The sequence below is a fragment of the Erigeron canadensis genome, chromosome 3, assembly GCF_010389155.1.
Source record: "Erigeron canadensis isolate Cc75 chromosome 3, C_canadensis_v1, whole genome shotgun sequence".
Lineage (NCBI taxonomy): Eukaryota > Viridiplantae > Streptophyta > Magnoliopsida > Asterales > Asteraceae > Erigeron > Erigeron canadensis.
The window spans coordinates 32,502,861-32,563,320 of NC_057763.1; the positions used below are offsets into that span (position 1 = coordinate 32,502,861).

Consider the following 60,460-nt stretch of genomic DNA (forward strand, 5'->3'; position numbering starts at 1 on the left):
ATACACAAAATCCGCAGAACAACCCTGAACCGTTACACACAACTTTTTCCCGAGTGAGTCAACATCGTTTGACATGAGTCATTACCTAGGCCAGCTCCCTAAGTTCTTTGAAAGATACGTTGTCAATATAAAAAATGTACAGTCTGATGGTAACTGTGGGTTTCGGGCACTGGCTGTTGCTTTGGGTGAAAACGAGCAAAAATTCAAGTGGATTCGCAAACTGATGGTTCCCCGCAAGAACTTGCTTGCCCCTGTTCGTGCTGTTTCTCGCCGACTGCTTCACCCGGTCCTCCCTCTGGTAATACCCCAACAAAGCTCTCCAGTCCTCCTATGACATACCCTCTGGAGGTACAACTTGTTCCAACTGGGGAACTGCATCCAGGCCCCCCTTTTTGGAAAAGTGGGCTCTCTTGAACTGGCTCTTTCGGATCCGATACTGATCTGAGCAGTCTCTATCAACACACAGCCTGAACCCCCGCCTGATAGGATCCTCGGGGTTAGGAATCTGAATAAAGTGGTCCAATTTGAACCGAGTCTGCAATTTATAAAAGTAAAAGTTAGCGACATTAAAAATTGATACAAACATCAAAGAAGAAGTTAAAAATTAATAATATTTTACGTTCAGAGTCGGGATGATAAACTCCTTTCTTTCAGCAGGCACATGGTCCCAGGAGTCGTATGTCTGAGGGATGTGGCGGACTAATGTGCCAATGAGGCTCTTATACATAGAAGAATTTGGGCCGATCGCCTGCCACGTTTTTAAGTTGCTGGTGTCAAAGTCGATCGACGGACGACCTTTTTTCGTGAACTCGACCTCCATATTTAAATTCTGACAGGGCCCCTTCCCCTTTCCCTTTCGTGGGGCTAGCAAAAATTAAAAAAATAAGTTAGTAAAAAAATATTAAATTAAAATATGAATTATAAAGAACCAAATTCTAAAAAGACTAGTTAGTAAAAAAATATTAAATTAAAATATGAATTATAAAAAAACCAAATTCCTTACCGCCGCTGCCTTTGTAGCCCCATGTAATCTTCCACCATGGTCGACGTGGGTCTTCATTGCCGCCATCACCGCCATGGTAAGTTGCCATCTATACTGCAAAATACAAATCATATTATACGTTTTTTGCAAAATACAAATCATATAACAAAATTATCACAAATTTTATTACTTTTATATATATCTTTTTTACTTGATAATAATTTTTAGAACTCCGTTTATACAATATAAATTTACTTTTATACTTTTAAATTTAACTTTATAGTAATTTTTAATACGTTTTAAGTAGTTTATTTAATCAAAATTTTTAATTCAAATTTTTACATAATTTTGTATATTTAGTTCAATACATATATTTTTAACATAATCTTAGCTATTTATTTTAATCAATTTTTTAACAAATTTTAATCTACATCATTTTTAATTTGTCAATATTCTAACCAAAAAGTAAAACACCTAACACTAATGACTAAAATATTCTAACAAATCAATATATTAACTTTTTAACTTAATTTTTATACGTCATACTTTTGAACTTAATTTTTATAATTAATTTTTACGTATGTTTTTGTTGAACTAAATTTTATTACGTCTTAAGTAGTTTATTTAATCAAAATTTTTACATAATCTTGCCTATTTATTTTAATCAATTTTTTAACAAATTTTAATCTACGTAATTTTGCATTTAACCTTACTAGTGCTTCTTCTGGTAAAATTCATATCTGCTCTTATACCGGCTAAATCTAAGAGTTTTGACTACCAAATATATTTGGAATCTTGAGATTAATTCCGTCAAATACAATCATCTTTGTGTACTTATGTTAGTTGGGTCAAATGCACTACCATACTCGTGGTCCTTTAACCTGCTTTTTTATTTATCTAAGTGTTGTTTGGAATCAAGTGTCTATCTATATAGATATTATATTTATTCATCAAGCAGTATTATTTCTTGTTATATGTGCTATCTGTTGACTTATTTTAGCTAAGTCATTATTTACGGATTAAGCTTATAAACAAACATACCCTTATTGACTTGCAGTACTGAGACATCTACTCATTAGGTCAATTAAGTTCCAAAATAAACACAACCTAAATGTAGATCTGTAAAAAGGTCTGTTAAAGTCCAACATCTAAGGGTATCTCTGTCATTTGCCACCTTTTTTTTTTAAGAAACCCATCATTAGTTTTGTTTTAACTATTAAATCTGATTATTACGTACCAATGTTATTGGGATTCGTTTTTTTCCGAAATGCAATCTTCATTTGTTTATATCACTTGGTACTTGAACTGGGCTTTTGTTTTGTATCAATTCCGCTGTCCTTTTTTTTTTAACATTCTGTGCTCTTGACTCTTTCAACAATTTTACATTACATCAACTTACATTAACACGGTCAAATTACCATTTTTAACTTATGGTGTTATTCTATTTTGTTGATTTACAGCTTCCACAACTCAGGTGATAGAACGCGGAGGAGGATCCTCTCTCAACAAGGATCTAGGCGAGTCCAGTGGAACCACGCTGTTCGATTTATCAGGTGAGCCCAGCTTCTAGTTACAGCTAAGATTCACTCTTCTAGTGCCGTAGTGCTTCAGTCCATTCACTCTTCTAGTCCTTCAGTCTCACGGGTGTATTGTTTCATTACTAAAGCTGATCAATATCTTTGAAATGTTCATATTAATGTGAATCTCATTGGATAAATGGCATCACATTATATTTTGTCTTTGGATCTTGTGAGGGCGTGGCAAATTACTCTCTTTCTCTCTCTCTCTCACACACACACACACATCTCGTATTTGAAATCAACTATTGTTTCCTTAACTGTTTGTGTTAGACCGGTCCTCGAGCAACCTTGTTGACGAATTTACCATGGTTGACGCTGTCATTATGTTTTATTGGTTTATAGGTACTAGAGCTGACCTTAAAGGTAAATCTTATCCCAAGGATCTTGACGAGTCAAGTGAAACCGTAGATGGATATTTGAATTCTGCTGCCAACCTTACTAGTGCTTCTTCTGGTAACTATCTAATCTACTCTTATGCTGGCTAAATCTAAGACTCTAAGAGGTCTGACTACTAATGATATTTGGATTGTTGAGATTAATTTCGTAAAATGCAATATTATCATCTTTAGCATGGACGGAGCTACTATGGGGGCAGTGGAGTCAGCTGCCCCCACTCCAATTTTGGTACAATGTAATTTTTCAATATTTAAATGGTATATTTGTAATTTTTCTTCATAAAATAAGGAAAAATAAATAGGAAATGGGAAGTGATATTCGTACCATTTATTTTGATTGATGTACCACAACTGTGCATTACTGACTTCTACAGTCAGTTATATAATTTATACATTGTGGTACATTATTCAAAACTGGTGGTACGAAAATCACTTCCAATAGGAAATACATACAAATGTTACATCCGTTGTTATAAGCTTATTCTTTGAAAGTCATAGGTTATATATCGAAGCATTAATGTTGAGATAAATCTCTCCATAGGCAATATTATCATCTTTAGTTGGGTCAAATGCAATACCACACTCATCCTATAACCTGCTTTTTATTTATTTAAGTACTGTATGTGATTAGTGTTTAACTGGATAAATATTATTTGTATAGATCAAGCAATAGTATTGCTTGTTTTGTGTGCTATCTGTCGACTTTTTTAGTTAAGTCATTATTTACAGAATTAAATTTAAATAAAACCAACACACCCCTATAACTTACTTTATTGAGATATATACTCATTAAGTCATTTAAGTTTCTAAAAGAAACACAGCCTAAATGTATATCTGTTGAAAAGGTTTGTTAATGTCTATCTCATTTTCATTTGCCATTTCTTTTAAAAAAAAAGAAAGCTATCAGTGTTCATCATTAACTCAACGGTTTTACAACAAACACAGTAAACACTATGCTTTCAATCAAATGGTTTGTTACTTAAAAACTGAATTTTAATCTGATGAAAACTCGTTCTCTCGTTTAAGAAACCCACTGTAAATCACCATTAAATCAAGGATGTTTCAATAAAATTCATGCTTATTTTAATGGGTGGTGTCTAATTTGAAGCTAATCAGAACTAGCTTTTTCAAGCATGTAAAGATGTGCATTACAGCAATGAGACGAGTTTTGTGTATGACACTATTGGATAATGATTCAAGTCCAATCAATATGCTCATAGGTCATTAGTAAAAATGTTAAAGTTACCTTGGGCTATTGTATTTCCGTGTTCATTGATTTATTGTACCATTGATGAGGTCAAAGGTAAAAATTTTCTCAATCACCCTTGCCATGATCTTAGTGAGTCATGTGAAACTGAGGTTGACTTTCTGACCCTTACTGCACATTTATTTGTAGCAACTGATGCTGATAAGGGTAAGGGTACCAAAGATAGGTCCACTCTTATACTAGAAAAATATTACAGCTGGGTTATCATAGATGTTGGAATGTTTAAAGTTTTCTGTTCAAGTGCAATCTTTTATCTAATAAAATTTACTGCATTTTCTAAATTTTTCGTGTGAGACCTACTATCAAGTATCAACCTGTTTGACCAATTTCTTTGTTTAAAGATACCACTTATCTCTACTCAACTTATACATTAGTTATTAAGATAGGTCCACTCTTATACTAGAAAAAATATTACAGCTGGGCTACCATAGATGTTGGAATGTTCAAATTTATTTGTTCAAATGCAATCTTTTATCTAATAAAGTTGACTGCATTTACCAAATTTTCCGTGTGAGACCTACTATCAAGTATCAACCTGTTTGACCAATTTCTTTGTTTAAAGATACCACTTATCTCTACTCAACTTATACATTAGTTATTAAGTTGAAATTACCTTGGCTTATGAGATTATTGTGTTTATTGACTTATTCAACATATTCATTGTTAAATTAGTTGAATTTACCTCTGTGTACGGAATTATTGTGAATGATATTATTGTGTCCACTTAACAGTTACAACAGCGGAAATGAAACGAAATTTTGCTCTCAAGCGCCCACGCAAGGATCTCGGAGAGTCGAATAAATCTATGGTTAAATCTCTGAACTTGGCAGCAGGCTCATCTGCAGCAACTATTATTGCCTCTGGTAACATTTATATCTATTGTTATACTTCCTCTTTTTTTGATGAAAAGTGAAACATATTAATTTGAATCTTAAAAGTTCTTAACTTTTAATTTGATGGATTGTAGTTACCGAAGCTGAATTTGAAGGGGAATCTGTTCGTAAGCGCCCCCGCACGGATCCTTACTTGTCGAGTTTTAACTCTTGTCGCATGTCTGAAACCTCCTGCAGATTCTTCTGAACTGATATTTCTGTTATAGATATATTCAATAGGGTTCTAGAACTTACCTTGAAATGTTTGTTTTAACATTTGTCAAATGCCTTGGGTTTTCTTTTGTGAATGGCATGGAAAGTATGGGTATACAAACATCATCTCGTCATGCGCATCATCTGCATCTAAATAGTAAAAGTGCTCAATGCATGTGTCTACCAATTTTCGTTGTTTACCAGGGCATTGAATTCCATTGGAAGCTTGTGCATATGCGTAAACGTATATCGTTTTTGGCTTTGAACCCCCATGGAGATACCCAAATCAATGAACACAGAGAGGGCATTGATAACCTGTCCGGTCCTCTTTGCAGTTTTGATTGTTATCCTAATTGCCATGACTACAGTTTCATCTTTGATGATGACTATTGGGTCTAACCAAATATCCTAACAAACTGATCCCTAACCAGGCTATCAGTATTTTAGTATTAGCATTAAAACCACCTGTAGACAGATATTTTGAGTGTCAGATCATAACGAGTGATTTCTGTATGAAACATTGAAACCTAACGAGCTAATTTATGCGACCCACTTTGTACATAGTCATTAGGAAGCTTCATGGTTGCTTTTACCTGATTTCATATCCCCGTTGTTATAGACTGAGAGCAAAGGGATCATTAAGAGGCGAGGAACCACATCTGTGGATAGCAATGTTGTGAGCGACACACCAGCACTCAAAACGGGCTGACATTGGATTAGCAGTAACTGATGCTACAGACATCCGATAAAATTCTGACTAGCCAAGGCCTGATGTGATATCGAGCTGTATTGACAAGATGTATTGTCACAAATCTGTTTGGACTCTTAATTATCACCAGAATCTTTATAAGGTTCATGCTCATCAGAATCGTCATGAGATATTTGCTCTACTTGTGTTGTTTAAACCATTGTGAGCCCTGTGGCCAGTGACAAGCTAAAACCAAAATCACTTGAACTAGGAAGTGGGATCAATGGCTCGTTCTCTCTCAGCACACATTGATACAACATCATCACGGTCAATACCTTGTTCAAAGGTTTATTGCAAATATGAAATTAATCTGTTTAGATGACAAGATAGCTAATAATACAATGTTCATCCTCTCTTTTTCATTACTACATTAGTTCATCAGTTCTTCCGTCATAAGCATACATTACGAACACATCACTACAATGAATTTTTTTTTTGTTAATCTAATTATTTAAACACAAAATTAAATGAAAACCTTGTATAAATAACTTTTTTTACTTTTAATTTTTTTTTTAACGGAAAAATTTGGCTCAACGACATGCCTTTCCATATACTAAACTTCAATTCTAGAGGAAATTTATATCAAGATAACTTCCGTCTCCCCTCCTGGGAATATTTTGCTCACATCAGGATTTGAGGCTCTATCACTTATCAATTCATCTATTGATAGTTGGTTTTTACATTAAATTAAAGGAAAAAAAAATTCATTTCATAACAAAACACACTGAATAATAGTTACATTAATACGATCTATAGTTATGTTCCTTTTTGTTGCTCTCTGTCTCTGTCCACTTCTACTTTCACATACCTTCTAGCCTCAGTCGTTGACTTTGCCCCTTCCGCTCCTCCATTTAACAAGCAATTTAGTGGTTATTCGCTCCCGAACGAAGCTATTGAGACAGCGACTTTCATACCTTTAAGCTTTGAGGGGCTCCTTTTTCATCCTATCATATAAAACATCAATATTGGTGTGTATGATCTCCAGATTGAAAGCCTCATGGCCGCTGTATAGGCCGCGATTAATCTTCATTAATCAGATTGTGACGTGGAATTCAGTTAAGCAAAACGTATATGCCATTGAATGTATTTGTTGTGAGATTTTGTTTGAAATGTTGTTGATATTTTATTCGTAGCGTGTCCTGTAGTTTGTTTTTTAAATCTATATTATTATTAATTACACTTTTTGTCCCTGTGGTTTGTACCCACTTTTTCAAACCATCCCTGAGTACACGAAATTACGTGTTTCATCCCTAAGTATGGAATTCCGTTAATAAGTTTAGTCCACCACCAAAACAGACATTAAGTTGGCGGTCATGTGACCTGCACACCGAGGGTATAAAGGTCTTTTCATTATCATCCTCAACCTCTATTATCATCCCCAACCTTTTTTTTCCCCAGATCTTTGAAAATTCATCTATGTATCCATTAACAAACTTATCATTTACAAATTACATAAACATGAAACAAGACATTAACTATGGTCATCATCTTCTTCGATACCTTATCTGCCTTTCATTTTTTTTCTTTTTCTAAATAAATTAAATATTTCCAAGCAAATAATAGTCAGTAAAAGAAAAAAAGAAATGGTATACAAACTAAATCAATATATCTAAAATTTTCAAATCATAATCACCCATTGTATTTGAAATCTATCAGATCTGAAAGTAAAAAAACCATCACCATAACCGCCTCCGCACGGTAACCCCCATGAACCACCACTGCCGTCCAGTCACCGCCGTGAACCACCAATGCGTCTCCATCACCACCCGACGAGGTTGTGGTGGGTGGCCTTGATTTTTTCTTCCATTCAAGGTGTGTGTCCCAACTCTCCACCTTCTCCGCCTTCACCTGTCACCGTTGACCCCGAAGATCGGTTATGGGTTTCAGAATCAAACAGATTCCGTTGGGTGGTTTTGGATGGTGATGCTTGGTATATAAAGGTTTGTTTATGATATAGATATTGTTACTTGTTATAATCTTGATGTTTATTGGGCGGAAAATAGGCCGGTGACGGTTGGCCGGGAAGACGGCGGCGGCGGCAGCTACCTCAGCTCTACGTTATCATTCTTTGGATGTTTGTTGTGTGTTACAGTTTAGATCTATGCTTTCTATAGATATAGATATACGTAAACATATATAAATATTAAACATAAAGATATAGAATAAATTTCATGTTTTGTTAATTTGGATTTTGAGACCTGCGCATGTGATGTCTTCCTCGTGATTAGTCTTACATATTTGGTTTGCTAAGGAATTTTTCTTTCATCATATTTCCAACCTGTTCTTGTAAAATGAAGGTTTTTAAATATATGGAGTACATTTTAAGGAATAATGTTTTTGTACAGATCTGTTTTGTTTGATTTATTTTTTTTAAGTTTGTTTATGATTTTAGATCTATGGATGAAGATGATGAATTGATGATGCCAGATACATTTTTTTATAAAAAAAATAAGAAAAGATAAAGTTAATATGACAAATATACCCTCGGACCAAAAATGTAATTAGCAATTTTTTAACGTCTGTTAGTGGCGTGGACCAAACTTGTTAACAAAATTCCATACTCAGGGATGAAACACGTAATTTCGTGTACTCAGGGATGATATGTGAAAGTTGGTACAAACCACAGGGACGAAAATTGTAATTTTACTTTATAAAAGCAAACTATCCCCTCTCCCTTTAAGTAATTAAGACTTTGAAATGACCATATTACCCATTCTTTTTTATTCACTAATTTAAACATCTTTACCTATTTATTTATAATAACCTTAATGATATAAATTACTAACATAAATCCTTCAACCCTTAAATAACCATATTAACTTTTTTTATATCAATTAATTTACATTTACTTATAATAACCTTACATTAATTTTATCTACAAACATAGACAACACATTAAAAACTATGATAACTAAATCACACTTTATTGGTCATCAATGTCGGTATTAAAAGTTTTGAAAAATCCATTTAACATTCATGCATCATACATTAATGCATGATGTATATTTATCTGTACTACTCCGTATATTATAAAGCAAATCCTTTTTTCAATTTCCAACTTTTCAACATTCAATTTCAACAATGTACACATGATAATGCATGATGTATCATACATTAATGCATAGAACTTTCTCTCTCTTCCTTAAATCATTTTATTCCTCTAATTTTTTAAAAATCTTTTATCTCAAACCGTACATCGATAAACTATAAGAATTATATGAGTTTTCTTAAATTTTCATGTTTTTTCATTAAAGATGTTATTCGATATACTTTCAATGAATTTTTAAATCCAAAGACGAAACCCATACGACTAAGACATTTAACTATAATACTCTATGATATATCACTTCCAATGACCACCTATCACTTAATCATTTTAAACGAACAGTCTTTTGCTTTCGTCCCATATAACTCGTTAAAAGAAAAAATCTTCTAACTGGTGCAAGGAATCAGCACATGTTCTCCCCATTAAAACCCCCATTTCTCCCGTCGCTTTCTCTTCTTAAAACCTCTCACACTCCATCGATATTATTCTCTCACTACATTTCTAGAGAGAGATAATATCTAGAAAACCTTTGTCCCGGTGAGAGATATAAAATTAAAAATTAAAATAAATAAATTTAATAATAGTAAAAAATGAAGATTCAGTGTAACGTCTGTGAGACGGCGGAGGCGACGGTGCTGTGTTGCGCCGATGAGGCGGCGCTGTGTTGGAGGTGTGATGAGAAGATACACGCTGCTAATAAACTCGCAAGTAAACATCAGCGAGTTCATCTCTCTACTTCTAATTCTCGTTTGCCTAAGTGTGATATCTGTCAGGTATATTTCTATCTCTATCTCTATAATATTATATATATTATATATTATATTTATAGTTTATATATGTATATGTATATGTTGCTCATGTAATATAGTTTTAGCTTGAGGAATTGATTAATTGATTGAATATTTGTTATGTGAGTTTATCTATTTTAATTAAGGTGATTAAATATTAATGAAATTAGAAAAATAGTATAAAACTTAGTTAATGTTGTACATATTTGATCTATTGTGTAAATTAAACTCACAATTTAAGGAGTTTGATTTATTGATTTTTTTTTTTTTTAATTTAAATTTTGTGAGTTTCGTTAAATGATTCGTTGCGGTTTGAGCTGTTGATATCAGTTTTGATCATAGAGATTATATTTTAGTGTTATAGATTGTTAAAAATGAAATTTGAAAATAACTTAATGTTGAAGCAATCTCCGAAACTTTGTGGTATTGATGATGTAAATTTTGGATTCGAGTCGGGCTGCAATTAGACAACTAGTACGATTTTGTTTCTTATATCTCGATAGATTACATGTTAGAAATGTGAATAGCTTAATGTCAGCTCTGTTTTTAGTTGTAGAACGGTAGAAAGGTGGGGGTGTATTTCAAGAAATATTTAATGGAAGACCTGAAAAACGAGCGTGCAAATAAAGATATTTCCTAGCATAAAGCTTTCATTGATAACGTAAAAGTTGCTTATCTAATTTTACTTACAATTTGAAAATAAAAATAATGGAACGTGTTTGTAAAATCTTTTTGTGGTTTTTAGAGATAAGAAACACCTTTCATTTTCTTGAAAATGGAAAGTTAGTAAAAAAGTTCTGTATCTAGACGCTAAGAAAATTTGGAAAATTTTTGGCATGCGTGAACTGTTTATGTTAATGTAGGGTTTTAAGCAGATGCTAATATAAGCTGTTAGTAGTGAAGTCATAATATGCCTGATAGTTGATGGTAGTCCTTATATTTACTATGGCATAGGTGTCCTCATTTGACTTTAAAGTGTTGCTTGCATATAATTATAGCTTTGTGTGCATGCATTTCATTTATTTTTTAGTGTGTTGAATTGCTTTTAATGATTAGTTGCGCTTTGAGCTGTTTTTGTGACCTTTTCATTACATATATTATTTCTAAATGCATACCTGTTTAGAAATGAAAAATAAAAAATACTTTGGTGCTTAGCTAATACGGATATTGGGCATGCTAATTTAGGGTTTTCAATAGGTGGTAGGGTGTCTAATTGTTGATATTAATTTCATACTACCTATAGTATAGATGTCCACATTTGACATTTGAATGTGACATACATAATGTATAGCTTCAAATATTGACATATACGTTTGCAAATTATTACTGAACTTGACATATGAAGTGCAATAGATAAGAACATGTTATTTGGGTATACATATAACAAAGGTTACATTTATGCTTCTTATTTATAGTTCAAGAAGTAGTACTCAATGGTGTAAAAGCTTCAAATGGAAGTATTACTAGTGGTAATAATTTTTCTTTAAGTTAGATAAAGTTTATGTAGTTTGTTTTTACTAAAGAAATTTTAACATCGAGGCTTAAGTTTTTTTCTTCTTTTTGATGAAATACAGTTTCACATTTGTATATTGAAAGTTTTGAACTGCTGTCAGCTTATTCAAGCTTGTTGGATCTTTATATATATATAACATATAGTATTATTCGTAGTCTGCATGTGAAATCCCAAGAAAAAGCTTTAGGCTGATAATGGATATCCATGAGACTGGTGCCTTCTAACAAATGTATTCACGAGACTGGTTTGGGGTAATGCGTGTCCTTATGGGAGATGGATATAAAACTTGTGGTGTCTGAAAGAAAGATATTGTTTTGGTTGGGACATTGGGGATTCAGTGATGAAGCTACAGTTGCATTTTGGTAGTCTGATGTGTATTAAAGTAAATAAACGGATAATACTTGCAATTCGAGAAGTAAGCAATCTCCTTTCCTGTGATTAGAGACACAGGGATCTCCAAGAAGCATAAGCCTCACTTTAATTCAATTCATTCCCCATATATGTTACAGCCTATTGTTAAATACTAATCCTATAGCTTGATTAGCAAGCTAACTAAATAATATAAAAGACATTATAACTATAATAGTTTCCTAATCATAATAATAAAAACTAAAATTATATTACTAAATAATAATAATATAATCTTCCAACAGATCCATATCATAGTCCGAGGCTGGCGTTAACTTCTCAGTAACTCCATTGTCAATGTTAAAAGTTTCTTAGGTTTATAACTTTCGTGGTGTAAATGTACATATTTTATATAACCCATTCAGATATTCTTAAATGTTGCACTTTCTCTCTTATGCAAAAACTTAGTTACTTATATTGTCATATATCCTGTGTTCTTGTGAAAATCCTTATTGCCGTGATAGACGAATTACTCAAAAATGGTATCTAGTCAGCATTGATGTTCCTTATTGACTTAATATACTTCTATGTCTTTCATTTGGGCATGGAATTATATAATGTAACTAGTCCTGAATGGCATCTAAGCAGTTGCCCGGTTGTGCAGGAAACAGTTGGATATTTCTTTTGTCTGGAAGATAGGGCTCTATTATGCAGAAAATGTGATGTTGCTATACACACCGTCAACACACATGTTTCATCACACCAGAGGTTTCTGCTTACAGGAGTGAAAGTAGGGCTTGAAGCTGCTAATGTTGCTGCATCATCATCTTCTAAGAAATCAGAATTTATCAAAAATAGTGTGCCTTTGTCTTCAACTGATCAGTACACCAAACCTACTCCAGTTCAAGCTGCTGGGGCTGGCGAATTTGCTCCTCCTAGTTCGCCTTTCACGGGAGGGTCTTCATCCAGTGATATTCAACAATGGCAGTTTGATGAGTTTCTCGCGCTTACGGATGTCAACCAGAATTACAACTACATTGGCAATGTCCCATCCAAGGTAGAATCTGTATAATGCATAGAGTGGCCTGTTTACTTATGAAAGGGTCAAATAGTTGAAAGTCACCGAAAGCCGGTTATCGTGCATACAACCTTCTGAATGGTTTTAGTTACAAAGATTTAAATAATTATTGCAGTAGTATAGTTTTGTAGCCATGAATCATGATTGACAACTTAGTAAATTACTTTTTTATTTTTATAGATGGACAAAAAAGTGTTTGTGGGTGAACCCGTCTCATCCTAAAACGTGACCTGTTCTAACCTGAATGCTTTACTCAACCCATCTTGCTACCTCTAATCTTCTTACCTGCCTAACCTGCTTGTTTTGCTACCTCTAATCTTCTTACCTCTAGTGGCACTACCATCTTTTCTAGATCACTTTGTTTCTATGTTTACAACACCTATAGTTGACAGTAGTAATTATTACTTGATACCATGGAAAAAGATTAAATTTTAGTGTGGGGCAAATGTGAGTAGTTACTTCGATTACACTAACCTTGTCCTGATATTACTGCAATTATTTCTTTATAGGCTGTATCCAGGAAACTAGGAGACCTGGACTGTTCCCCAATTCTAAGAGCCATGGAGGCCGAATTAGATGAAGGGTTAGGTCAGGTTCCTGATACCTCGTGGGCGGTCCCACAAATCTGTTCCCCACCAACTGCTTCTGGACCCTGCTGGCCTAAAACTCATGACTATTATCATGACCAGTTGGATGTTGCTGCTTTTGTTCCTGATGTATGCTACCAACAAAATACAAGTAGCCTAAAAAAGAGAAGGCAGTTCTAAGTTCTAACGAGTCATCCTTTGCATGTGGTCCTATAGTGTTGTAGCATTAGGTGCACTTTTGAAAAGCCATTATTCTCAATAGTTCTTTTGCTAGCTGTAAGTCAAAGTTGTTATGTGTGTTTGTAGCATTAGTATCAAAATATGAGGCTGTACTGATGCAGTCTTTGTGGTGTATCCACCTTTTATTATGCTTTCCTCAAGTTGTGGTGGTTTTAGCATCTCACGGTTCAGAAGTTAAACTTGTACCTTTGGTTTATAGTTTAGCATCTTGATACCACTTGTATGCATGAATGAAATATGGTCTATATCTCGTGAACCCATGTTTGGCAGATTTATATCTGTGTTTTAGCATATGTAATAGAAGTTTACTTAAATGATTGCTATGAGTTAACTTTTGGGACGGTACAAATTCAATGACCTTGGGAGTTCGTCTAAATCTCTAAATCATTTTTTAAGTTTCAAGGTCAGTTTGGAGTCCTCAAATTTGGCAATCGCCTTGGCTTCCTTTAGCATGAGGTTAAGCAGCTTTTCATTAACCTCGATCGCTGATTCAAGGTTACTAATCTCCCTTCCCCTGTCTTCTGCCACCACTTTCAAAGTCTCTCCCATTTCCGCAACCTGCTTCACCATCTTACCCACTTCCTGCGTGCCGCCATAACCATTGAATTCACCTTTTTCAGTTCCTCTTTTTCTAAACCAACCTCCACCTTTCACCAGTACAACACTGCTAACGGTTCCAGTTTTCTTACAAAAACTACTTGTCATCTTGCCATTTTCTGTTTCCCAAGCACATATCCTTCCGTTCTCAGAAACAGCCAAAAGAGTTCTTCCGTAATTTGCCATTTCGATAGCCGCTACTGCCCCGCTGTGTATCCTGCCCCATACTATAGTCTCTCTTCCTTCCGCCAGTTGATTTTTTGTTTCCACTTTAAGCTTTCTTTTGTATATAATTCCATCTGCTCCTGCAGCATACAACTCTGTCTCTGATGCATCCAGCACCGTGCACAACATTTCCCCTGGGAAGTTCACCGTTTGGAGGTGAATCCCTTTCACAACGTTCCATACCTTGCAAGTCCAGTCCAATGAGCTGGAGATCATAATGCCACTGCACGGTCCCAAGCCAGTGCTTAATCCTGTCACGGATGATTCATGCCCAATAAATTTGTTAAAACCAGAAATTCTCGATTCAATATCAAACGTAGAATCTAGAAGCAACAATATAGGAGTAACAGCGATTGTTCCATCATCGCTCCCTGAGAGAACCAACGATCCATCACTACTGATTGCCAGACAGGACACGGGATGCTCATGGGCTGAAAATGAATGGATAAGATCTCCTGAAGGTACCGATAATGAATGTATGTGACCTGAAACTCCGCCTGCAAACAGATATGACCCGTCTACCATAGCAGTAAGCGGAACTACAGGTTCAGGGATAGGAATACTTTGTGCACAAGACTTTGACCACCAGTAATACAGATTAACACAGCCTGCACCAGTTTGCTCCGAAACATGAGAAACAGCAAATTGATTGTTTCCAACAATAGCGATGCTATTACAAGGACATCGGCTACCATTGAAGCGAGCTAAGACAGTTCCAGTGTATGGATCATAGGCTATGATTCGACCATCAGGGGAGGCTATTAGTAAAGTTTCCAACATTGTTTGTGACAATGACATTGAAACAAAATTATGTCAATAATGATGGATTGAAGGCACCATAAATAAGCATTTGAACAAAAAAAAATTTTGATCAAAACGGTAAATCAAAGTTTTCAACTTTTAAACTTCAACTTTTTGGGGGTCAAAGATGCCCAAAGGTTCCTTTTTGTTGAATAACATATGTTTGACTGATTTTTGTAAGTTTCATATCTAATATTTTGTGTATCAAACATGTATGGAGGTTTTGATACTTTCATATTCAGTGTAGAAAGCATGTAGAATATGTGTTTTGAGTATTTGACTAGATTTAGAGTTATGGTTTGGTAAAAGTATAACATTAAAATAAAAAGTATTGCAAACTAACCAGGCTAAAAAGTTGTAAACAAGGTCTTTTTTTTTTTTTACAATACTAATATAATGTTAATGACAAACAAGAGACAAAAAGATAACTAATTGTGGTGCGCTAAAGTAACACAAGTAAGAATATATTTCATTTCTTTATATAAAGAACTGAAAAAGAATGGAATATTGGCCATATTTTTTCATGGCAACTGTATCTACTCAAAAGCTACAATATATAATGCCCCCCAATTCACTAAATTCCCAATGCTGTTATCTTTATACTAATGGTATATTATCACTTTTCATTTTATTCTTTATGTAAATCCAATAATTGAATTATGAATATCTTTTTTTCCTTTAATTTCTCAAAGCATAAGGTTGTAAAGTAAAACATTCCATGTATCTGGAACTCCAGCCAAGCACCAGTGGCTGCAATCCACCGCCCCTAGACCATAAGACGACGGATGGCCATCTTTTCGTAGTAGAGAAAGGTTGGTAACATCGAGCAAAGTGACGGGTTTCTTGATGCCTTTGAGCGCGGTCTTAAGGACTGCCAATGCCGGAGGTGACACTCCCGGATAAGTGGATGTCAGAAGAGGAATTTTTTGTCCGGAGCAGGATTTTGCCTTTGGTTCTCCCCAATCAGTCCCACTACAAAATTTTTAATTTTCAGACTTAGATTATTATACTAAATATACACGATAGATAAATATATATATACAAAAAAAAAAATACACAAGTAAGTTACTTGTAATGAGACGGCGATATCCCTTGAAAGAACACTTTTGTTTTGTTCGGCACAACGTTGGCATCAACCCATTGACCCCATGTAACAATCGCCTTTCCAAAAGCAACTACGCGATCCATGTCCTTGTATATGCGCCTCCCGTCTTGTATGTAATCAAATCTACATCCATGGGTTAATTCAATAATGCGTTAACTTATGAAACATAGCTATTTAATTACAGTATAAAAAAGGACATTTTATTCTTGTACTAAGGTACATTTCAATAATTCATCATAGTGAATATTTGTATCAGTTAATCATGTCTAAAAGACCAAAACAAGCATTTTTAATGCATAAGATGGAAATAAGAGCTTACGGTTGGCTGGCTCCTCTGCGGTTCCACCAATGCCACGTGTTGAACACTAAGTAGTCAATGTCCAACCAATACTTGCCAGCTGTCAATGTATTCAACTTCAACACCCTCCCAAATCTTTGCTTCACTATATCTACTAGGTACAAGTTGTGATGGTATATGACTTTTACTTTATAATCCTGAAATTATCACTCAAACATTACAAAAACCACAGAGAAACTACCAAGTAAACAAAGTCTAAAATCGGATATGTGATCGAATTACATACCGTAAAGGTATAAGTGGTCATATCTTGAATCAAGGAGATATTGACCGCGTAATTTGTAGTTGGCATTGACGAGTGGATCATGCATAGCATCGACAACCACTGGTTTCGGCTAAGCGAGTCTCCTACAAACATTATGGTTTTCCCTCTTAGTTTTTCTAAGAAGTTTTGACCATCAAATCTATACAAAAGGAGAATGCATTAATTATGATTGATAACATTGTATTGTTACATTTTATCATTGAACTTTGAACAATATATAATTGACAGTACGTACGTATATGTTCTATTAAAAACATTAGTGATATTGTACAGATTATAAGTCTAAAATTAAACATGCATAATATTGTATATAACGAATGTCAAAGAACACATGCTATCTCGATCTTAATTTAGAAAATGGAAACAATATGCACATAAGGTGATAGAAATAATCAATACAAATAGAACATATTACTCTGACAATGTACTTTAAGCTTTCCTTTTCTAACCATGTCATTATGTTTTTTCTTTAATGTTATCACACATACACAAACTGATTGATAATAGATCAATCGGGTACCCACACAGCCACACTCGTTCATATGGATCCTCCCAGGAGTGACTTTGTCAAGATCACAGTTTCAAACCTCGCCTCTTGGGGTGTCCTACTGCTAGAGGAGTTGCCCAAAATCATCCTTGTGAATTAAACAATGACAAGATGACACCCGGGGTCAAAAGTATCCCATTTAATCTACGTACACTTAGCACAAAAACACAAATACCTATCCATTTTTGTTTGAAAAGCAATTAAGCATTATATGTCTTGTAAAATATGAATGATGTTGGTTGTAAAATAGACCAATCACGTGCATGATATATCACACATGAAAGTGTTACTTGGTTCATAAATCACATCAAATTGGGACATAAAGGCAAGTGATTGGAAAGCGTTTGGTGTCATATATGGAAGGTCACCTTCATTATCATATTGGTTAAAATTATAATGGTTGGTAACCCATCTCTTCTTTGAGGAGAAACTTGAGCAAAAGATAGCCATTTATTGAGCCCATAACGAGCTATCACGTAATTGATATGAAATCACAAATTATAAAATTCATTACAATTAAGCTAGATTCTAGAAAACAAACACGTTAATAAATCGTTATCAATAATTACGTTGTATGATGTTGATAAAATATGGGTGGATCAAATAGGTTGACGTCTTTATAAGAATGACAAATCACATGCTTAACAATGACTAATCAACAACTTGGTTTATAAATTAGCTATACTGAAGTCTACAAATTTATTGTGGACATATATAATTTAAAATCAAGAAGCTTCAACATAATTGTTTACCTTATCTCTTATTTTGGCTAACATAATGTAGCACATAAATATCTTCTATTCACATACGAGTAATAAACATAGAGACGTTATTTTCATTTTTTCCTTTTGTCAAAAACTATCTAAAATCATTAGGGGTGGGTGAGTCCTTAACAACACTCCTCACCTTTTCTACTTTTTTTTCATTATTTTCCAACCTTTATGAAATACCTCACTATCCTTCTTGATTTCTTCACCAACTAAAAAAAAGAAAAAGAGAGCTGATATAAGTGAAGAAACCGGTAACCACTCTCCCCACTTAACATGTACTTATATCTCGGAATGGTGTTCAAATGGATACCGGTCAGTGACCAGGTTGCTCACCCACGCATACCACACACCCTTAAAAGTAGATGAAAAATCACCAAACAATTTTATTAGTAACTATGAAAGCCATAAAAACTATTCACAATTGAATTGCGACGAATATCATGTTGGTATATTTTCATTTTACTTAAACTCATGTTTGAGTCACATCTTAGATATGTGAACAATTTCATCGATTTCAAAAGATAAATGTTACAACTTACAACTTGTAAGCAAGCCCTCGTACCCGATCGTATCTTCAATTTGGCAGTTCCCCACTTCCCCTTGCCTTTCACCTGTGCCCCACTAGGTTCTAAAGTCAATTCAACTAGGTAGTACTTTTGTAGGAAAATAAATGAAACTTGACACGGTTATTTTCTAAAATTGATAGTAACTCCAAGCACATTTAATTATTATTTGAATTATTGAATATTACCATTATACTATTTTTGAAAAGTCAATATTACCATTTTCTATACTTCATTTTTAAAATGTATTAAAACTTCAGTTAAATGCCAAAGATATCCTTTATAAAACAATACAAAAGAATATCAAATATGTTATTGATTTATGATAAAATAGTACTCGTAATATAGATTGCTTTAAACATTTTTTAATAGTTAAGACAAACAAATGTTTATGGAGGGAAAGAACACAGAACCGAGGAAAAACATCCTCCGTGACAAATTACCTCGTATAGTGTGCCTTTGTTTTTAAAGTTCACATGAGCCCTTTTTTTGTCGGATTTTATCTATTACCACCCCTGAATTAAAAATAAAAAATGTGTTTATTGTATGTTTTTTTATTTAAATTCAACTCATTTACGATTAAGGTTTTTTTTTTTTTTTTCTGAAAAGCAACATGTTGTATTCCAAAGTCCAAAAGGCAAGTCCAAATGTAACTTAATTTTTTCAGATTTTTTTCCTTAAATTTTGTGTTAGTACTATAATTATTTCGAAACTTAAAAAAGTGATGTAAAGATAATAACAATAATAATAATAATATCTCCACCAATTAGATTTGAGATCTGTGTCCTCAATTTCATGTGCTCAATCATTTCCCTCCGTTAATTTCTTCACACATCCAAAAAATGTCGGTGGGATTTTATAACCCATTTTCATAAAATATTCCCATCTTAATTTAAAAAGATAAAAATATACATTACAATATCAAACCATAATGATGTAACGAATTACTTTTTTGTCTCACAAGTCACACCTATTTACCGAAAAAGAAAAGAAATAAGATCAAGCTATACAGACGATGCAAATTTTGAAGACAGAACATTTTTATCTTTGCATTTATAACACACCATTCGAAAGGTAATATAATAAATTAATATGATACTTAACAATTCAAATTTAAAAAGGGTTTTGTTAAATGCAGTTTAAGGGCTTTCGATAAAATGTATTAAATAGTTATACACTTAATATAAAATTCAGGTGTGCCTTACAGAAATATAGAAATTTTTAAGTGTATTCCTAATACTTGCATTTAGCATCTTTCATTTAAAAATAATACTCAAATGTTTTTTTTTCTTGAAAAAGCTAAAACTCAAATGGCTTATATAATAGGCAATGACATTAGTACCATAACATGTACCACTATCATGCATTATCAACTTGTACAGTGTGCTGTAATGTAGTACTGTGTGATAGAATAATAAAAAATCATGGTACTAATATCATTTCTCTTAGATAATAAGACACGTATTGGTATTTAATGAAAAAGTGAAATAAATGCATGGGATAAAAGTCTCAACTTTAAAATACCAACGTATTTATTAATTGAGAAATGATATTAGCACTATTTGTTTTGATTTGATGTACCACATTTATACAATATTAGGTTGTAGGTTGTATAGTCAGCTGTAAAATTTGTATATTGTGATACATTAATAAAAAACAATGGTACGAATATCACCTCCCTTATTAATTTTTATTAAATTACATTATGAACTCTTTTATTGTCTTATTGCACTAATTTGTTAAAGTATGCATATCTTTTTATTACTATCAATCTTTCAAATTTATATAGATATGAACATTAAACTTAAAAATTATTTATACATATGTGGTTATTAAGAATTCAAAATTGATGATCATATGTTAACAAAATCTAAAGTTCGCAACCATTTTTAAGCAATACTAAATTGTTTCATGGAAATAACAAAATACGATGTGTATATGTAAACAAAAATGAAATTTCTTTGGACAACTAGATCAATAAAAAAAGTTCATGATAGAACTACGTAAGAAAAAATACCTTACATTTCAGACTATTATTCATAAATATATTCACCATTAGATGTGAACAACATTTTATGGTATTCATCAAAATAATATTAGTTATATCTTAGACATGGAAAGAAATGCTTAATAATGATCAATTTTTTAAAGTTCAAGTTTTACTAATCATTTATGATGATTATCACACTTCCATCGTGTCACTAAGAAAACACAAACTTCTATTATTTGTGTTTAAGCAATATTTAGCAACATATGAGTGATTAATAAACAATCTGCCAAAGAAAACTATTGTATCATGCTTAATCGTGTCAATGAAATAATAATATTAAACAACTAATAGGTGTTTAAAGTTTAGTTGTCAAAGAAAACGACTATATAATGCTTAATTATCGTGTCAAGGAAATTAATGTTACTTTAATTTATAGCGTATTCCAGTATCACTTTAAGATGTATTTCATGTTTAAGATTTATTATTTAGCCAAAGTTTTGAATTATAGTGATCTTTTCAATAAGTACATCTTGTTAGTGGTTACAACTTTGGTTCTCAACAATTCATATACGAGAGTCGCGCATTGCGGTGGTAAGATGGTAGGGTGATAGGTCATAGGTTGTGATATGTCATAAAGTGTGATAACCAAATGCCTGAGTCGTAAAGGCTCCACCATCGGATTTAAAAATTCGTCGAAAGTATATCGAATGACGTCTCTAATGAAAGAACATGAAATTTTAAAAATACCCATATAATTTTTATAATTTATGGATTTACGGTTTTTGAGATAAAATATTTTCAATGAATTAGAGAAAATTTATGGAGGGAAAGGAAAACGAATGATTGAGATTTGAGGATAAAAAAAAAGAATGAGTGGTTGGGATTTATTGGGTATTATGAATAAGTGATAGGGGTATTTTGAGGTTTTCACTTGTGTAAAGTTGAAAATAAATGGAGGGAATAAATGTTTTATAATGTAGTAGAAATACATAATTGAAAATTGATGTTGAAACTATTATTACACAATTAATGTAATTGTAAATGTAATTTACCATAACTTAGTGTAATGAATCCAAGCGTTTACACTAGTTTAAGTTAAGTAGTTAACCCCGACTAGTAAATACAGTATACAGGATAGACCAAGAAAGATAACCCACAAGGCCACACCAATACTAAGAAAAGTCAAATAAAATTAAAGCGAAATTCATTAGAGTTTGTCCCATTTAACACCATTAATACCTAAAAAGGAAACTTCATTATAAAAATTAATAATTAATAACTTTGTGTTTATGTTGTAAGTATTTTTTAATTTCTTTTAAAGTAAAGATTTCAAACATTCAACCCAGTAAAAAACCAATACAATATTTACATCATACTATAACACCTTAAATTTACACCAGTCTTTTCATAAAATACCCTTATGTTTTGACCTATTCTTAAACCAAAGATACCCAACCGATTTAAATGCTTTGTATAATATGATTAGTGTTGAGAGTTCTATTGTCGAATTTTGATTTCGTTCCTCCCTTTTCAAATACTCTTAACACCCGATAAGTGTTTTATTAGTCATACACTCATACCTATAGAAGTCTATCAAATTCATCCATCTAACCCATTTTCTAGTGTTCAAACAACTATTGATCATTCAAAGATTAAAAGCAAAAAAGTCCATATAAAATTTTGTTCTTATAGATTATGACTCAAGATATAATATGTATACGAAAATCTTTTGGCACATATACAATTCACATAATCTAAAAACTAAAAGACTCCATAATATAGTAATATATTAATTAACTAGTCACAACATTCTGTTTTCATCAATAAATAAATAAAAAGTTACATTAATATGTAACATCCAATGTCACATCATTAATTACGGGCTGGATATGCTAACCTAAAGTTTTCATTAATTTAAAATCCAACTTTTAATCCGATAATAACTCCATAATTAAAAGTGACTAATGAAAAAGAAGGAATCAAATCTCTACCCCAATAAGAAAAAACACAAAGACTCGCATATATATTTCTCACATGTACATATAACAAAAAATTCCCTTTCACAAATGACAGCTATGAATGCACCGCACCACATTTCTTAAGTGTGGGGGACCTCCCCCATTCATACCCAATTGCTGGAGGGAAAATGAACCACCACCATCCTCCAACAAAATTAATCTTTTTTTCTTTCAAGTTGTTGCCGCCAAAGAATCACCCAATGAAGACAAGTACAAATAATTGTAATTTGACAATTCTACGCCTACATCTAAAACTGTCGTCATCAGTCAATACACCAATGACGACAGTTACAAACAATTACTGTTTCATAGTAATACATTTAATGTTAGTAGCTGTCGTCAATTGTAAATTAACGACAACTACAGATAATTTTACATTTAAAAATATATATAAATAATGGAAAGCACAAATGTTATTGTAATGGGAGGGAGGGATGAGTACCTGGAAACGTGGCAGCCATGTGGCTGCCATCTATATTTGAGGTAGAATCGGTCTGGGCGGCCATTGTTTACGCAGTTGAACTCTTTTTCAAGGAACGGGCAGGTCGACTCGTTGTACATTGGGTACGATGGGTCCAAAACCCAATTCCCTTGGAACAAATCACACCCATCTGCAGCCGCTCCATCAATTCTTACCAACGATGATACAATAGTAATAAGAACTACCAAAAAAACTAAGCTCATATTGATATTTACCCTCAAGAATACCAATTTTTTCAATCTCCCTCGCAAATACAAAAAAGGTTCTAGAGAGAGAGGAAAAAATAAAGGAGGGAGGAATGAAAAGCACTTTTTGGTTTCTGGGTCATTCTGTTAATGAATGTGGGAACGGGGTATTTATAGGTGAGGTTTCCATGTGATTATTTTATTTGTACAATATAATTTCATTATATTAGGAATAAATAATTAAATTAATTAAAGGCTGTTTTGGTATATATAATTTAATTTGGGATATCAAAACAAGTAGTTGAATGTTAAGATTTAAGACTACCGATTTGGACATTATAATAAGATTTGACAAAATAATATATTATAGTTTTTAAGACCGTATAAAAAGAATATATTTTCTATATTAAATGTTTATTTTTGAGTTACAATACCTCTATCATAATCCTCACATGGTCTGGGTACCCCGATGGATCGGACCCGCGTTTTAAAACTTTACATATGGGTCTAGGCTTCACTAGTAACGAGTACCTTAAAAGAATTATTTTTTTGCGCTAAACAGGAATCAAACCTGAAACCTTAAGGTTATCAAGTGATTGCCTAACCACCAGACTAACTTCTTGTTGGCAATGATTGCTAACATATATGTTGGCAAACTATATACTAGCATTGTACCTGCGCAATGCGGCGACGGTGACGGTGGTTTAGTGGTGTCAGTGACGGGTGGTGATCGATGACATCGACAATTGGTGTCGAGTGGTTTAAGCGTGTAAGTTGATACAATGGTGATAGTGATATTTTAGAAGATAAGGGTTTAAAGTGTAAATTAATTCATTAAGGGTAATTTTGATAATATCTAATAACCCTTTCCTTAAAAGTTGTTTATTAAGGGCAATCTAGTATTTTCCTATTTAACTATTTTCTAATCCTTTCCTAAAATAGGGGGTGAATAATCATTATAAAGGAGTAGTAGATAAATGTAGAAATAATAAAAGTTCTATGATTCTTATGTATGTTTTGGCTTGTCCATTGCAGGTTATTTGAAATATTTTTTATTTCTTTTTCAAAAATTAAGTTTTATATATGTCCCGAGAACAATATTAGTCCATTGCCTCAAGATGGAACATTTTTAGGTAAACAATGTTTGTGATAGTCTGGGAAAAAATCTAAGAACAATGAAGAAGATGTTAAATATGATCTTTATTAGTTAGTTTGTATTTGTTATATTGTTCCACATTGATAGAAGATAAAAGTCTAAATGGGTTTATAAGTCTTGGTTTGATTAATGTAATATTCAAATAATTTGAAAGTTTATTTGGAGGGAAAACAAAATATATATATATATATATATTCTTCTTGACTTAGCCCTTTGCATCCTTTTGTTTATGTAAAATTACCATAAACCGTTTTTGTTTTTGGGTTTGCTTCAAAAAATGTTTTATGGTTTTTGGAGATTATCTAAAACTGTTTTGGGTTGGTTTATTTGACAGTTTTATAACTGTCATAACTCTATATAAACAAGGCTTGGGAACGTAGTTTATTATCTTCTTTTCTGATATCTTCTTTTTCTCTGAAAAACACAAACAATGTTCATAAAGATAGATTAAAAACGTTGTTTAATCTTTCTGTTTTGGGGTAAATCCTGGGAAGAAACTAGTCTGAATCTACCAACGTTTATATATAGTGGGGTTAATATTCCTTAAGGATAGTGATTATCACGTCCTTAATTCGTTTATACGATTTTCCGTGTCTTCTAATTTTCTGTTTATATAAAATAATTTTTCTAACAGAAGATATGTTCACGCATATTTAAGTCAAAAGGTCATCATTTTTGAGATATTAAGACCATTGAAATGTTAGGTCTTTTTTTCCGATTGGATACAAGTCCTACTTTTTTTTAGTGTGTATGGCTAAAGTATACTCTTACATATGTATTAATCACAACGTCAATGAGGCATTAAAAGGATGATGATGTTACTAAAACAAATTAACAACTATTATTGTTATAACTACTAGCATTGTACCCGCGCGATGCGGCGGTGGTCGTGATGACGACGGTGTGGCGGTGGAGGCGAGTGTTGGTGGTGGATGCGACGTCGAGTGTCGTAGATAATTCATATAAAAGTAATTGATTTAAAAGGTTACTGGAGATATTTTAGAAAAATAAAGGATTGATAGTGTAATTTAATTATTAATGTTAAGAAAATAGTGTATGTGAAAATATTTTAAAAGGTTGTAGCCTTGTAGGTGAAAATATTACATAGGAGGGCATTTTAGACATTTCCCCTCATGTAACTTTCAACATGGGGTATTTTCTTTAATATAGAGTATAGATTATTGTGCGCTATTGCTATTATTATTAAATTAACAAAAAAAAAAGAACACTTTGTACTATCAATGTAGCACATACAATTCTTTGAGAAATGCTGATTTTGTTGCTTACATCTTATTTACTTATTTGACAATAAAGATTCTAATACAAAGAGAGTATAGCTTTTATAATACCTATAAAAGTTCAAATATTTATATCTATATCTATACTATATTATAAATCAAATTTCCTTTTCAATTTTTAACAATCAACATTTCAATATTCAACATTCAACAATATACACCATATCAATAACTTATACTAATCACCACCACCACCGCCGCCACCGACACCGTCACTCGCCGCCATCACCTATCACCATCGACCCCCCGCCGCATTGCGCGAACATATAATCACCACTATAGCCGCCGCCACCACCGCTACCGCTATTACATCACCGCCGCCGTCGCAACACACAATTACCTTTGTCTCGTATATATAAATATCTCTTCTATACTATCTAATAAAACAAATCACCTCTTTTTTTCCTTAGACTTTCTACCTTTGAAATACTAAAAATACTCTTCTCCTTTATTTACTAATTTAAACATTTTTATCTAATATATCTATAATACCTTTAATGAAATAATTTACAGTATAGACACCCCAACACTTAAGATAATTACAATACCACATTTAACATCAATTATTTTTACATTTACCACCATCGCCACCCTATCACCGTCTTCACTACCGCCCCCACCACTATCACCATCACTGTCGCTTCATTACGCAGGCATAAATCTAGTAATCTAAAATCCGAATGACCCCGTAACATAAACATAAAGAAAGATGAATGAATACTTTTTATATATAATTCAATTGATCAAATTTGATATCTGCAACCTAATTTAAAAGGAATGCTTTTTATTATTGTATATATGAAAATAATTTCAAACGACATCACACATTCACACTAGTTATGTTGTTACGTTGCTCTTATTATAATACTGTACAAGTGTAATGTAGGAGTTGTGATTGCCTATAAAGTGTGATTGTAGACACTATAATGTAATTTCTTAACGTAAATGGAAAGAACCGGTAAAACGGTGAGGAAGATCTCTATAATACATTAAACGGGAAATGTTAGGTAAAGCATGCAGTATCTATCTTAGGTAAAGCAGGGGTGATCATGTAAAATTCAGGGGGAGTTTATGTAAAATTCAGGGGGTTATGTATGTTTATTAAATTCAAAGGTTTAATATGTAACTTTTTTTAATGTGACAGTACCTAAGCTTAGGTGAAGTCTGCAGTACGGATTATTTTCCCTAAATTAAAAGATAATTGTTTTTCAAAAGTATTTTTAAAAAAAATGTGATGTGGAAAATCTACATTTTTTTTAAAAAAATCTTTATTATAGTTATGATGTCATAAATAATTTATAATATTTTTAATTAAAGATATCTCAATAAATGCTTATTTAAAGTTCCTAATTTTTTATTACAAACAAAGAAATCTTTTTTATATAGTATAATATTTTTTTATATATTGTTAATGTAATAGGTACTTTAACTTATAGAATACTGTGTTATTCAATTTACTATCTCCATATCGATTTATAATATATAACAAAAATTACATGTATATTTTTTAATTTGATAGTTTTGATTAAAAAGCCTGAGTTAAATCCGGGTAAATTCGCTAGTATGATATGGTTAAAAAGGAAGTCTTTTATTACTATGTCGACACAAAGTTACAAACGCACAATAAATAATAAGTTAAAAATTGTCGGTCATTATTTTTCATTTTTTGAATACGAAGAATCTTTTTTCTTCTCAAAAATACCAGTAATATATTTTTGTCTTCTTCTATAGTTATTGTTCTACTTCTTCTATCATTTATGATTAATCATATATCTTAATCTTTCTTTCATTCATAAATATAGAAATTTACATAAAAATAAAAGGCAAACGGGCAATAAGCTACGCCGCCATTCCTTTTTGAATAGCAATTAACGGGATTTTTGGTTTTGAAAGGTAAAAGAACGGACAGTACCTGAAATTGTTGTGTTCTTTTTCAGTTCGACTATCATATGTTTTGGATGGGTAACATTACAAGGCTCCCTTTTCTAATATTTTGGATAGAATTTGAACCTATGAAAGCATTAAGAAAAATACTCTAGTCATTAGACCAAAACTCAAATGCTAAATACAACCTTTAAGACCAAACTTAATGAGAATAAAAAATTATACCTATTTATGTTTGTATTTTTATAATATTTTTTATAAAATATATGAGTTAATTGAGTTTTAAATATATTTTTCATTGATATTAATTCATTGATTGATATATAACACAATTTATAGTCAAAATTTAAAGAAAAAAAATTTGAAAATAAAAATAAAACATATAAAATAGGACGGTATGAAGTTAATATATATCATACAAAATTTAGTTTATGGCGTTCTTTATACTTGATTTATTTTAAAGAGAGGGACGACATTGTCGGGAATTTGTATATTCTGGTCATTTTGTTATAGTTATTTAATAGTGCACCTGTAAAGTGGATCATTATTTAAAATAAACTCTAAATCTTAACTAACTACTCAATTTTACAAACCATGCATATTACGACAGTTGAAAACATTGATATACTCATATACGTGTCTACGTTGCATAAGTTTAAGTCATAAAATATATATTCCTCGTAACATACTAGCAGTACACATGAAAAGTGGAATTGGTTAACTTTATTATGGAAATATCTATTTAATTTAATAGTTGTATATAAGTAAAGAATTTATATATTAATTATGTAAAAAGAAAGGGCTCTTTTGGTAAAAGACAATAATTGATGTTCATGTGAAAAGATTAAAACATCATTCATGTTCACCAACACATGCACTACGGCGGCGAACCACATGCTTTATATTTCATGACCATACGAACTTTCAATACAATGAATGCCCAATCATCCATTATTCTTTTATTTAGCCAATATAAGACAACTTTTTTTCTTCTTCTTCTTCTGGGACATATACAATTTCTACATATATTGATTGTATTTAGTAAGATTTGAATTTTGAACCTTCAAATTTTACGTTTTATATGGCCTAAAAAAATCAACTTATGAAGCCATTCCCATTTTGTAAAACAATTAAAATTCGGGTACATTTATGTTTAATCCGGTTAGTATATAGTAATGAATATTTAAAAAAAAAAAAACAATGTCATATGGAATAACATATGAAGATTTTCATGTTTATGTTATTCGGTAAGCAGAAGAATAAGTCTTTTAATTCATATATATACAACGTAATCTAGGTGTCTCTAAAACAATTAAGCCATTTTAATGGTGGTTTGTTTTTGCTTATTGGTGATTTGGTGATGACTGACTTTAAAATTTCCAAAACAAATGTGTATGTGCTTATAAAATACATGTACAATAATTCAATAAAAAGAAATTGAAGTTGAAGATGTCAAAGGTAGGAATGGGCAGAAGTCGCAGAACACCAAATGTGGTCCAAAGTGGGCCCAAACATATTAGTGACCCATCATTTCTTGCCTTTTGCACCAAGTTTTTTAAAAAAAATGAGAATTGACAAAGATCAGTTTATAATGTTTGTTATAATAATTATATAACATGGTACATTAAATAAAAGAACTTATAGACGTATGGTTCCCTTTTATATACATAGTGTGAAAAACCTGACTTCCTTTTTCGTTGTGAAAATGGAAAACCAAAAGTCAGGATTTTCAAACAATATTTATAAAACTTAATAATTTGATAGGAAGGCAACGATATTCATTTAACACAAAAATTTAAAAAGTTTGCTATAAACCACGGAACCTACTGTGACTCCGTGAGTGACATAACAAAAATGGAAGATTGTCTATTCACATGTCAGTTGGGTCTTGAGGAAAAGGCCCAAGAACAGGCCCAGGATTTGAGGAGTGTAATCAGGCTTGTTGAACTTTTGAACTATTATAAGATTTGGGCCTTGCAATTGGTCCATTTGCCATGCGACTCCTATTAGTGGAGAATCAACTTAAATCTAACTCACAGGACAACTTTTATCTAAATGCAAATTTGTACAAATGGCGTTGACTTCAACTTTAGCATTGACTATTTACAAGACAACACACTTACCATGATCAAAAAGCCCTTCTGCAAAAATGAAAAATGTCTTGGGGAATACATTAATAAGATATTCCTCGTACAAATTCAAGAAAATTTAGAAGTTTACTAAGAATTTTAGTGATGACCATACTCTTACTCAAAATGGTAAACCATAATATATAATTGTTTAATATGTCACCAGTTGAGTACTATACCAAATTACCAATGCTCTAAGATAACAACTTCTGAGCATCATTTTGTCTCTTTATCATATTCTCACTAAAACAATCAGTTGTTGCATACATATCTACAGCAGATGTCGAAAAATCAGCGCAGGGGATTGACATTTCCTCGATTTGGCTCTCACTTGTACTCCCAAGTCGCTCCATTGTATTACTGTGGTCTAATTCTGTAAATGAGATACTTCGTTCAACCACAAACCCTGCAGGAACAGTTCTTCCTTCAAGCATGGCAACTACTGATGACATTGTTGGCCTAACGGCTGGAGAAACCATCGTGCACACTAGAGCCAGATTGATAACTACCATCATTTCTTGGATGTCATATTCTGACCCAAGCCTTGGATCAACTAGTTCCATCAGGTTACCGGTTGTTTTCAAATTAATGGCCTATCATAAAGAAACAAGGGGAAAAAATCTTACAAGTTGCAAAAGGTTTACATAGAAGGGCCCTTTTAACCCATTAGCCTTAACATAATAAGTAACTAAAATGTAAACGAGTGGTCAAATAGGTTGATCAGAACAAACACTTACAAAGTTACCCAAACAGTTTACGAATGCTTAAAAACTCCTAAATTCCTTCACCAAAAAGGTTAAAGTATTACTATAATACTATTCTGATTATCCATTCTTAAATGGATTATTCATAAAACTCGAAGAAAAAATAAGGACAAAAAGTGTTGATAGTTCTACTTAACCCGTTTGGACTTTGTACAAAAGATTGACCTCGTTGGACCAGTTACCTAACCCACGCGACCCATCCATGTTGCTATCTATAGGTTCAAGTTAGTTACCCGATCAAGAAGAATAAAATGATTTTCCTTTGCCCTGTCAACAGTGTTAGCCATTCCACTCACAATCTCTAAGAGCACAATTCCATAGCTATAGACATCAGCTTTATCAGTGAGGTAACCACGCAGTGCATATTCAGGGGCCATATATCCACTGAAAGTTTTTTAAAAGAAAGAAAAGACAAAATGATAATTAGACTTGGATAGACCAAATGAACATTGCTATTAATCTTGCCAAGTATCTTCATCGTATTTTTAGGCATACCAATTAGACATTTCAAGCATTTTCTTTGAAATGTGATTGTTGCAATATATAAACGGAGTTAATTGAGGTTTATAGAACTTGAGAATTGAGAAGCAGTTAGTCAATTCTAGCCATCCCTTTTAGATAAAATTTGAAACCAAATTCTGTTGCCTTTTCTTTTAAAAATATTAGTATTAACAAAACAGTGACAGGATAATTTGAATAGATCACACCGTTACAGCAACAATCTTTTCCTCTTTTATAAGAGTGGTCACCCTATTAAGATAAGATGGTAATCATATTATTATATGATTTTGAATGAACTTTCTTCTAAATTATAAAGAGAATGTGTAAACTAAAGGTATAAAGGCCTCACTAAGTTCCAGCAATTCGGGTGCTTATATGGGTGTTGTCCTCCTCATCAAGCTTAGCCAAACCAAAATCAGATATTTTGGCATTCAAATTCTTATCAAGGAGTACATTAGTGGCTTTGATATCTCTGTGTACAATCTTCAATCTTGATTCTTCATGTAGAAAAGCCAATCCTTTCGCTATATGGATACAAATTCGGTATCTTATTGGCCACTTCAGTTCCAACTCCCATTTTTTTGGCCCTTAAATTCACAAGTTCAAAAAAAAAATAATAATAAATTCACAAGGTCAAAAATCAATTGAGTGAAATAACAAGTTACTGCTTACTCAAAATTTAATTCGCCTACTTACAAACACAATTATTCGGGTCGTGTTTCATTTGTAATGGTAAAATTACAGAAGATTCAAATGATACGCGTTAAACACTCAAACATACATAACTAACAGAAAGTCATCAAAAGTGTATCTACTTGTATATAAGATATGATATGATATGATATGATAATTCCTTATGCTGCCACACCATTAGTCCTTTAAGATTACTTTACCTGTTTCAAGTTTATGTTGTGGATTACTCAGCCAAAAACCGGAAAGCCATGAGTTCCAAATAACATTTTATTTCCTTCAAAACTTAAATTTTTCTTGAAATGAGATTATCATTGTTCTAGTTTAAACTTTGAGATCTTAGTTGACGCCACAAGCTTTTGTAAATAGTTTTTAAAACATTTTGACTCAATCCAACCTGGTGCGTTTTGACTTTTGATCTGTCTCAAAAATAAAAACTACCCGTTTCATGGGTCTATTACGTGTAAATATTCATAATCCAACTGAGAGAGGTTTCAACCAGAAAGGAAAAAAACAGCAATGAACTTCATGAACACTGAGAGATTATTATGTGAAGAAAAGGGAATAGTTACCAAATAAAGCTCTGGCAAGACTGTTATTTTCCAAATATTCATATGCAAGCAGCAACTGGTTTCCTTCAACACAACATCCATATAGCTTCACGAGATGCGGATGTTGGACAGCAGATATCATGCCTATTTCATTCAAGAACTCCCTATTTCCTTGCTTTGATTTAGATGAAAGCTGCTTCACGGCTATTAAGGTGCCATTAGGCAGTACTCCCTTCATTTAAAAGACAATGTTGGCTTCATACTTACATAATAAAAATAAAGTCGTACACTATTATGAGATTGATAATGTACTAGATTACCTTAAAGACACAACCAAAACCCCCTTCTCCAATCTTGTTGGCAACATCAAAATTGTTCGTTGCAGCTTTGATTTGTCTTAATGTGAACGAACTAGTGTTTAGCCCTTTCAGCCCTGTTGAGAGACATGTAAAAAGCTATCAAAATCACATAATGAGCTGTCCAGATACGCCCTTAACGAGTATGGGCCTGGCACATAATTACTTACCTAGTTCCATAGTATTTTTGCGTTGTAAATAACACCGCCACCAAAGAACTCCAACAAGTAGGATGATCAAGCAAAGTGCTCCAGCCACAATTCCAATTACTGTAATTTTAGACACCCCTTTGTGTGGAACCGGCAAAACTGTATTGTGATGTACAAATTCAGTTAAGAGGATAATCAAGTAATAGAGCCATTTAACAGGGGAAGCAATTTGCGCACCACAGAAACTAGTCCATACACACAACCTTTTTTAATAAGTTTGTAAAGTTGCCTTTACATGTTGTTCATTGTGATGTACATATCACTCCTTTCAACAAAAATAAATTTTAAGAAATGTTTGTCGATCTGAACTTTTATTTCATTGACAGCTAGAATAGTCATTTTGGCAATCCACCATCATCCATAAAAAACATACAAGGTGAATAGCTTACGTGGATCCACAGAAATAGCTGAAATAAGAGGGCCATATACTCCTTGCCGTGGGAGGAAGGTTGTTCCTTTTCCAGCCCAATATAGCCGGATTTCCAAAGTAGTTACGACATTCACAAAGTAACTTACCACAATTGGTTTTCCAACCCCGCCCGCTCTTTCACTGATGTCAAAATCCTTCTCCATCAACATACCCTGACAGTACCAACCATTTATAACAAACAATTAAGCAGTTGAGGATCATCATAAGTAATGCAACCATTTAGTCATCCACCATGGTGGACCACCCCATTTTGTCTCCTCCACCGGTCATGTTATTACTTATTAGAACACATCTTAGAGTTGGACACGCAAGGAGTTAGTTGTACACGTGTTGATTAATGAAATGTTTATCTTATTATTGTATTTGTATATCATAAAAAGATGTATTATGGTAGGTTCCAGCATTGTGATCGTTGCTGATGTGGTGTGAGGTAGTGTTTGGTTGCTGATGCGGGATACTTTATTAGTGTTCTATGAGTGTATTTGTTATGCAAAGAGTTCATTTACGGAATTTTTTAAAATATGACTGCTGTTGATATAGTGTGGGTAGTGTGATTAATGGGTAGTTGTTGATATGACACTCTTTATTGGTGTGGTGGTGTGATCAATACAATCACTTGTATTGATATTTACTTGTGAGAACTAAATTATACCTGAATGTAGATATTAAATACACGCCTCCCAAGGCTAGTATAGGTTCTTTCAGCAGCAGAAGAGATATCGGCAAAGTGAAGGCTTACTTGATAGCTTCCACTAAGCATACAGAAACCATAATATGTCAAAGATAAGGCCGAGGCTCGTGCACTCATGTATAACTCAGAGTTGTTTACAGGGAGCCTAGAAGTATTTGCCACAACATAAGCATTACTGTTCTCGGCATTCATGAAGATACCAGTGTTACTAAATCCCCAATGACTATTAGTCGAAAAGAAACGCGATGAACTTCCTGGGTCAAGGTCACCTTCATATACCTTGTTTCCAACCGCTAGTCCTCTTCCGCCACAGTTGATATACAAGCTGGACCAATCTAACCCAAAAAAAGAGCTAATATCCTTTGGTACTCCTTGTATTAGTACTAATTTAGGCATGTGTAAGAAAAAGGTAAACTTAACTTACTTGTTGGACAGTAATTATTCCCCAAGCATGAGACTTCTTTACTAGTAAAACACATGAAATTATAAGATAAGAGTATGAAAGTATGAAACTAATATGTGGACATCGGTATATATTGTTTACTTGGGTTCTACTCCGTATAATATATATTTCACGGTAGAAAAGCTTACGAGGTGTTGTCCTTTGAAAATGAAGCAAACAAGTTTCTGCAAGAAGCAACAAAAACTACAAGATTTAGAATAAAATAAAATGGATAACCGATCTATATCGTCTACCATCTACCGGATCCACAACCAACATGGGAGAAGATATATTATGTGACATCATGATTAAAAGAAGATTCGGTGAGATTTGAACCTTTCATCTCTGCTTTTAAGTACATGTCCCCTACCACTAGAGATAGACAAAATAGTCTGAAACCGAAACCAATCCTAGCCTGACCCAAAACAGGTCCTCAAAAAGACTCTACTAATTAAGACTGGTCCAAGTCCTACGGCCTGCCAGTCCTTAATCAATCCTAACCTCAGATTAAAAAAAAAAAAGAAAAAAACTAGTCCAACATCTCGGTTTGAATTCAAAACCATTTATAGACTGAAATTTGTCTAAAACTATTGTTGTGCATTTTGTGTAGTATTTTATACAAATCTAGTTGTAATACTACCACAACGGCTCAAGATAAAAATAAAAAATAAAAAATTCAAGCTTTCAAATTTTATTTTTTTTTATGATAATTTGGTTATGCGACTACCACAATTAAAGTCTCAAACACTTTAATGTTGAAGACATTGAAGAGAATCATGTATAACAATCCAATCGTAAAAGAATACAAAACTCTGATGCATTATTCAAAAAAAGGGGCTGGTCTTACGTTTTCTGCATCTGACAGCTCGAAATTTTTGAGCTTTCATATGTGAAGTTGTTGAATGAGAGATCACTACAAGAGAATACACAACAATTAACGAGGGAGCATAGACATTTTTATACTCGTTAAAATTCATGGCCTACCTCCTTACATTCACAAGACAATAAATAACAAAGTAAATTACTCGGATTGTCCATGTGCTACGTGAGCTTATCAGTCTTTCACTCCGAGAATTTAAATAGGCATCATCATAGTTTTCATTTTGGTTCAATAATGCAGGAATGTTGACGGAGCTAGTCAAAGAGACGTTATGAAGATGTCTATTGTGATAAGCTCTTGAAGGAACCAAAAACTAATAATGGACGATCCGTGTAATTTATCTAAATAACACGAGAGGGTGAATACGTTACTTATGTTGAGTGCAGAAACTTTACAGTAAACAAAAACTTACATAGATTTTCCTGAACTGAGCATCCAAACGGGCACACTTCCAGACAACAAGTTTCCAGTAAGATAACTACAAAATCAACATCAACATAATATATAAACTAGCAATTAGTAACCATAATATGTAGTACCATTTATTGCACTAATTGCAAATCGCCTGACCACCTAGCAATTATATGTGGCTTCCAAGTAGTTTGATCAACAAAAAACATAATGTCAGTCTAGATGGGTGTTTAAATATATACTTAGTCATATGTCCGCGCGTTGCGTCAATGTGGTAGCGGCGGCAGCGATTGATGGTGGTAACGACGGCGAGTGGCGTAGTTTACTGATGTAAAAGCGGTAGTATAGTTATCCGAAGAGTAGTTAGATGTTGTAAATTAATTTCACTGAGGGTATCATATTTCATGTAGATATTATAGGTCTTTCAAGTAGAGATTAAAATAGGGAAAATGATATATCCTCCTATTAAATAGCATAATAATTTTCCCAAAAACCTTAAGTGTAATCCACTCATTCTTTTTCTTACTCTCATCATTTAAGGGGGTGTTTGGTAGGAGGGAATCATAGAGAATGGAAATGTAATAGAGAATGGAAATAGTGAGAAAGAGAATGAGTATTTGGAAAGAGATGGATTCCTTTGTTTGGTACCTACAGAGAATGAATATATATAAAAAAATAAAATTTTAAATAATAATACATTTATTACATATAACATCTTAAAAAAAAATTTTTTTTTTTCCATGGAGAGAATAGAATTGATTCCCTTTTCTCATTCCCTTTCTTCGTCGCAAACAAACAAGGGAAGTCTTTCCCATTCCCTTTCTCTCCTTTCCATTCCATCATACCAAACACCACCTTCTACCAAATGTCATGATCACATCATTTTGGAGAATTTTTAGAAGTATTGTTTCAAAAGTATCATTTTCCTTTGGTATACAACAAGTTTTAGCCATCTACAACAAAAGTACAAAATCTATTACGGAGTGTACAACTGGATCATGCAGCAATTGTTGTAGATAGTGTGTTGTAGAAATATCATTTCCCTTTTCCTTTGAATCACTTCCACCTCATCATATAAGGTGTCAGTGCCGCTCATCCTTCTAACACAGGGAAATAAGAATAATACGAGATACCAATACATTCATATGAAAGGCTTACATTTCGCCTGCTAGCAGGTTTTCGTAAGTTGTAGGAATGGATCCATTAAGCTTGTTAAAGCTGAAGTCTCTGAAACAGCCATATAAAGATCACGCGACTCTATTAATTTATCTATAGTAAAAATAGAACGGAATACAAACAATTTTTTTCTTCTCCTGATTTACTAGTCACTTGAAATAGCCTAGTGAAAATAAGTTCTTAGGATTTAGGATATACTCTTTGACTATCTACTTTTTCTATATAAAATATATATATAATGTAAAATATATATGAATATAAATGAGTTGCGTTTTAGTTTTAAATGTATTTTTCAATATAGTTTTTATTAACTACTATTATCTAATAATAAAAATGTATTGGGAAATGTTAAATACGACCCTAAGGGCTGTATTTAACGTGCATAAAAAAACTTGTACCTTCCATATTAAAAGTCTGCCCTTGATTTTTATGGTAAATGTACAAATAGTTTATGCACTTAGCAAACCCAAATGTATTTATAGTCAAAATTAAAAATAAAAAAAAAACTTTTAAAATCAAATAAAAACATTTAAATGAGACGGAATAAGTCCAATTTTAAAAACTCCTTCAATCATAATCAATAAATAACAAACTTTGATTTGGTTTTGACTACTAAAAACAAATCTTTTAGTTACTTGGATTAATTCGCATTTTTAGTTGATTACATAAAATCATATTACGGATAAGAAATATACAGATTTCTGCCTTATATATTGCAAAGTCACAACTAATTAATGTAAATAATTTGAGATAATTGTACAATATACTAACATGATTCTCAGATTTAAACCAAGGGATTCTGGTAACTTTCCGATAAGATTGCTACTCCTCAAGATTCTGGCCAGATTGTTTGAAATGCATTAAAAAAGAGGAACAGATGATTATTTAATTTATAAAAAGAAACATTTTGACTCACAGATAATTCAAACTCGTTGTGTTAGAAAAGGGTGGACAAAAAGAGTCTGGTCCCCTCAAGTCGGTGATTCTCCTGCATCTCTTAATTTAGTCAACACACTATATATATAATCAAATTGTGGAAAAAAAATAATAAATTGAAACATGAGAAATTACTAACAAGTCTAACAAATTTTTCAAAAGAGTAATGCTCCGAGGTATTGGCCCCTCCAATCCACTGCCCTGAATGAAACTGTTATTCAGAAAGTTTAGTTAAATCCAATTTCTATATATGATACCGAAAAATAGAACGTTAGAAAAATGTCTCACAATCTCACGAGATTTGTCCATGTTCCTATAAAATCAGGTATCTTCCCAGACAAATTGTTACTACTAAGTCGTCTGCGAAAGAACAATTTTAAAGTTTCAACTTGCATCTTGCCATATAAAGAAGTGATAAGTATCTGTGCATATAACTAATTATAGACAAATGTTTATAGCGTAAAAAATCTAAAATTTGAGTTCATTGTAGTAATGAACTTTTAAATTCTGTTTGTATCCGGATATATGTGGTAACCATATAACCTGTCACTTGTAACTTTTTATTTTTTCGGATATATACAATGCACATAATTTGAAAGTTCATTATTAAAATGAACACAATTTAGTTTTTTCACACTACAAACATTCGTTTATAGTTAGTAATTACATTGACAGATACTTACCCATATAAAGAATGATCAAATCCATCCAGACATGAATAGAGTAACTCACAAGTCCGTCATATTAGTAAGACTGGCTAACGATGCAGGCAACTCCCCGGTGAAATTGTTGGAGCTCAAACATCTAAACAAAATATGAGCCACTCGTTTAAAAAGTTGATAGAACAACACGAGACAAAAAATCAACATACCAATTGCTAGGTGATTCCAAGTCTTACAATGTTTCCATGCTTGCAAGATTCCCAAGTTCCCGGGGAATTCTTCCAGAAAGCCTGTTGTCTTCCAGGATTCTGTATAAGATGATTATAGTTGAATCCATAAATAGGAAAGAAAGATACAAACGTTAACATTATATTATCTATTCTATCTAATAAAACAAACCACTCTTTTTTTTCTTAAATTTTTTGTCTTTGAAAAACCAAAAATACAATTATCCTTTATTCACAAATTTACACATCTTCATCTAATATATCTATAATACCCTTAATGAAATAATTTAAGGTTTAGATCCCCAACACTTAAAATAATTACAATACCACTTTTAACACCAATTAATTTTACATTTACCACCCATCAACATCCCCACTGCCGCCCCACCACCGTCACCACCACCACCTCCTCCATCGATATCCCCATCGCCAACGCATTGTGCGGGCGTAAGTCTTGCAATAATAAATTAAACAGTATCAGATGAATTAGAGATATAGAATAGAACTTATACAAAATTTTCAATGTGGTGATCTTTCCAAGCTCCTTCGGGATTGATCCACTTAACCGATTCCCAATTATAGAACTGCAAATATAAAATCATATTATAACATGAATATGCCCCGAGATCAAGTATTTTTGTAGCTAGTGGCAAAAAATATTAATAGTACTTGTCGCAATTTTGTATGATGTTTAATAGTATAAAAGATAATTTAGTACACGTATCCATTATATCTATAATAGTTAACCAAACATTTTAAAGCCCTCTTACAATTTAAAATTAATTTAAAAAATTGTCACATAAGATTTTATCTTATGTGTCAACTCCATATTTTTCTTTAAATAAACTATATATTTAGAAAACAAATGAATATATATATGTTAAAATAAATATATATTGTAAGAATCTAAAATCTTCTCATTAGATAAAATGATATCTTCTCTTTAGTTTAAAAAATCATGTCTATACCTAATGATATTTCATTATCTTTTTTATTCAACATTTATATGAGGTTGCTTTCGTTTTTTTATGGTGATTATATGAAAGTTTGTTCAGGCCGTTTGTTAGTAGGAACTCTCATCGCATTAATCATTAATGACAATATTTAAAGTTTATAAGCTTTTTTATCACCACTAAATTATATTCATCTTATATGAGTTAAGAGCTTTGTATAATATCATAATTTTCTGAAAGAGTTATGTTAATTCTTTCGTTCATATCACTCTGGAAATTATGTACAATTTTTGGTTTAATTCTTTTATCTTTTTTTGAATTTTATGATAATGGTTAATATAATCTCTTTTTTCTTTTGTTTTTTAACAATACAATTTTTCATTGTGATGATGAGAAAAATATTATGATGGTAGACGAAGAGTTAGTTCAAAACAAATGTATATAACAATTACTTTAATGATTGGATAATGAATACGTTATTGCTAATTTAATTAAGTGAAACTAAATAGATTGTTCGTCCATATGTTTTTTTTACGATCATTATTGATCCATTTCATTAACTCATTTGTACACATATTAAGCGTTTCATTAAATGTTTTTTTTAAGCAAGTTTAACTCAAATCTCACTTTATTGAGCACCTTTTTAAATCTGCCGCATATCGTGCGGGTAAAAACATCCTAGTATATATATATATATATATATATATCTATAACTCTTATAAAACAATAGTTAACCAAGCATTTTAAAGCCTTCTTGCAATCTAAAACTAATTTAAAAAATTGTCACATAAGATTTTATCCTATGTGTCAACTCTATATTTTTCTTTAAATAAACTATATATTTAGAAAACAAATGAAGGTATATATGTTAAAATAAATAAATAAATAAATATATTATAAAAATCTAAGATCTTCTCATTAGATTAAATGATATCTTCTCTTTAGTTTAAAAAATCACGTCTATACCTAATGATATTTCATTATCTTTTTTATTCAACATTTATGAGGTTCCTTTTGTTTTTTTAATGGTGATTATATGAAAGTTTGCTCAGGCCGTTGGTTAGTTGGAATTCTCATTAGTGGCAATATTTAAAGTTTATAAGCTTTTTTATCACCACTAAATTATATTCGTCTTATATGAGTTAAGAGCTTTGTATAATATCATAACTTTCTGAAAGAGTTATGTTAATTCTTTCGTTCATATTATTAAAAAAAATGATGTACAATTTTTGGTTTAATTCTTTTACCTTTTTTTGAATTTTATGATAATGGTTAATATAATCTCTTTCTTCTTTTGTTTTGATCAATTCCATTAACTCATTCGTTTACATATTAAGCGTTTCATTAAATGTATACTATCGATTTTCATTGTTTGATGATTTTTTCATCTATGCTCATCTTAATGCATTTTAATTATAAATTATATATTATTATTATAATCTTTACAAAAAAGAAAATATATTTAAACTTTAGATTTTTCTTCATTTGTTTTAGCTATTCATTTTGTATCTAATATAATATGCTCTTTGTCCATTCATCCAAGCATGTTTTTTTTTATGGATCCGACTATCAAAAATGACTTAAGTATTAGATTTAAATTACATACTATTTCAATATTTTGGTATTTAAATGTAGCTCATTGTAAAATTATTAATGTCAATATTAAAAGTTTTAAAAAATTAATATAACTACCGCACATCGTGCGGGTAAAAAACCTAGTATATATATATAAGATAACATTTTGATTAATCAAAAAATTGTATGAATAAATAAACTCTTAACAAAACTAATTAGGTTATAAATAACTAATATTGATTGTACATGTAATATATTTATCTTGATAAAAATTTATTTAAGTAGATTTAATGTTTTCAAAATATAAATAAGAAAGTATGATTAACTATTTTAAAAAAATGATAACTACTTAACAATAGTATTTATGTTATAAGGGTACATTAGTAATTGCACATTCTGAAGTTTTTAACTAATTTGTAAATGTTGTGAATTTTTTATAATAAATTTTATATATACTTTAGTTGTTTTAATTTAATATTTTTTCTGTTTGAATAGTTAAGTAACTATACATCAATCATTTGTAAAGCAAAACAAAATGAACTTTATACTCTCATATCATATATATGTATTGTATGTAAAAGCTTATAAAGTTACATGGTTTGCAGTTGCTTCATGGAACCCCATTCTGGCGGAATGGTACCATTGAGATAGTTGTAAGTCAAGTCTCTGTACGTAAGAATGAAATAATGCACAAGTCAGCCACTAATTATATATACATACAATAGAATTTAAATCATGAACTAACAAGTAAACGAAAGAAACGGGCGTACATCCATTGAAGGTAAGGAAGATTGGCAAATTCTGGTGGGAGAATGCCTTGTAGGCTTTGTCCTTTGAGACTTCTGCATATCAAACCAACCAAAATAACAAGTTACAAGCTAGACTTCTGTAACTAATTTTTTTTTTTGAACGGCAGAAAGACTCCATCTTTAAAAGTAGTGAATGAATTGATGAAGAGAGTAATTAAGTAGAAGTAGAAAGTAGAAAATTACACACTAACAACATGACAAAGTGTGCCATTAGATGTTTCATCATAGTGACAAGTGACAGTGTTGTCATGTGTTCTATTGGTGTTAGTAACCACATTTGGTTTACTCTTGCAATTACTAATTGTGCTGTTGTATATATTATTGCTGTTAGAGCCCCAGCCACAACACGGATCCTCGTTGAAATCCCAATCTTTTATCAATTTTCTTCCGATCTCCCTGAGAGCAATCACTGCATGCCCAAAAAGCTAACTCAATTAGTATTTATGTATGTATACATCTAATTAACCATAAAATGTGAACTTTAGAGTATGTGTGTATATGTATAACCAATATGAAGTAACAAACAATATTCTACAAACCTTCTTCAGGAGGAAGACAAGTTGTGTTGATAGATGCAAAACCAAAAGGGACCAAAGCAACACATAGAAGCATTGCGAACAACATGACGTTACTGTAATTGGTATCTTTTGAATCATATCATATCATATTCATTCACTTATATAGTAACAGTAATAGTAATTAATGACAATGTAATTATAGTACCTTTAGCCCTAGTGGGATAGTGGACTGATAATACTCATTATTTTTTGAATGGTACTTGATCCAGACTCTTTAATTAGTCTTTACTCTCTAGGGATGAAGTACGACAGATACTAGGGGTGTAAAAGAATAGTTATTTAATAAATAGAATAATAAATTTACTTATACATTTAAATCTTAGTTGACTTTTAAACTGAAAATAGTTATTGTACTCACGCGTTATCACGAAATACGTTTTTTACGTTACAATGTTTTGGAGTCAAATTTATGTCAAATTTTTCAAACCCAAATTGTAAAGAAAACAACTAAATATGTAGCATAACAACAAAAAATAATAAGATGTATAAAAATATAAACGATAACTATTAATGCTTTCAATTTTACATAAACGTAAGACGTAACGATGATGAAACTTGTTATATCTTAAAAGCGTTATATATATAAAAAGAGGGATAAAATAATCAAAAAACAAATGTTTAAAAGTAAAACCGTAAGTGTGTGAAAGTTGTTTGATGAAAATATAAGGAACCCAAAAGTTTAATTAGCATTAAAAAAATGAAAACAAAAACTTTGATGTTGTGAAAAAAAATTAAAAGATAAGAACTTTTGAGGGTTAAAATAAGAATTTGTAAAAATTATTATGTGCTATAAGAATTTATACACTCCATGCATAAAGACTTGTAAAATGATAATAATGCTTGTAAAAGAGCCGCTTATTCACACACCTTATTTTTCTTAGCAAATATCATATATACTTCATGTATCGATATACTTGACTTATTTCCAATTTGGCATAAACACCCATTATATGCTAGTATACTTACTTTGATTAGAAAAGTCAAAAGTATTATCCTTGTTATATCAATGTATACTTCTGGTATGGTGAGTGTTTAGATAGTAATGATTAATGAATGACTATATAAAGACCCGCCATACGGGAAGTAGACATTTGTACAACAAGCAGAGACGACGCCACAATGGGGCAATGGGGGCAGTTGCCCCCACTCCAATTTTGGTACAATGTAATTTTTTTCCAATTTAAATGGTATATTTGTAATTTTTTCAATTTAAATGGTATATTTGTAATTTGTATTTATAGGAAATACATACAAATGTTACCTTCGTTGTCATAAACTTATTCTTTAGAAGTCATTAGTATTCAAAACATTAGTTTTGAGATAGATCTCCCCATTAAGAGACTAAAAGGCTTGAGTAACCGAAAAAAAAGGGTTAAAGATAAATATTTTCTTTGTATAGTTAAGTGTGTAACTGTGTAGTGCATCACTACATTGATATACATTAATAATGAAAAATGTTATTTGTTTTCAGATCATTATTATATATGTGTCAAAAACATGTAAAAATAATCATCATAATAGTCATGTAGTAAAAATTTATACAAGCTAACTCCTACAAAAAATATATTTATTTTGGATTTCTCGCATTAATGTTTATAAGATTAGCTGGTAATATCATTTGAAACATTTATTAGTCAACTCGGGTTATGATTAAGTACTTTTTCATTTAATAAGACGTTGTCTATCACGTGTTGTCTTTATTTATTAAAAAAAGAAAAAAAATCTGGTATTAAAATATAGGTGTTACACCCGGTGTTGTGAAACAAAATTCTTTTAGAGACTCATTTTCTATTCTCGAGCTAGGACCCAAAATTCTTTTAGGGACTCATTTTTTTTTAACATTCTCGGATATGACTTTTATAAGTATGAAAATAATAATAATAATAATTTACCCCCTCATGAAAAAATATCTTACTCCGTCTCTGACAACGGGTATAGTATTTTAACTTTTTTGGTCAAAAAGAATATACTAACATACAAGAGCATACTCACTATAGTGTTTATGCTAAATTAGTGGGTACGTATATAGACGTTGCTTTTAATAATAATAATACTCAGATATTATCAAATTATGAAAATCATATGAAACATAAAAAGTAATATAATAACAGTCCAAATATTACATTACATTACAATATCATTAAGGCTCAACTTTATGAACAGTGCCACGTGCCATGTGGCGCTGTTTCATTGGTCCACCTGTACCCCGCGTTTTTCCCCAGATTTTGCTATATCGGATTCCGTTAAGGTTATTTTTTTTTTCGGTTTTTCTTGGTTTTCTACATAGTTTTTTTTGCTTTTGTGTTTTCTTTCTATTGGTCCACCTATACCCCGCGTTTTTCGGATTTTACCATATCGGATCCCGTTAAGGTTATTTTTCTTTCGGTTTTTGTTGGTTTATTACATAGTTTTTTTGGTTTTGTGTTTTCTTTCTATTCGTTCATCGTATACCCCACATCACTATTTAGACTTTGCCATTTTGGATCCGTTTGGGGTTTTTTCTTGGTGTTCATCATAGTTTTTTGGTTTTTGTGTTCCCAAATAATATATTGGAAAGTTTTACTCAACATTTTATTTTTCCTTTGTTATTTCTATTTTCTTTAAGGTTATTTATCTTTCGGTTTATCTTGGTTTTTTTATACCTTTTTTTTGCTTATATGATTTCTATTATTGGTTCATCATATATCCCGCATCACTATTTGGATTCTGACATTACGGATCCCATTTGGAGTTTTTTCTTTCTTTTTTTTTTGACATGGTTATCAATAGTAACCATGCTTATTAAAACTTGACACGTGGCATCGGTTATAAAGTGACACATCGCACGTTTCTTATAGTTTGGATTTTGCCACATTGCATCTTGTTCGGATTTTGTCACGTCTTTTTCGTTTTTAGTTTTTTTTTTCCTTTTCGGATTTTTTATTACGGGTTACTTCTGTTGTTTTTTTCACACTTTTTATTTGTCATTCAACCTTATTGTGATACACTCCGTACCACTACTTGCATTTTGCTATATCGCATCCACTTGATATCTGAATTAATATATTGATATTTTTGTCATATCATATCCCGTTCAGGTTTCTACTACGGGTTACGTTTTGGTTTCTTGCATACTTTTAAACAAACATATTAATGACAAAATTATTTCTAATTAAGTTGTTAAAAATTCACGACATATATACTAAAATAACGAACCGTTTTAACAAATTGCGGGGTCCAAAATTTTCTAGTATATAATTATGAATGCCATAACACATAACAAGTACAGTAATATATAAATGTTGACGAAAAACTAAAACGTCCTAGCTAGTCATATGATCACATACATATGGAATTTTTTCATCAACTCCCAAATACATACACGTTCTTTCCTTGCACGTACCTACCCATTCCAGTCAGAGGCAACACATTCCCCTATAAATATCACAACAAATTCAAAAGTCGTTCACCCGGCCGGCCCACTATATATACTACGAGTATATGTATGTATTCATATATATATATATATATATATATATTCATCGAACATTGAACCGCCAGCCTTGCAGTACGTGAAGTACCCCATAACGTACATTTGCAAAAGTCGGTGACACTAATAACTTTACCATAAAGTGTGCATCTAATCTCTACGTGCATCACGTGGTCTAAAACTTTTTGAATATACTCCGTTTATTCGTTCTTCAGAAAATTCCATAATATATATATCTTGCAATATTTTGGAATTACGCTCCCTGTGATAAAATAGCTAAATTAGCCGTTTGAAATATTGATATGAATAAATAGTACTGTCTTATAAGTAATATTTGTTGTAATTAAGCTAACAAATTAAAGTTAAGGTGCTTATAAGTCCAGGCAGGTACAAACATTTGTCTTAGACAATCCCAACCAGTTATCATGCACATACTTGATAGCAGAACTTGAAAACTTTCTCCGGGGAGCGTCGGTAATGTAAAAATAAAAAACTTGACTGCCCAGTAATAAATTTTACACAACCAACTCAAACTTTTGGGGGACTGGGACCACCCCCTCCCCCAGGCCCCTGTATAGTTCCACCATTGCACATAACTGCCAAACATCTGAAAAGATAATATAATCACGGTTGTTATGTATAATCGTTGCCTTTCAGTAGTGACCTTTGGAGGCGTTACACACACTTCCACATTGTAGATGAAATAAAATCTTAAAGCATGAAATATACTCGTTTGGTACATGCTTAACGGTATCTATTGTCTGTTTGATCAATAATAAATGAAGTATACTTGTGATACAATGATACATGAACATAAGAAATACAGCCCACTTACCATGCAATGATAAACTGGCACCAAACACTCCTAAAATAACTTAATTTGGATCATTGAATGTCTCTCTTTTGCATATACTTGCTGAAACGCTCAACTGGATAGAGATCAGCAGATGCCACAGAGGAAGCAGTATACGGGACTGAAATTTCCTCGATTTGGCTCTCGTTCATATTTTCAAGCTGTTTCATCATTTTCTCGCGTTCCATGTCAGTCAATGAGGCACTATGTTTAAGTACAAATGCTTGAGGAACTATTCTTCCTTCTAGCATGCTAACCACAGATGACATGGATGGCCTATCAGTTGGTGAGATTGTAGTGCACACTAGAGCTAGATTTATAACCACCATCATCTCTTGGACGTCATATTCTAAATCCAGCCTCGAGTCAGCTAGCTCCATCAAATTATCCGTGTTTTTCAAAGCAATGGCCTGATTTAAAGAGACATAGAAATTATGGATAATTAAGACGGATAATGTAAAGTTATAAGATGAATAAGTTTCATGTTAGTTACCCGATCAAGAAGAATAAAATGATTCTCCTTTGTCCTGTCAACACTGTTAGCCATCCCGCTCACAATCTCTAACAGTACAATGCCATAGCTATATACATCTGCTTTATCCGTTAGGTAACCACGCAGTGCGTATTCTGGGGCCATATATCCACTGAAAGTTGTAAAACAAAAAACAATCTTGAAGTGTGATTTTTGCAACAGGGGTTTTATATAGCCTGGAAATGGTGAACCATTATATACAAATGCGTCGATTTGTGTTATTTTTAACAGTATCCGTTCTGGCCTGCTAACCAAGTTGGCCTGTTCGCTGTGCGACCTATAGTTTTCATATGCTGGAACCATAAATAGTGAAAAGGCAATAGACTATGGACTTACTAAGTTCCAGCAACCCGGGTGCTTATATGGGTGTCGTCTTCTTCATCAAGCTTAGCCAAACCAAAATCTGATATCTTGGCATCTAGATTCTTATCAAGCAGGACATTAGTGGCTTTGATGTCTCTGTGCACAATCTTCAATCTTGATTCTTCATGTAGAAAAGCTAACCCACTTGCTATACCAATGCAAATCCTGTATCTTGTTGGCCAATCAAGTTCCAGTTGACATTCTTTGGGCCCTTAAATCGTCAAGATCCAAAATTATTCAGCAAAATATTAAACTGTGCATTCTTCATCCCACTTACAGAGCACTTATTCCTAATGGACACAGGTGCCCATTTTGAACCGTTTACTTATGCATAGGTCGATTTGAATTGAGGTCTATTTCTAGGAAGTCAATTTGGTTCAAAATCACCAGTACATTTCAGATAATCAGCTTGTTGTAATAATGCAGTTTATTTAATCATATGTCGTACTTTCTTATTTTATTTTGCAGATGAAAGGCAACATATATGTATATTATAAAACCAGATGGCTATTTTTCAAAACCAGAGAAAACATGTTTGTGGCTTAACCCAACTTGACAAGTATAAAAAGAGCCCATGATGACCATTTATCCAAGTTACCTAGCCCCGCCCATTTTACGTCCTCTAGCTTGGAATGCTCGTATTCATGGACTTGGATTATGAAAATTGGAAAGTGTAGAAATTTTATGAATAACACTAGATACTATTAAACTAAAATCATGTCATTTACCGAATAAAGCACGGGCAAGACTGTTATTTTCCAAGTATTCATATGCTAGCAACAGCTGATTTCCTTCAATACAACATCCGTGCAGCTTCACTAGATTCGGGTGTTGCAAAGCAGATATCATGCCTAATTCATTTAGGAACTCCCTGTTCCCCTGCCTTGATTTGGAGGAAAGCTGCTTCACAGCTATTAAGGTGCCATCTGGTAGTACCCCCTTCATAAAAATACAACGTTGGTTTCTGAGTTCCGACAATGGCCTAAAAGTATACAACTCACTCAATATTCTGTAAATGAGAAATTAGGAGTTACCTTGTAAACAGAGCCAAAACCACCTTCTCCAATCTTATTAGCATCATCGAAATTGTTTGTTGCAGTTTTGATTTGCCTTAATGTAAATGAACCAGTGTTAAGCTCTAGGCCACTCAGGTCTGTTGAATGACAATTGACAAATGTAACTTTAAACATGTAGATAAAAAAAAATAAAATGAGATAATTAAATCTAATATGCACGGTGAAAGCTGCAACCTCACCCCATATACTTATGAAAAGCTAAATTTGGGTTGAGTTTAATCTTAAAAAGGTCAAATAAAAAAGGTTACCTAAAAGGGAAAGGTCAAATGCATGGGTGGTTCATTGTCGCCCAAAGTCTATTTAAATACTCAAAGTACTTTTGTCTTAATATCGTTTCATAATCAAATTGACGCATATCTATAACAAACTTTGAAATGGACAAAAGTGGCTGTGGGACAAAACCACCCGACCCATAACGACCCATACTAAGAAAAAAACCATTTGGACCCATAACTATCTAGCCACCTCTTAGTACCTAGCTCATTAGCATCTCTGCGTCGTAGATAGCCCTGCCACCATAGAACTCCTAGAATTAGCATGATCAAGAAAACTGCTCCAACCACAATTCCAGCCACAGTCCCTACAGACATGTTGTTTCCATTTTTCTGCGAAGATCTCTCTTTTTGGGGAACCCGGAAATCTGAATAGTGAACAAAGATAGAAACAACTTAGGAGGAAAAAATAATGATATAGAAGCCATCTTATGAAAAGTTACTTTTTTAGGAAACACTAAACGGCACATGCATGGTATCATTTGAGAGCTTTGCATTACTAAGCTGAGCTCAAGTTAGACAGATCTTGGTCCATGCTAATCTAACACCATCATCACAGATACTACAGTTAATTACTCACTTGGATCCACAGAAATAGCTGAAATAAGAGGACCATATACTCCTCGAGATGGGATGTTGATTGTTCCTTTCCCTGCCCAATATAGCCGGATTTCCAATGTACGTGTAACATTGACAGTATAAGTTCTCACAATTGCTTTCCTCTCTCCACCTGCTTTATCACTGATGTCAAAATCCTTCTCCACCAGCACACCCTGAGATAGTAAGTACCAACCATTTATATCCAAAAATTATGCTGCCAAAAGGGAGATACTAGTACTTTCAATTCAGAAATAACACTTCAAAATGTGTATATCATATATATATATATAGGGGTGAGATATTTTGAGACCACCTCTTATTTTAGGACCAACTAGGACCATTGATTTTTGTACACCATCATCATCTACTACGATATACAAGACTTTTTTGTAAAAACACTAAGACTTTCCGGCGACGGGCCCACCAGAAAATCACGTGTAAGTTAACTTACACATGTGTAAGTTACTTACACATGTGTAACCTACACATGTGTAAGTTAACTTACACGTGATTTTTCTGTGGGCCCGTCGCTGGAAAGTCTTAGTGTTTTTACAAAAAAGTCTTGTATATCGTAGTAAATGATGATGGTGGTGTGTAAGTTACGAAAATCAATGGTCCTTTTTTGGACTTTTTTTAGTTGGTCTCAAATTATCATTCCCCTATATATATATATATATATATATGCATGAAAACTCACCTGAATATAGATATCAAATACACGCCTCCCAAGGCTGCTATATGTATTATCATCAGTAAAAACGATCTCAGCAAAGTGAAGGCTTACATTGTAACTTCCACTAATCATGCAGTAAACATAATATGTCAAAGATAAGGCTGACGATCGTGCACTCATGTACAATTCAGAGTTGTTCACTGGGACGCCCAAAGTGCTCGTTCGAATATAACTGTCACTCTGATCATCATCCAAGAAATGACCAGTATTGCTAAATCCCCATCTATTGTCGGTAAAAGAAGAATGTGAAGCACCATCTGTGTCCAAGTCACTTTCATATGTCTTATCTCCAACCGACAGTCCTTTTCCACCACAGTTGATATACAAGGAGGATAAATCTAATCCAAAAATAATGACAAAAGCGCCTTTCAGAAAGCACAAACGAAATCGTGAATCTATCAACAGCTAATCATAAGATTCTATTTCTTATGCATTTCTAGCCTTAAAGTAAATAGTAATGTAGGTTTTAGAGTTAGACTTGGACACCAAGGCAAGTAACTATATGTGTTGATGTAGCAGCTTGTAACATGGGGAATGCAGAATGAGCACGCATAAACTCAATAAGAATTAACTTGTCCTAATACTCCATCCGAGAAATAATATGTAACTTAGCTTACTTGTTGGACAAACATTGTTCCCCAAGCATGAAACAGCCTCTTTACTGGTAAAACAATAAAATAACTAACTTAAAAAATATATATGTTACACATACATGAACATTGTCGAGTCTTATTTGGAGAAAAGAATTCATGGCAGAAAAACTTACGAAATATTATCCGTTGAAAAAGAAGCGAACAAGTTTCTACAAGAAACATAAAAAACCACAAGATTTAGCTGGTAAAAAAGAAAGTTAAATTTGGAGATAATACTTTTGAGAGAGGGGGGTTTGGTCTTACGTTTCCCGCATTTGACACCTTAAAAAGGGAATAAGGGATTGATATGTAAAACTGTTGAATGATAGATCACTGCCAGAAAATTTACAACATCAGTTTTTTATATACAACCTTAAAAAGAACTAAGGAATTTATTTTGATTGTGTAGATTCACAACTTAACATTAATTGTTACATTAGCTATGAACATGTAATACGAGTAGATTTTTATGCAGATACCCAATACCAAGCACGTCATATGTGTATATCGAATAAACCATAGTTAATGTTAATAGAATCGCTCAGGTATGACCCGTGTTTAATAAATGAACATCTACAAGTTTTACTGTAGATAAACTTACATCTTTTCTCCAACATTGAGCATCCAATCAGGCACACTTCCAGATAACAAGTTTCCAGTTAGATAGCTAAAAAACAAAATGATAAGTTAGTAAGGCGTTATGACTGGTGACCTGTGGGTCTTATTTCTTTTGCTGATCATCAGACTGAGACCCTTACATGTAGTCCGTTTTCTTTAGATCAGTGAATCCACTGGGAATGGTACCGTTAATCTTGTTAAAGCTAAAGTCTCTGTAAAGCAAGATAACATTGAGCGTGTCAAATTTGGTAATATGCTAATTGACAAAACGAAATACAACCCAAGCAATTTATGATTTAGGAGGATTTTCTTGGCATGATTGTAACAGTCTTGCATTTAACAGTCAGTTTGTCATAGATCAAAATCATTATTATATGATATGATACAAAATAAACAGAGGATTTCCCCTTTCATGTGGGTTACCCGGGTGGCGAACCTTTACTGACTCAAATGTATGCCGCCTAACTAATGGTACCCCCTTGACCATTTCCAACTACTTCCCTGCCTCCCTCCCCCAAGATGGTTACCTAGGAAGGTTTCAAACCTCAGACTTCTTGTATGGGACAAGACGTCTGACCACTACGTCACCTTCGTGCATATATAATAATCTTAATAATTGAGAAAAAGGTAAAAAATTACTAACAAAACTTTCAGAGCTTTTGAAGCAAGAGAATCTGGTAATTTGCCGATTAGATTGCAACTCCTCAAGATACTGGAAATACAGAACACATCAAAAGAAGAAACTGGTAATGGTCTATCAAAGACTACAAGAATTCAACTAACAGGTTCTTGAAAGGCGTTGTATTACTAAATGGCGGAATAAGAAAGTCTGGTCCTCCCAAATCACTGATTCTCCTGCATGATCTCGTGATTAGTCCACACGAATATTTGATCAAATTAGAATTACATGACTAATAATGATTGAGGAATTACTAACAAGTCTGACAAATTTGCCAAAAGAGTAATGGTAGGAGGTATTGGCCCATCCAACCCACTGGCCTGAATCCTTCTGCCATTCAGAAACTTCAATTCAATCCTATTGGTAAATACGATAAATAAAAAATTGAACAGTTGGAAAATCACATATGTCTCACAAGCTCTTGAGACTTTTCCACTGCCCTATGAAATCAGGGATCTTTCCAGAGAAACTGTTACCACCAATCCGACTGCAAAAGATATATATAGAATGAAATAAAATAGCCCGTTATGTAAAATGGATGAGTTTTCCCCTATTCTGGGGAAGGCGAGTCTTTTTTACTCAGATGTACATAGCCTAAGATAAATCGTTATGTCTAGCCACATAATCAAAAGTAAAAAAGTACAAGGCATACTAGAACTCACAATTCCTTCATAGTGGTCAAATTTGCAAATGATGCAGGCAACTCCCCGGTAAAGTTGTTGGAGTTTAGAAATCTACAATAATGAATGAAACATTGGCATTAATTCAAAGCCGATAGATTAGCTAGTGCATCTACAGTAATACCACAAATTTCATTAGCCTTACAGTCTCTCAATGCTTGCAAGATTACCAAGTTCCGCCGGAATTACTCCAGACATCATATTGTCCTCTACGCTTCTAGTTAACATACAATAGAAATGAAATTATAAATAGAAAAGGTTTGTTACAAAGTTGACATTATAATATAAAAAAGGAAATAACAGATAATTAGAAATTTACAAAGTTGTCAATGTGCTGATGTTTCCAAGTTCCTTTGGGATTGGTCCAGTTAAACGATTTCCAATTAGAGAACTACAAACCAAAAAAGGAAAACCTCATAATACACACTAGAAACACACAAAAAAAAGTAAGGAAATAGAACTAGCTTTTTGATGTCAAACCTGGGTTATTGTAAGTTAAAGATGTACAATACATAAAGAAGTAATTACATGTTAAAAATTTGCCCCATGGAACCCCATTCTGGAGGGATGGTACCACTGAGAAAGTTTCGAGTTAAGTCTCTGTAGGAATAAAATACACAAGTCAATATACTGCTGAATATGTTTAAAGTTTTACCAGCCACTAAATATGATATAATGGGTCGGTTATCCATTTAAAAGTAATAGTAACCTACTTGTATCTTGTTAATTACCAATCAAAATAACACAATTTCATATATTTTCGTACCAAGAATAGAACGATGTTTTCTACGAATAAGCGTAATCAATATGTAAGTGTGTTGCTATTTTTGGTTAATTTTGTAGTATTGTACGTCCAAGTGAGTTATCAAGTCACTAGGTGAATTACTAAGGGCTAACTGCTTAGAATAGCAAGAGAAATCAATTTTTTGAACTTTTTTTTTGTAATATCAATAATAGTAAGGTACGGTACTTACACATTGCTAACCAATCATAGTAACATGAGTTTTCATGAAATTGGTATTATTGATGAATCTACTTTTTTTTTGGAATGGTGTGTTTAGAACTAACTCCAACTCACCATATAAGCTAAGGGTGAATGCCACTCAGAGTAGACTGCATTGTTTTAGCCAGGTTTACGCTATCGCAGAGTGGCTCTCCAAGGAAAAATTCCACAGGCATGTCAACCCTAAGGTTCAAACCATGACGTGTGGGTAAAACCCAAGGTGCATCTGATCAGGATTCATTTGCTATTGATGAATCTACTTACCATGTAGTGCTAAGTTTGGTATCAACATTACTATCACTAGAGTATGTTGCAATAAATGGTAAATGGATAATATAGTATCTAGCTAAACAGTCAACCTTATTTCAAATAACAAATCCAAGAAAGAAGTGCGTACAGATTTTGAAGGAAAGGAAGATTGGTGAATTCCGGAGGGAGAGTGCCTGGTAAACTTTGCCCTTTAAGACTTCTGTATGCAAGCCAAAATACCGTCCAAAATCAAGAGTTACTCATTATTCAAATATTCATAAATCCTAATATATAGTTGTGTGCATGGAATCGTAGATGGGCAAAAATTTTCAAATTTACTTCTGATACTTGACAACCATCTTTGAATTGTTTATCAATATTGCCTAATTACATATAGAACTACATTACTTAATACTATCTAAAGCTTGATCCGAGTTTATATGTATGTATTAGTACTGTAACTAAGAGCAAGTAAAGAGATAATTACATGCTAGTGACATGGCATATAGTGTTGTTAAGATCACAGTTGCAACGGACGATATTCTCATACAATTGATCAGTAGAACTTATCCAATCAACACACGGATCCTGGCTGAAATCCCAATCTTTACCCAACTTCTTTCCTATTTCCCTCAATGCATCCACTGCCAAAAAAAAAAGTATCGAAATATATAATTAAATCAAAAACTGAAAATATCAAAACTCGAGTTCCTATTCAATATTTATCGATAATATATCTTTTAAACCTTCGTTGGAAGGAAGAAGAGTTGTGCTGATGGATGCAAAACCAAAGGGGAGTAATGCAACCCACAGAATTATGATTAACATGTTGCTTCTACCCACAATATTTTCAAGATCATACCATGTATATATATATATCTACATTACTAGCTTGCTTTATAGTATATATAAATGAGAAAGTCAACCGAAAGTGGCCAAAACTACTAGATGTTGTGAAGGCGACGACTTTGGTGTTTAAATGTACTGTAAAATTATAATATGATCTATATATGTAATATATAGTACTAACATGTTGCATTTTTATATATCTATAAATATTCTCTGGATCCTACTATGGGTATAGCTAAGTGATATCAACTGGAAACTAAGGTTGTCAAGGCGAAGACTTTGGTACTTAAATTATTTATGGTTATTATGTTGCTCTAATTTGTACACTAAGGGAGCAATGCAATCAGAGTTATGACAAACATGTTACATATATAGAATTATATAAGTACGTATATTTGATATATATACATATGGGATGTTGCTCTTTTTTTAATCATATATCGGATCAAACTATCGGGTACACAAAATATACATATGGTGACATTGGTTAATTAAAATCATCATTTGAGAAATAAAAAAATATTGTTAATAAATGTTTCATTACTACTCAATTTAGAACGTGAAAGCATGAGTTATGTGATCAGAGACTACTTCATATGAAAAAGCATTTTGCAGTCCTAATTTAGGGATCCAATCACAATTAATTAATTAATAATATAGAATGTCAGACAATTAACTAAATATTTTTTTTAACGTCTTAAACTACCCGAATGCCTACAAATGGGCCACCAAATTAAAGATTGTTTGTTTACCTGTTGGAATTGGAATACAGCGGTTGAATTTTAGGAGAGAGATATATATATAGATAGATTTGATTTGATTGAATTTCCAACAGTAATAGTAATAGTATATATCTACTGAGCGACGGCAAAATCTCTGTCTATGATTGAGGTTTTTTTTTTTTTTTTTTTCCTTCCAACCACGCTTCTTTCAATCTTTTTATGATGATTAAATTATGGGAAATGATACCAATCTGGGTGCGTTGGATCATTATCATTATGTCTTTTTAGCGGGATCATGCAAAGATAAATTTGTTAGTATTTATATTAGAAAACTTTCATATGTATAACTAGGACGGTTTGCGGGTATCCTTATTTAAGAAAGACAAAGCCGAAAGGCCCGAAACTATTCAATCACATATATTTTTTTACTAGATTTCAGGCCAACATTACCTTCTTTAATCAAAGAAGTCGATGTGAATAGTACCTTTTTTCTCTCTATCTCTATTTTCAGTATAAATAAAACATATGTCAATATTTAATAAAAATTTGAGATTAGTTGGGTAGTAAAGTCTCTCCTCTCACATGGGAAAGGTCTCTGGTTTGAGTCTCCCCACCCCACCATTTTATTTTATTTTTTTACTTTTAAAAGTTACATAATGTCCCATCTTGTTTTGAAAGATGCTTACTGCAGCTCTTTAACTTCTTTGTTATTTCTTTTTAAACCCTAAAACTTTAAAATTCATGGAATCATATATGTTTTGTAATATTTATTTTATTAACATTTTGTTTTTTTTAATTTTAATTTTTAATTTATTTTGTTTCTCTTATTTTAACATTTTGTATTTTGTAATTTTTATATTTTTACATTTTGTAACAATTTTTTGTTTTCTATAAAAAAAAAATTTTCAAAAGTTTTTGTTTTTAAATTTTACTTTTGGGGTTTTTTCAACTTTTTTTTTTGTGTAATAGTACAATTTTTAACATTTTGTTTTCTATAAAAAAATTCTAAATATTATGTTATATTGTTTAGCAAAATTTTGATATTTATTTGTTTTATATATATTTAGTTGAATTTTTTTTTGTTTTATATTGACTTTTGAGTTTATTTTATCAACATTTTTTTTCCTCATTGTTTTGAGTGACATAAACTTGATAGTGTATCGGTACATTGTCACTTGTCATACCATGTAAAAATGCCGTAAGCATACTATATTAAACAAACATATGGTCTGAAATGAAGTAACAACGTTTGTATATGTTGTGTAAATATATTTGTGTTTATATTTCTTTTTTGAGAGTTTTTTTAAACTTTTATGTTTCGCAAAATTATTAATATGAAAGTTAACATAAATAAGATGTTGTGTTTATGGTATTGCATATAAGAATAAAAACGCAAAAAGAGGTAAATTTTGTCCCGCAATGCGGGGCTTGAACTACCTAGTTATCAATATTAGATATGTTAAATTTAGTTTAAATTTTTTATTAATAAAAAATTGATCCATATGATACTTTGAACTTTATATTGAAATATCTTTTAAAAATATGTTCGTCGAAGTTATTTACTATGATATATTTATTGACATTTGAATATCACAAAATCGTAATATGTCTATTGAAGTTGTAGACTGTGTACATATGGTTATCGATATTTGAATATCAAAAAGATTTATAATAGGTCAATGTCATTTTATTTGTTTTATTGTTACACATGGCGTATTACATTCTGATTTTGCACTATAAATAAATAGTAGTTATTTTGAGATGAAACATATCCTAATTAAAATATGTAAATTAAAATACGATAATGTTAGAGGTGTTTTCTATAAAAATGATATTTTTACATGTTTTGTTTTTGTTGTGTGTCATGATAATTCATTAAAAAAAAACTTCAAAAAAAGATAATCATATAATTTCTTTAAAATATTAATATGTTTACATTAAATTTTATTTACTTTTATTAAATTATTTTTGTATTTATGAAATAGAACGTAATATTAGGATATACATTAGTTATTATTCTATTAAATATATACTATATATTATTCTATTAAATATATATATTAACTATTATTTTTAATTTAACATATAAAACATTATCGGGTAAAAAATGTAAATTTATTATGAAAAAATAAAAAAAGTATAAATTAAAGTCAAAATTAAAACAAAAGTCAACATGAGAAAATTAAAAGCTATCTTTTGTCAATAAGTTATTAGAGCAACTGTGTTTTAGTATATTAAAGATTTAAAGATAAGAAGATTTTGTATTGTAACATCCTAAACTTTTTGATCTTTGATCTTGACTTTGTCGTTAGTCAATCGGCAAATTCTATCGTTTGACCGTTAGTTGATCTTTGACGCCGTTAGTTTCTTTAACTGTTAGGCGATTTATTTGTTGTTAAATGATGATTAATGTGCCTATATGTGAAGATGTTATTGAATTATGTGATGCTAATTTGGTGTATCGGTTCACCATTATGTGCCTTAGACGTTAACTGATCTACCGTTAATGTACATATTAGCTTCGGGCCTTAGTTTTTATGCTAAAATGACTTTTTGGACTTGTTGGTGTGGACTTTAGCCAAGCCCAATCCTTATGCAGAAAATTTAAGATAAAATCTGGTCCATTAGGTTAAACCAAGTATGATAACCTCCTTTTAAATAATCATTATCATCTAATAACCTATTTTCACTAAGTTTTACCATTCTCTCACTTTTCAACATCTTTTTCTCTCAAATTTCGTGAGTTACTTCCTGGAAATCAGTAGGTAACATATTCTTATTTATTATGTGTTCATTATAATGATCCTTGCTTATGTCTAGAGATTTCCATACCCGAAAATTAACATTTTCGGAGATATTTTGGGATCTCAATGATGACGAATATGCAAGAAGGGTTGAGTATAGTAAAATCATTCTTTTTTGATGTTTTTTTAATGTTATGTAGTTATTTGAAATAATCTTCACTCACACATATGGATTTCAAAACGATTTGTAACATTTTAATGATTTTTTTTTTTGTGAGATCCAGTGATAAACCTATTTAAATGAGATTTATTTACTATAATATAATCCTTACTGAAAATCATGAGTTTTGCAAAAAGAATCACTTGATTTGGTTGAATAACGAATCGGGAATCTTGTTTTAAAAATTTATAAAGATGTTGTAACGTTTTTGTTGTTTATTCTCTAAAAAAAAATTAAAATGAATTATATTCAAGAGTTGTATTCTTTGATGAAAAAAAAAGATTTTGCAAAAAGAATCATCTAAATCCGTTTGATATCGAAATAGATATCGTGTTTTGAAGGTTCACACATTTAGCAATTTAATTGAAAAAAAAAAAAGAAAGAAAGAAGAACAGCAGCTCAAGCCCGTCGATCTGCATGTCCCATCTGCCTGTGTCACGTGACATCATGCTGATGTCAAAGTCAACCAGAATTTACGTTTTTAGTCCCTTCAGTTTTAGATCTGTCTGTTTTAGTCCATGCACTTCCAGACTTGTCGTTTTCAGTCCCTGAAGTTCCTGAATTCACATAAAAGGTCCCTAAAGTTTCAATAAGTGACACTTTTGATCCTTGTGGTTTTGAGAGTGATGATTTTGATCCCTATAGTTTGAAAAGTGACAGTTTTGATCCCTGCAGTTTTGAAAATGACAATTTTGATCCCTGCAATTCCGAATTGACATATTTGGTCCTTGCAGTCTAAAAGATTGAAATTGTTGTTTTGAATCTTGTGAGATTGAAATTGTAATTTTTGCGCTTTATGGTTAAAGATTGAAATTGTCAGTTTTGAATCTTGGAGTTCGAGATTCAAATTGTCATTATTGAACTAAAAGTTATTGAATATTTAACACCTTAAAATAAACATATTTATTAATAAAGCATGATCTTGAGTATTCATTAAAAGAGAATGATAGTGAGTAGTTGCTAAAAGAAACTTAGCATATTAGCATTAATTGGACTCTTCTGTACATCGTAGGTTCCGAAGGTGTGAGTATTCACTGTTGAATCTTAATTGGTGTGACATTTTGTTATTGCTTTTTTATTGAGGTAAGATAACATTTTTCATCACCTGATGGTACAACAAATATAGTTTTTATAAGTTAAAACCCCCAAATGAATATAATTGCATACTTGTATTATTATGGGATTATATGGGAGGTTCTTATGGTATATGTAAGTTTACCATTCATGATAAATGATAAGTTATATATGTTTCAAAGGTATGATAATATGCATATGTTATGAAATGATGAAATGTTA

The 60,460-nt window shown here is 32.1% G+C and overlaps 5 protein-coding genes and 1 long non-coding RNA gene across 6 annotated transcripts; 1 reads left to right on the forward strand and 5 right to left on the reverse strand.

Moving 5' to 3' along the window:
• Positions 1–9,484: 9,484 nt before the first annotated feature.
• Positions 9,485–13,884, forward strand: LOC122592756 (B-box zinc finger protein 22-like). The gene is made up of 3 exons (XM_043765055.1): positions 9,485–9,876; positions 12,417–12,809; positions 13,340–13,884. The coding sequence occupies exons 1-3, from the start codon at positions 9,694–9,696 to the stop codon at positions 13,595–13,597; spliced, it is 834 nt and encodes a 277-aa protein (XP_043620990.1). The 5' UTR covers positions 9,485–9,693; the 3' UTR covers positions 13,598–13,884.
• Positions 13,885–14,041: 157 nt separating this feature from the next.
• LOC122591940 (protein ROOT INITIATION DEFECTIVE 3-like) lies at positions 14,042–15,259 on the reverse strand. The gene has a single exon (XM_043764162.1). The coding sequence runs from the start codon at positions 15,257–15,259 to the stop codon at positions 14,042–14,044; it is 1,218 nt and encodes a 405-aa protein (XP_043620097.1).
• A 469-nt stretch (positions 15,260–15,728) lies between these two features.
• Positions 15,729–24,205, reverse strand: LOC122591941 (protein trichome birefringence-like 41). Its single transcript, XM_043764163.1, has 6 exons — positions 24,134–24,205; positions 23,339–23,706; positions 16,970–17,147; positions 16,705–16,880; positions 16,350–16,508; positions 15,729–16,252 (listed from the first exon to the last, which is right to left on the reverse strand). The coding sequence occupies exons 1-6, from the start codon at positions 24,203–24,205 to the stop codon at positions 15,967–15,969; spliced, it is 1,239 nt and encodes a 412-aa protein (XP_043620098.1). The 3' UTR covers positions 15,729–15,966.
• Positions 24,206–30,156: 5,951 nt separating this feature from the next.
• Positions 30,157–42,924, reverse strand: LOC122590557 (probable leucine-rich repeat receptor-like serine/threonine-protein kinase At3g14840). The gene is made up of 25 exons (XM_043762754.1): positions 42,832–42,924; positions 42,608–42,701; positions 42,476–42,544; positions 42,254–42,325; positions 42,078–42,149; positions 39,468–39,539; positions 38,965–39,036; positions 38,799–38,870; positions 38,355–38,426; positions 38,206–38,277; positions 38,047–38,118; positions 37,902–37,967; positions 37,113–37,181; positions 35,956–36,021; positions 35,511–35,576; positions 34,813–34,848; positions 34,646–34,686; positions 34,183–34,556; positions 33,490–33,682; positions 33,062–33,199; positions 32,856–32,968; positions 32,557–32,767; positions 31,644–31,881; positions 31,027–31,177; positions 30,157–30,622 (listed from the first exon to the last, which is right to left on the reverse strand). The coding sequence occupies exons 1-25, from the start codon at positions 42,914–42,916 to the stop codon at positions 30,224–30,226; spliced, it is 2,985 nt and encodes a 994-aa protein (XP_043618689.1). The 5' UTR covers positions 42,917–42,924; the 3' UTR covers positions 30,157–30,223.
• Positions 42,925–47,224: 4,300 nt separating this feature from the next.
• Positions 47,225–51,920, reverse strand: LOC122591942 (probable leucine-rich repeat receptor-like serine/threonine-protein kinase At3g14840). Its single transcript, XM_043764164.1, has 9 exons — positions 51,887–51,920; positions 50,733–51,133; positions 50,016–50,208; positions 49,639–49,803; positions 49,122–49,240; positions 48,816–49,026; positions 48,061–48,298; positions 47,686–47,836; positions 47,225–47,602 (listed from the first exon to the last, which is right to left on the reverse strand). The coding sequence occupies exons 1-9, from the start codon at positions 51,918–51,920 to the stop codon at positions 47,225–47,227; spliced, it is 1,890 nt and encodes a 629-aa protein (XP_043620099.1).
• A 911-nt stretch (positions 51,921–52,831) lies between these two features.
• LOC122590558 lies at positions 52,832–53,431 on the reverse strand. The gene is made up of 4 exons (XR_006322532.1): positions 53,360–53,431; positions 53,113–53,184; positions 52,956–53,027; positions 52,832–52,873 (listed from the first exon to the last, which is right to left on the reverse strand). It is a non-coding gene; the product is annotated as an uncharacterized LOC122590558 (long non-coding RNA).
• Positions 53,432–60,460: the final 7,029 nt, after the last annotated feature.

Bases quoted from the DNA above. Each gene is read 5' to 3' on its own strand.
- LOC122592756 (XM_043765055.1), top strand. From the start codon at position 9,694: ATGAAGATTCAGTGTAACGTCTGTGAGACGGCGGAGGCGACGGTGCTG. The intron at 9,877-12,416 runs GTATATTTCTAT...CCGGTTGTGCAG, and splicing joins CTAAGTGTGATATCTGTCAG to GAAACAGTTGGATATTTCTT. The intron at 12,810-13,339 runs GTAGAATCTGTA...ATTTCTTTATAG, and splicing joins TTGGCAATGTCCCATCCAAG to GCTGTATCCAGGAAACTAGG.
- LOC122591940 (XM_043764162.1), bottom strand. From the start codon at position 15,259: ATGTTGGAAACTTTACTAATAGCCTCCCCTGATGGTCGAATCATAGCC.
- LOC122591941 (XM_043764163.1), bottom strand. From the start codon at position 24,205: ATGTTAGCAATCATTGCCAACAAGAAGTTAGTCTGGTGGTTAGGCAAT. The intron at 17,148-23,338 runs GTACTCATCCCT...CCTTTTGTATAG, and splicing joins CATGGCTGCCACGTTTCCAG to ATTTGATGGTCAAAACTTCT. The intron at 16,253-16,349 runs GTAACTTACTTG...AAAATTTTGTAG, and splicing joins ATATCGCCGTCTCATTACAA to TGGGACTGATTGGGGAGAAC.
- LOC122590557 (XM_043762754.1), bottom strand. From the start codon at position 42,916: ATGTTGTTCGCAATGCTTCTATGTGTTGCTTTGGTCCCTTTTGGTTTT. The intron at 42,150-42,253 runs GTACGCCCGTTT...TCTTACGTACAG, and splicing joins CTTCCTTACCTTCAATGGAT to AGACTTGACTTACAACTATC. The intron at 33,683-34,182 runs GTATAATTTAGT...TGGTACTGTCAG, and splicing joins TATTTAATATCTACATTCAG to GGTATGTTGATGGAGAAGGA.
- LOC122591942 (XM_043764164.1), bottom strand. From the start codon at position 51,920: ATGGTTTATTCGATATACACATATGACGTGCTTG. The intron at 51,134-51,886 runs GTATTGGGTATC...GCTTTCTGAAAG, and splicing joins ATACACATATGACGTGCTTG to GCGCTTTTGTCATTATTTTT. The intron at 47,603-47,685 runs GTAACTAACATG...TCTTTAAATCAG, and splicing joins ATTTTATTCTTCTTGATCGG to GCCATTGCTTTGAAAAACAC.